The 72,089-nt window shown below is 40.4% G+C and overlaps 2 protein-coding genes across 3 annotated transcripts; one reads left to right on the top strand and one right to left on the bottom strand.

Moving 5' to 3' along the window:
• The first annotated feature begins 4,073 nt into the window (after positions 1 to 4,073).
• CRTAP (cartilage associated protein) lies at positions 4,074 to 24,058 on the top strand. 2 transcript variants are annotated; one of them, XM_082281033.1, is made up of 8 exons: positions 4,074 to 4,347; positions 4,549 to 4,626; positions 8,135 to 8,284; positions 8,904 to 9,075; positions 11,503 to 11,631; positions 12,540 to 12,685; positions 14,715 to 14,798; positions 23,358 to 24,058. In XM_082281033.1, the coding sequence occupies exons 1-8, from the start codon at positions 4,177 to 4,179 to the stop codon at positions 23,415 to 23,417; spliced, it is 990 nt and encodes a 329-aa protein (XP_082137159.1). In that variant the 5' UTR covers positions 4,074 to 4,176; the 3' UTR covers positions 23,418 to 24,058. The 2 variants fall into 2 exon arrangements, with proteins under 2 accessions (XP_082137159.1, XP_082137158.1); XM_082281032.1 differs by having other exon boundaries at positions 4,074 to 4,626.
• Positions 24,059 to 32,658: 8,600 nt separating this feature from the next.
• On the bottom strand, positions 32,659 to 71,694 carry SUSD5 (sushi domain containing 5; the record flags this gene model as incomplete). Its single annotated transcript, XM_082286240.1, has 5 exons — positions 32,659 to 33,941; positions 42,644 to 42,832; positions 51,117 to 51,235; positions 63,401 to 63,578; positions 71,601 to 71,694. 5 exons carry the CDS (start codon positions 71,692 to 71,694, stop codon positions 32,659 to 32,661), a joined length of 1,863 nt encoding a protein of 620 aa, XP_082142366.1.
• Positions 71,695 to 72,089: the final 395 nt, after the last annotated feature.

Genomic DNA, 72,089 nt, shown 5'->3' with positions numbered 1-72,089 from the left:
TTCAGGAGCAATGGTGGCCGAGTGTCCATCTCCCCTGCCCCATAAGAAGCTCCTGGGGACCGCCAGCATCCAGGGAAGGAAAACAGGCTGTGGCACATCAGATCATGCAGAAGAGCATGCAGGAAGGGCAGTGAAGCTCTGCCAGCTTGTCCACGGAGCAGTAGTACCCAATGGGGAGAAAGCCATGGCCTCTCTAAGCTCTGCACCCACCACGACTGACGCAGCTGTCCAGAGAGAGCTCCAGTGGGATCCTGCTGCCACCCGGGTGTCAGCTGCAGGCTGTGCCCCGCTCTCAGGTCAGTCCGAGATGGCAGCAGTGAGCACAGCTGTGGGAGGTGAGCCCAGGGACTCCTCTGCTTGCTGCCAGAGCTGCGGGAGGAGGTGAGTAGTTATACACTATATTATCTATACACTTATCTATTTATCTGACCACTTAGTGCAGTATAAATTAGAGGGTTTTTTCTTCCAAGCTCTGTGTCCACAGCCCATCCTTTTGGCCAGATCCAAATTCTTTCTCAACCGTTCAGTGTTTGGAAAGTTGGTATGGGCTGATTCATGTTTGTGCTTGATGGGGTAATTGCCTGGGCTGTTGAGAGATTTCAACCTTGTTGTTTTCCTTTAGTTCTTCTCCTTTCTGAAAAGAAGGGAAAATTAATAAAGACTCTTTGATTTCCAGGTGGTTGGCAGCCAAAAGAGGAGCTGCCATCCACCGAGGAAAGAAAACAGGGAGATAGGTCAAAGAATGCCCCTCATTTCTCTGCAGGATGTTTGAGACATATGACATATGTTTGTTCCTCTTTCTGCTAGAAACTTGCTGCTTTTGACTTAAAACAGATTTAAACTTCCAAAGCCACCTGAGGGATGCTGAGGGCAGTTGGAGGATCACCCCTCACAGCTCAAACATCTTATCAAAACCTCAATCTTCAGAAGGAAACTTTGGCATACCCACAGTGGGCAACAATGCATAAAGATCAAAATAACACTGCTGGGTTTAACAACATTTATGGAATTAAAGAAATTAAGAATGAAAGTTTGTTTTCTCTAACTTCCAGGGTGTTTGACACGACAAGAGGAAGGAGCATCGCCTGTGGGAGGAGGAAGGATGTCTCCCCAAGATTAAAGCTTAATTTGTGGTTTTACTAGGGGTAAGAAAAAGTTTGATAGGGAAACTCATGGGATTGCTTTTCTACTTGGTTTATTAACAAGGGTTATTGATTAGTAAATGTAAGAGTTTAGGGGGTTATGTTTGGTCTTTTTGCCTTTATTAAATCATGAAATTAAAAAATGTCACACCCAAACTAGACAGAAATTCAGAAAAGTAGAACTGACCAATTGAGTTAGAAACAAAGGAATTAAAATGCCTGGGTTGTTTTCTTACTTCCAAGATGACTGCCACAATGAGAGGAAGGAACACTTCTGTGAGAAGCCATCACCTGCAGGACAAGGAAGAGTCTTTTGCCAAGACCTAAAGAAGAATTTTGGGGCTAACAGGGCTTAGAGATGGAATAGGGAAATTAATGAGCTTTACTACCTGTTTTTGTCATAAATTTATAGTCATGTGCCACATTCCAGATGTCACCTGCCCCAAGTAACAATGAACAAAGCCCTGGGGAGTTAAAGGCTGGAGACCTGGAATCCAGAATTTATAGCCCTCCAAGGACATGTTGAAGTAACCAGAAGATAAAGAAGACACTAACAAAGATGATTCAACATGTACTGGAGACTCCCTGTCTGGGAAAAAAGATAATAAAAAGGCTAAGAGATGTGGACTAATTAGCATGAGAAGTGAGAAATCAATAACCAATAGAAGATAGAATAATAATTGATGCAAAAAATTATGTCATTTAGAACCAATGGACAGTAATTTCTTTGCTAAAAATGTATAAATAAGTGAAAAGTTTTGAAAGCCGTGTGCATCTAGGTGGAGCACTTCAGCCTGGAATAAACTAATGTCTACTCCCTAATACTACAAAAACAGAGTTAGAGAGTTTCATTTATCCAGACGTTTTTGGCAACATACTGGCAAGCCTCTGGGAATCTGCAGCAAAACTCCAGAAAGTGTCAGTGAGTAAGAGCAGGAGAGACTGTGGGAACAGGACAAGAGGCACTCAGCAGGAATTATGGCAAACTGAGCAACATGCACATGCACACACAAACCAGACTGGCAGACTCCTCCTCCTGGGTGTTGCTCCCACGGACTGTAAGCTCCTAACCGCATCTTTTTTTACCTAAGAAGGTTTAAAAATGAATTCAGAGTGCTTACAGCAATCTGCCAGGAAAACCAGGAAAATCATTCCTATTCCGTGCAAAGTTAAAATGTGGAGTCCAGGCTGGCAGAGCTGACACAAAAGACTGTCAACAAGCCAAGCCAGCTTTCAAAGCCTGGCTGGGGAAACTTTGGTGCTTGGCCCTCCTGTGGAGAGGAACAACACACCAATGCCCTGTGATGTTTTATTTTGGTTTGGTCTTCGCTTTTGATGTTTGTCTTCCCACAGGAAGGAAGATCTGGGGTTCCCGGTTTCTCAGCCATGCAAGCTTGGAGTGTGAAATAATAACAAGTACTCAGATACAACATTTCCAACACTTGCGCCCGCAGTTAATTTTGGCCTCAGAAGGGCAGGCTCAGCTCGGTAATACACGAGAGCCCCTGCTACAAAGGCAGCCACTGCAATGAAGAACTCTCAAGCAGTTCACCAGCCTTCATCCTATGGCTGCCTCTGCTGAGAAATGTAGACAAACAGACCAAGTATGAAGTGTTTCTAAGGAATAATTTTCTTCATGACTGGTCATTTAGGTCACACACCTACCTAAGCACTGATACTCAGCCTAAGAAAGCAAAGGGATAGAGAACTATTCTTACTAGATCCAGAAAGCACAGGGTTTAATGTCATCTAAAGGGAAGGTAAATACTGGAACTGTCAGGGGCTTGGGGTTTTTTATTACTTTGTGGGGTGCGGATTTTTCTTTTGTTATTAATTAGCTGTGCCTTCTTTTCTCAGTTTAAAATAAAGAGAATAGACAGAGATCTGGGCCTTTGCTATGTGTCTAGTTTTGAAACCATGCTAGCATTTGTGAATGGCTCCACAGAAGTTTTTTTCCAAGCTGGAAGGTTCTCCAGTCCCAAGATCACCACTGATCAGTGCATGACTCCAGCAAGAGCAGTGGAGAGAGAGCAGCTGGTCAAACTCTGATAGTGAAATCTGGGAGGTTGCATATTGTCATCATGCAAGTAATCTCTATGTGTCAGACTGAAAGAACAATTCTAAAGAATTGCTTGATTAGATTAGAAACTTTCAAATTCTTTGAATCTACAGCCACAGCTTTTCCCACTTACTAATGATTATTAATTAATTAATGCAGCAGGACATCAGAAAATGTCCCAAAGCACTGCACAGAACCAGTGGAGGAGACACTGTTGGCACTCTATAGCTCTATAGATAACACTCGAAGTATACTTAGCTGGCAAGTATTCAAAAAAATGCAAAACCACGTTCCTTATAGATCTTCCACATTATTTTTCCGCAGGAAACCAAACATCAAACAGCAACAAGAGGCAGAAATAGTACTTACAATTCTGCAACGCCTTCTAACACCATATTTAAAATTCCAGTTTCAAGGGAAGTAATGCCCAGAATTCTAGGAATATTCCAACAATGCATTTATTGCTCTTCATCACAATATGAATGTGTGAACCTGTGCCACAGGTTTTGTAGATAAACACACACACACACAGATTGAAGGGTACAAGAGATTGATCTAGAATAGACATTTTCCAAATAAAACCCCTAAATTGTGGATGGCAAAAAAGCAATTCTCGTGGACACTGGAAAAACACATAAAGAAAAATAAAATAATAATAAAAAAGACACCAGAAACACATTAACAAAAAGTTTCCTTGCAGACGCGACTGCTGCTGGGACCAGCTGCGGCTGCAGGCGCGCAGCAGCACCGAGGGCGGCCGGAGGATCGGCGCTCCGCCCGCCCCGCCCCGCCGCGGCCGCGCTCCCTCCCCGGGGCCGCCTCTCCCTCCCCCCCGGGCCCCGGCCCCGGGACCGCCTCTGTCCTGCCTTCGCCCCGGCCCACCCGCTTTTCCCTTCCCTCCGCCCGGCCCCGGAGCCGCCTCCGCCAGCGGCAGCGACGTGGTGCTGTGCGGGCCGCGGTGGCGGAGGCGCAGCCATGTGGGTGGCGGCGCTGGCGGCGCTGCTGGCGGCGGCGGGGGCGCAGTACGAGCGCTACAGCTTCCGCAGCTTCCCGCGGGACGAGCTGATGCCGCTGGAGTCGGCCTATCGCTACGGGCTGGACCAGTACAGCACCGAGAACTGGCCCGAGAGCGTCAGCTACCTGGAGGTGAGCATGCGGCTGTACCGCCTACTGCGCGACAGCGAGGCGTTCTGCCACCGCAACTGCAGCGCCGCCGGGCAGCCGCCCCCCGCGCCCGCCGCGTCCCCCGCGGGCGCGGCGCTGGAGGAGCTGCGCCTCCTGTCCGGGGTGCTGCGGCGGGCGCAGTGCCTGCGGCGCTGCAAGCAGGGGCTGCCCGCCTTCCGACAGGCGCAGCCCGGCCGCGACCTGCTCGAGGAGTTCCAGCGCCGCGAGCCCTACAAGTACCTGCAGTTCGCCTACTTCAAGGTGAGCCCCCGCCCCCCCTCTTTCGTGGTGCCTCCTCCTTTCTCCTCCCATCTCTCTGCCCTGCCTCCGCTCCCCCCTCCTCCCCTCCCCCCCCGCCTCCGTCACAGTCTCTCCTCCTCAAAGTCTCGCCTGGTGCGATGCCACGCTCCAGACACGCCAAGCGGGCCGGTCAGTGTCGTGGTGGAGGGGGACAGCATGGTGTGTCCCTGCACGTGGCATGTCCCAGGACAGTCTCGACAGACGCAAGTGCCTCCTGCACCCAATGCTAGAAAAACCTCCTGTCATGCCAGCCTCTCGCCGGGCCCTCGGAGCAGGTTACTCTGGGCCACAACCTCATTCCCCATCACCTCCTCCACACCAGTTGCCATCCGCCTCCCCTCCATTTCTTCCCTGTCCTGTGGTCAGTCCTTGCCCCCCTAGGCTGCCAACCCTAGACTTTGTAATCTTCTCCTTGACAAGCCTTTCAGTCGTTTCCTCCCATCCTGTAACCCACAGTGGGATTAGTGTGTACCTTGCCTTTCCCCCTGCTTACCCATGTACCATCCATCTCACTTTTCACCTGTTTTTTACAACTCATCCAGCATGTCCCCTAGGTCAGCCCTTCCAGTTCCTCCTAGACATCCAGCCGCTGGACCCTGCCTCTGTGTCCTGTAGCTGTGTCATTTCTGCCCCTCTCATCTTTCCATCTCTCTTACTTTCTAAACTTTTCTGGAACCTTTTTCAGACTCTTCATATCACAGCTCTGCTATTGCAAATGATCTTTGCTACTTCTCCTTCAGCGTGTCCATCCACCTTCTTCACTTGCTCGTTTCTGGTCCAGCTCTTTCAAGTGCAGCAGCTCCCAGCCTGTGACTTACAGATAGCCTCATGCCTGCAAAACTCCAGTTTCGTTAACAGCTGCAAGAAGGAATGAAGCAGAAATTGGCTGCTGAAGTGGGACACTGTAATGCTAGGCCTGGAATGGTATTTACCTTTTGCTCTTGGGTCAGCCAAGACTGGGGACATACTCCTCTCTTAGGAGATTTCACCCTGTTTTTCTAGCTTCTTGTCATCCTTCGATCCAGGATCTAATTTTGTTTTCTCTCTTCTCATCTTCATCTTCTGTTCTCTACATCAAGATCCATTCCTTCTGCCATCCCTTCAGATACTGCAATTATTTGCATTTCAAATAAACAGGGCATCTTTGTGGGGCAGAAACAATCTGAGCTCTTTAGTTAGATTGTTTTCTCCTTTAGGGACTCACTCCCAATGTATCCCACTATATGTTATATAGGGTTGTATGCTTGTGCATTGTTTCGAGATTGCCTCCTGAAAACACACATTTTCTTAACTGTTGCTGTGTCCTATTTTTAGGAGTGCTGTTTTCTCAGCAGTTTTTCCAAACAGATGCAGGGAAATGCATTCTCATAAAACCAGAACAGTGCCCACATGCACAGTATCACACTGGTGTCTGATGCCTTCCCTAAGACCATACGAAAGAACTTAACTTGATACGTTAAAGCCTGTGCCTTTTCTTTTGACTGAGAGGGCAGGAATTCCTCGAATTCTCAAAGCCATATATGGATAAAAATGACATCACCACAACTGTTTCCTCTTCTTATCTTAATTTAGCTATTAATTCCCCCCTTCTGGTACATACAAAGTTTGCAATGTATGGGTAACACCAAAAATAATTTCTTCTTACCATATCAAATACATTCAAGTAACTGCCAGGTAGGAGTGTGAGAGGGAAGTTGGAGGAACCCCTCCCTCTCCCTTTAAACTCTTTGTTCAATCACATTTGCAGTAAGTTTGAGCAGTGTAGTTTGCTGGTTTTGTGCTTAGTGTCTGTTGTTTATAGTGTGTTTCATACTGGATTTGTAGTCCAGCCCTGAGCCCTTATCTCTTGCTTGGGGAGTTCCGAATGGGCCTTCTAGAGCTACAAACTGCTGCATCCGAAGGACTTTTGCCTGGCTGGTGGTTTCTGCGAAATGAATGTCCCTTCCCCCACCCCTCCACCCCCTCAAGAGCGTTTATAGTATAGGAAGAAGTGGGAGAGAAATGCTTTATGTAATTTTTTAGACTGACCATGTGCGTATTCAGGTGGGCTCCACAGAGAAATTTGCCACGTTGTAAGATTCTGGGAGCAGCTGTTCCTGCGCTGCTGCTTGCTCCTCTGGAGGGAGCTTTCTCAGAGCCACTGAGTTCACTTAGGAGTGTGTTTCTACAAAACCTTCCTTTATTTTTTTCCAAGAGGTGAAAATTGAAACCAAGAGTAAATCATGGACCTAAGTAAAAATGAGACTTGTCAGCCTGCCAAAGAAGCAGGTTACGGCTACAGCACAAAAGAAACCAGGCATTTGACGAAAGTGCAGCTGAGATTTCCCTTTGCATTTAGCATGGTCTGGGCTGACTGGAAGCACGTAGTTTTGGGAAAGCCAGGAAGGGCAGCTGGCAGAGTTCCGGTGCTAGGACACTCCTAGCGGCACAGCAGCAGGGCATAGGTTGAAGTCTTGCTTCGGTGCAGCCATCTCTGAGGTTCCTTTCCGAAATGAAAGGACACTTTTTATGGCTGCAAACAGAAGGGTGAGTGTGCACACGTGCCTGTGATTCTTGCTCGTGGTTTCAAACATGCACTGCCAGAAGCTGTTTCAGACGTGGCGTGGAACTCTCTATCACCTATACATCAATACAGTGAACAGGCTGATGTGGATATTGGCCTAGAAAAAAGGTTTTAACATTTCATAGTACCCCAGACTATTGCTTTCTCTCTCACTCTTCATAAATATGTGCATACATACTATATAATTTATGAAAATACGTGTGTGCATATATATACAAAATATTAAAAAAACATAAATTGTATGTACACAGAAGTACATACCTGTCTGGTACACTCAGTTGTAAATGAGAAATGTACTCCTCACAATGTATATCTAACAGGGATTAAATTTAGTTTAAAAATGGGCAGAGAAAATTGCTTTAGGACACAATTTTTGACCAAGTCTCTGGAGTCTGATCTAACTTTGTAATACCACCGGGAAGATACATTATTGTGATAATGTCCTCTGTGTTGCTAGGCAAGTAACTGACATAAACACAAATAAAGAGTGATGACTCTTGACCAGTATCCATAGATTAGCATCAGTACCTGTTGAGATCAATCCCTTCTAGGAGCTCTGGTATAGACTTTTGCCTTGTCAGCTCTATGAAAGGGGAGGGGGAAGTGAAAAAACCTAATCTTTTTTGACTTAGAACAATCATCTATGCTATCTGCAAAAATAACAGGCTTCTAAAGTTAAAAAAAATTGTTCACAGTGATGCAGCTAGGAGTAAAACTGAGAAGAATTTTATCAGTTTTACTGTACCGTTGTGTCTACTGAGACTGTGCTTTCAGTAGAAGTAAATTTGTGAATACAGAGAATGCAGGAATATTCATTGAGAAAACTGGGAACCTTTGAACTGTTTTGGTTTTTTTTCTTCTCCAGTTAATCTTTTTTAACACCTTCTTTTCCCTATCCCTGTTTAGGCTAATAATCTTCCAAAAGCTATTGCAGCAGCTCACACATTTCTTCTGAAGCATCCAGATGATGAAATGATGCAAAGAAATATGGCCTACTATAAGAGCATACCTGATGCTGAGGAGCATATTAAAGACTTGGAGACAAAGCCATATGAGGTATGCTTTTTATTCAGAAGAGTCTGCTCTTTTGGAACTGTTCTATTACTCCTCTTACTGGGTGAGGTTCAGGGATCTCACTTGCTTATGTGTTCTCAGTTCTTAATCTCCCTATTTCTGTCATCTCAGTCATCTTTGTTCTGCCTTCTTGATGCATTCAGTAACTCTCACCTCTCCTGCACTTCATTGTTCCATAAATGAATCACAGCAAATCACAGACAGTGGCGTACCTGAAAGCTGCTACATGCAGATCACTACTGGAGCTAAGCAGGTGCATAGTTATCCAAATTCATGAGTGCTGTAGTGGGACAGCTTAAGATATCTCAGACATTTGGCATTAAGATCCCATTGAAAATCTCTGTCACAACCTGTGCTTTAGACTCACACCGTTACATCTCTCCAGTAGGCTTTTCTTTTGATTGGAAATGGAATTACGTACTCTGCTCTCTAGGAAATACCTGGTGAAATCCATTAGTCTCCTGTGTTCGTTGTCCTCACATCACCTGGAGAGCAGCTCATACAGTTGTCCAGAAACATGGAGACATCATTTGCTGTATTTGAGTTTACACAACACTTCTCAGGGTCAGTTACTGCTGATTCATCCCTGCCAATTTCTCAGAATCTCTTTGTCAGGGCTGTGAGAGCGTACAATGGCGACAATTGGCGGACATCCATCTCAGACATGGAACTGGCTCTTCCTGATTTCTTCAAAGCCTATGATGACTGCATAGCAGCCTGTGAAGGCTCCCGAGAGATCACAGATTTTAAAGACTTCTATCTTTCTATTGCAGGTAAGTGGTTAGGAAACATGAAGGAAAGATGTCCCCAGAGTACATTTCAGTTTATCCATGGGATTGGTTACCCAAGTCCTGTTCCTTAGTTTGGGCCAGTAGGAGTTTATTAGATTCACTGAAAACTGCTTGAATTCTGGTTTACTTTTTTTCTCTCCTCAGTAACATAAGTGAGGTCTATCAGGAAATCAGAGCAGAGATCTTACATTAGCATGGAATTTCTGTGTCGGAGTAACATAGATGTGTAAATAACAACAGCTGCTCTGTGTCTGGGTAGCAGTGGTCATTCAGCCAGGTCTCTTGACCATCATTTCAGTATCAGCTTGGCCACCTTTGGGGCTCAGTGGTTAGCCTGCCTTTGAAATCATCTTTGTGGTTTGCATAGGTCCGGTGATCTGTATCTCCTTTCTCATAAATATGACAGGGTTCTGTTGGCTATTTTTAATCTTTCCTACATTCGAGTTTTACTAGTAGGTAACACCTGTATTTTTTGCGTGTAGCCAAAAAAAAAAAAAATCCATTGCTTTGCAAGTGAAAAGGGACATCAACTTTTTTGATTGTTGTCAAAATGGCAAATACACATTTCCTATGCTCTTTGGCAGTGAAAGAAACAAGTGATTTCTCCAGTGCTCTGACAGCTCAGTGTTGTTGACAATATTTGTGTGAAGAACACCTGCATATTTCCTCAATAAACTTAGAAATTCTCTTGCATTTTTCATGTTTTTAAGTTGCCCTAAGAAAAAACATTCCAACTTTTTGTCCTAAAGCCATAATATATCTTGGTGAGGAGAAACTTCGGTGAACTATGTTTATACAAGCGCAGCTCCAGTTTCTCACAGTGTGCAGCTGGTATCCACCAGTACAGCTGACATGGAATAACTATTGCAGGCTATTCCTTGGCTTGCTCTTGGGCAAAACAGGCAGGTGCCTAGGACAGCAAATAAGGAGTGAAGGGCAAATCACAGGTGGTAAAGCAAGAAACACAGAGTTTTTTCCCCAGTGGGTCAGAACCCTGACATCAGAACAATCCCCAAGCCACTGTAAAGAGTAGTGTCCGTGCTCAGCTGTGATTGGCACTTACTGTCACCCTTCCTCTTCCTCCTTATAAGAGAAGGACAATTCCCAGCAGTAAGGAAAGGTAGGAATTACTGCGTAACATCACCATGGCCATGTGCGTGCATTTCAAGTATTTTGCTCTTGAGATAAGAACATTTAAATTTATTTGCACTGCCTGGGCTGAATTGTGCTTGTGTTCCAGGGAGAGATATTCTACCTCCAAGGGTCTGCAGAAAGCAGATGTAGCAGTAAGTGTTAACCAGAAGTATTTGGGTCTTGCATTAGGTATGTATTTATCACTGAGCAGTGAGTTATGTCAGGAAGCCAGTTGTCCTCATTGCATGGGATCACTTCACTGAGGGGCTCACATCTCTGGCTTTAAGTGCTGGCTGGAATTGAACACTACTGTGTCTGGAGATTCCACTGCTCTTGTAAAAGATGGGTCTGGTAATTTCATTTGGCCAGTTATTTTTAGTTAGCTTCAGCAGTTATTTTTAGTTAACCTCAGTGTTCTTCGTGTCAGGAGTTGTCAGGAATGAAAAGTGTTCTTTTGGCTTGGTCAGAAATTTGCTGCACAAGGTTAGCTCACTTCTTTCACCTGCCAAATGTGGCTAACAGGGAAATTAAGACTTTAAAATATTTCTTTTCCATGCTGTTGATGAATGTGATACATACGAAAAATGCTTGAAACTTTTTTGTTGGAAGGTTTTCTTGAAACGTATTTTCTTGAAGGTAAAAATCACAGGTTGTCCTATATTGCATGACAGCAAGCTTTTTTAGACTGGGTAAGCTTGTGAACTTACCTGTTCCTGGCGGGAAGTTGTTCTGTGGTGAGCAGCATATTCTCCTCTTTCTTTTCTCTTAGAACGTCCAAACTCTGGGCCCAAAATGCAGCCATCTGTGGTTTATTTTGCAGTCACCTGCTGTACCTGTCTGTGACACAGTTGTACTCAGCAGCATGGGGACCTTATTTGTGCAATAATGCAATGAAATTGCAAAGGCCTGCAAAATTTAAAAAAGGAAAGAAAGCACTGTTAAGTTTACAGCTGGGAAATAATGCAGTACTCTAAAATACTCTATAAAACCCACCACCACATGCTGCCTCTAGGTGTCAGTGAAACCTAAGTGCTCAGTTCTCTGTAATTCCAGCTTTGAAGTAATGCAGATTTTTACGGTAGGGCCTAGTACCAACACTTGAAGGATACTTCAGATGGAGTTGTAGATTCTCAGTACTTCCAAGCAGCAAGGTCCAGATGCACAGGACCCAGGAGGGCATTATAAGGCCGAATTTTAATGGGTGGCCGATGGGAGGGATTATAACAATTCACTCTGTGCTATCCATGTGCTCTGTTGTTGTTTTCTTCCTTCCAGATCATTATGTCGAAGTCCTTGCATGCAAAGTGCAGTGTGAGAGCAATCTGACACCCATTATAGGAGGCTTTGTTGTTGAAAAATTTGTGGCCACCATGTACCATTACTTGCAGTTTGCATATTATAAATGTAAGTAGTGATTTATTGTGCTTAAATAACATTGATGTTGGATGATGTGGGATCTTTCCCCTCTAATTTTATGCTTACAATGTAAGTAATGGCCTAGAGAATCTGCATTTTAAACAGTTCTGGGACAGAGAATCTGAGTTTCCTGGTGTCTTTTGCTCCCTGTTATCACTGTAGTTAACAGACATGGGACAGAATTTCTTCCACAGACAAACCTACAGGGTATTTAATACTATTTGCTTTTTCCTAGTGGATTCTTATAATCCTGTTAGAATGAGGCTAAATGGGTTTTGAAGAAAGAGGGGACCACTTAACAGAAATTGTAGTGTTTGGTGCTCAATGATGACTTAGTTGATAGGTGGATTATTCAGTGAAAGTTGTGGTTTCTTGAGGAGCTACTTGCACTGTAAAGAACACATGTAGCCCTTACAGCTGTTCCTGCAGGCTCCAATATCAAAGGGAAGACACATCAGCCATGTAGCATCAATCCATTAATGACTTTTGTTTGTGTTATTTGACTACACCTTGACTCTTCCCTCTTTATCAATCATAGTACAAAGAAGTGGGGAGGGGTTTAATATCTTTTTGTTTGGTTTTTTAAATAAATGCCCCAGTGCATATCACCAAGCTGTGGGAAGATACTGGGATACCTGGGAGGAGCATTTGGTTAGGATTTTCACAGAAAACCATCAGGGGTTGATGACGAGTTGATTTTTGAATCATGGCCTTACGTGTTTCAGAACACAAAACCAGCATATCCTTTCTGGGGAGCAATTTTTTTTTCTCTGTGCAGCTGCTGAGAAGGTAGAGTATGGGCTGTGTTTCCATTTGAATCTTCCAGAGTTTAGGTAATAGTAGAAATTTGTTCATTTACCTTACCTGGATTTTTTTGGTGTGTGTTTATTAATTAGTGAATGACATGAAGAATGCAGCTTCTTGTGCTGCTAGTTACCTTCTGTTTGACGAGAAAGATGAAGTAATGAAACAGAACATGGTCTATTACCAGTACCACAAAGACAAATGGGGACTTAAAGAGGAGGATTTTCAGCCCAGATCGGTAGGTGAATTACCTAAAATGCCTTCTAGACACATTCAAATACTTCTCTGAAACTTAGTGGGTCAGAGGTTGGGAAAATAAGGGATATCTGCTGGTTCTGGAGTTTAACATGTACTGTTTTATTAAAATCATATAGAAAGTTGTACGCAGAGGTGTAGTGTGTCATGTAAACAGTGAATGTCATTAGAGCTCTTCCCTTTCTGTTGAAATATACTACGATAGGATATAATATATGAAGAGAAGTAAGCTCATGCTGGTATTTCTCTGTCACTTAGGCATATTTATGTCTTCATATACCTCTGTAAATAAAGCAGCTGGCCCCTGAAGTCTCTGATGATGAAATCTCTGAGTGACATTCAGGCTTTTGTGAATCATTATTTGCCAACACATAGCTGCCCACTCGCTTGTTATTTCAGGTTCTGTGGGTATTGGAATGTGTCTGAATACGGTAACTCCAGCTAAACTGACTTTCCACTTACTCCATTTAGAACATAGTTGGGTGGATGAGGACGGAAAAAGGCTCAGGACTGTATTGCATCTAATTATCTAAATTAAAATGGTTGCTGCAAAGAAGCACTAGTCCATCCAGCAACAATTATCATCTGGCTTTGGAAAACTATTTTAAAAATGGGTTTCCATGCTGTTCTTAAATTTCCATGTCCAAGGAAATTCTACAGCCTGGACTGTGACATCAAATTGGATTTTCCAGCGTTTCTTGTTACCAGGATTTAAGTCATGCAGCTGAATTCTGACACCTCAGTGACTGCTTAGGCATCAGTCATATGGGCTGTACAACTAGTTAGTCATTAGCAATACATGTTCCACAAATTAAATTTAGTGCCTTCTAGTCATGCCTCTTAGAGCACACACTTTATTGGCACAGTGGGACCCAGGCCTGCCCTGCAGGGCCAACTGAGACAGAAGGCAGCAAAAATGCTTTTTGGTTCTTTCAGGCAGCAGCAGCAGCAGCAAGTCTGAGCTCACAGAGGAAGGGGACTGCTCCTTTGTCACTGCTTTTGGGAACAGAACTGTGCTTTATAACCATATTGGAGACAATGTTTGGTGGTGGTGGGAGTGAGGGGTGGCAACAGTATGAAACTGCAAACCGCAGACAGATTTGGCATACATGTGCAGAGAGGGCAGAACAAGGGCCCTACACATGCACTCTGAATGTTTCATTGATAACTTCTGTAGCTGGGAACTACAGATAATTTGATTTTTAAATACAAAATATTAAATGCACACAGCTGTATTTTCTTGTGCTTTGATCTGTGTAGCTATAAACAGAAGTTGCTTGCTATCCTGGTCACTTGCCACAAAAACCATAATGCCTCTGGTTTATTTTCAAAACGTGGTAATGGGGTGACAGCAACATTTGGCCCTGGCATTAATCTTTAGATGTTCTTGTGAAAGAGGGAGTCTCCTGTTTTCTTCTCCCAAAGGGGTTAAACGGAATCATCAAAGTAGATTACAGTTGGTATTCACAAGTATGAGAGTATGTGACTGAGCTACCCTGTGCTGTTCAGGCACACAGCCAGGAAGTGAGGAGGGACAGGTGAGTGACTTTGCAGAGCTTCCCTAGGCCAGGCTCAGGCTGGGCTGGTGAGTCATTATCATGCAAAACAGCTTAGTGTGTCTCTTTCCCAGAACTGCCTGTGCCATATGCCAGCGTGCAGGGAGACAGAGGCTCTCTCCTGTCCAAAGCCCACTGGAATGCAGGCACAGGCTGCTGCTCAGCCCTGGCAGTCTCATTCCTTATTCTCAGACTCGCCAGTGCTTTGAAACATGAGAAAGAGGAGAGTGCTTTGTTCTTGCAGTGAGGGAGCCTGTGCTTAGGAAGATCCACAGAAGAGTTTGGAATAAGCTGTTTGCTGTTTTGCTGTTTCCTTTCTCAAACAGTATGTACCCTGCTTGGGATCTACCTTTCCTAGGTCTGGGGCTGGCTTCACTGGGATAGTTTCAGGTGGCTTGTGATGACGCTCCCCATCTTGCTACCTTAAAGTAACAGAAATGTTGGGGTTTTTTGTAGGAGGCGGTTCGATACCACAACATTACCACAGTCCAGCTGGAAATGTATGCATTTGCAAAGGAACATCTGATGGATGATGATGAGGTGAGTTTTCTAGAAATGAAATCATGGTCAAAAAAGCAGCAGTCACGTTTAAAGTGCAGATGATGCATAGCTGTAATTCCAGGATTTCACTAATATGGAAAAATCTTCTTGTAACCATGACCCATTTTTAATAAATTTTTGTTTGGTAAATGGAATATAAGAACAAACCCAAAGAACATCATGTACCATTCAGAAAAACATGGGCAGAATTAACACAAAGTTAAACATATAATGCACTGAGCCCAGAGAAAATAAAGAAAACCCAGTTTTCCACTTGTAACACGAGGGGGCAGAGAAATGGTGTATATATATTTAAACCAAATGTTTTTCTGGGTTTGGTGTTTGGGGAGGTTGGGGGGGAAGATGAAATTTTTTTTTCTGAAATGTTGTTTTAATTAGATTTAAAGATCCTTGTGATTTTGTCCAGAATGAACCACCTAAATTGTAATTTTTTTGTCCAAAGGAAGTCTTGTTATCTGTTATTTTCTTCTGCTCAGTGGCATTTTGGTCACCCAGTCATGCCTTTTAAGTGTTTGGAATTTGTGGTCAAATAACATATAATGACTACTATTTACACTGGAAAATATGTAAAAGGATTTTTTTATTTTGGTGCAAGAAAAGCAGTTAAATTGTTGAAAAGGCATTTCTTTTTCTTCCACAGCTGAAAAAGTATAATTCATGGGAGTTTTTGGATTGCCTTTTGCTTTGTTTTTGGGACCTTTCATTGAGAGGTTTAAAAAAATCTTCAAATGATGAAACGTTGCTGGCATTGACAAAGAAAGAGCTGTACTCAATTATTCCATGGGGTGAGGGTATCTGTAATGAGCAGTGCCAAGGTCTTTTCTAGTTGGAAAAGACAAAGATGGTTTATGTTAAAAAATGGAATCACCTTTGCAATTTTTATGTTATCCAACACATAGGGAGAGAGACTATTTTATAGCAGAGAAGTAATGTCTGTGCTGCCTTCAATATTCTTGTGATCTGAAAACAACTCTATGTAAAATTCCATTGGAAGGTTACCAGACTTCAGGAAGACTTTCCATTGTGATAAAATCCCCTGAAGGACAGTTTAATTAACTTGCTTTAAGGTCAAGCTTAGATGAGGACAAGTCCATATGGATTTTCATCAAGGTGTGAAATACTTGAGCACATTTTATATTCCCTTGTTGGTTTGTGCTTTGTCCATAATGTTTTCTTGTGTTAGGCATCAACCTAACTTGTACTTTTTTCCTTCTTTCCTATCTGCTGCTTCAAAGCACAGGGATGAGTAATTAAGGAGGGGGTGAAGAAGTCCATTTTGAGGACTTTCCCCATATGTTGTTAGAAGAAGGGGTTATAGAAACAATCTTCGTCCTCCAGCACTCATTTGCTGGCATTCATTCCTGCAGCCCCTTTCACCAGGGCAATTACAAATGACCTTGCAATCTGCAGGAGGGAGGGGCAGTGAAAACCTCAGTTAAACTTTTGGGCTGACAAGGAAGTCACATTACACTTGATTATATGTTTGGATTAAACAACCAAAATTACTGGGCCTCCTCATGGCACAGATATGCCCACCTCACACTCTCTTTGTATTAGGAAAGCTACCATTCTCCTTCCCAGGGGAAAAGCTGAAGGGCTTCTGTGCTAGAGCCCAAAAAGCTGGGAGGGATGGAGGCTGTCCATGCCTCTGGCTTGGCTCTGGCTTTTGGTAGTGAACTCATAAATCCCTGGCTACCAGAACTTGTCTTTGGCTGCAGGAGACTTCCAGGGAGTGCAGACAGAGCAGGAATAGCACAAAGGTAAAACCACTACCTTGCTGTTTCTGCTCTATGGGCAGGACCTGGTAGTGTAAGTTGGAATTTTTTTATTTTGTTTAGTATTTCTCCTGGCACAGATAGAAAAGTTTGTTCCATAGGAATGCTGAAAACTGATGAAAACTCCAGATAAGGCATTATAGTAAAAACTTTATTAAAAAGTGTTAAGGATGGAGGCAAGCTCTCTTGTAAGTGCACTCTGCTTATTTAAACCATGTGCTTCTTGGGCCAAAGGCCACACCTTCTGTGGATTTCTGTGGTCCATGTTTGCAGTCTGTGAAGTTGCTTGTGGGCCAGTAAGATAGCCCACAAGATAATCTGGAGAAAAAAACCCCTCTTTTTTCCTTGACGGAAGCAAAAGGATTGATGTGGCAAGAGGATCCCTTCCTATGTGGGTGTCATTATTCTCAAGTGGAGAATCTCATTTTAATCAGACTTCTCACTGCTCCCACATCCCAGATCATCCATGTGTCTTTCTAAATCCCGTTAGCAAAGCGAGTGAAAAGCTGTGGCTTCTTCAGGAGTACATAGCAGTAATTGGAGAGGCTGGGACAGGCAGTAATGATTTTTTCGTATGTTACTACAAGAAATACTGTCCTGCCTATGTTACTTTATTAATGTTTTTCCACACGGAAATGAAAAACTCTTGATTCAAGCATTTAACACAGTAGAGGTGACAGAGAATATTAGCGCCAACTAGCTACAAATTACTTTTAAGAAAAAGTAATTATTCTTAAATATCCTTGTGGTTTTCCACAGGGAAGTTAAAAGAACATTACAGTGTTGTCATCTTAGTTGGCCGTGGATAGGCAAGCTTCTTAATTTCTGTTCAGATGTGTAATGCATCAAGGCTATCATGGATACAGCTCCTGGTATTGCACAGATTTAAGTAGCAAACTGAAATGGTGTTAAGAGCCAGACACTCAGCTAGTGTAGATGTAACTTCAGCACCACACTAATTGTATGAGACGTGGTTTTGGCCCATAAAATCAGTGCTCTTATGGAATGTTTTTTGGGGGGGATAGCTACTTAGCTGTTCTAAATTACATAAGGACCACAAGTATTTGGCGGGGATGGGCCTACAATGTGATTTTTCTTTCAATACTTAATCAGTAGGTGAAAAACTGTTGGCAGTTCTGACCCACTGTTTTGACATCTCTTTCTTTTTATTTGTATATAGTGTGTGTTCATTTGTGTAGTGGCTGAAATTAAAACGCTCCATATTTCATCACATCCATGTGATGCAAAGAAGAATAAGTACTGAACTAATGTGACTGGTGGAAAGAGGACATATGGAATAGCATCAAAACACAAGGGCCCAGTGGAGTACTGATAGCAAATAGTAATCTGAATTCACCTTATTTTTCTGTGTGGGAATTGCTAACAATGTATTTTGAGCTTTATTGACTCACTGCTTGCATATGTTCAAATGATTTACACAAGGGTGCTTGTAACAGCAAGTTGCAAGTGCAGACCTGTAAACCCTGTCCTGCCTGTGACCTCAGACCAGCACAGCTCCAGTAGCACTGCTACCCTCAGAAGAGCTGGTGGCAGCTGTTTCAGAAACAGTTGCCAGCCAATGGGCAGTGTTACGGTCCCTGTTCAACATACGCTTTTTTAAAGGAAAAAGAAAAAGAGATTTTTTTTTTTCCATCATAATTTCCTAGTGGAGATTCTTCCCATATGGCTGTGTCTTTCTGCTTTCTCCTCTTGCTTCTGCACCACTAGATGTGTGTCTTGGTCAAGGGTGTTCCTTCTTCCATTAAAGCCACTTTGCATGGGAAGCTGCCAGCATGGTTGTGCTTAAATAGCAGGGTGCCCCAAGGTGAAGGTACTGGCGTTAGGAGGAACTTCTACTGCCCAGATTTTCTTAAGCTTCTGCATGCAGCATAAAGCAGGCAAGAGAGCATAAGTAGAGCTCAGAAACAAAGCCACTGGAAGGCTTCTGCTTTCAGTGCAGTTGGAGCAATGTTCAAGTTCCTCTGAAATTGGGTTGATTCATGTTTTATAGGCATTATAAATATGTTAAAAGGAAAGCACATTTACTGGTTTACTGTAAAATACTACTGTAATAACTGCAGTGTACTGTAATCTCCTGTAATATATGGGAAAAGAACAGTTAAAGGTTCAGAATATATTGTTAAAATGAAGTGGAAAAATATTTGAGAAAGTAGCTAATGTTCATGTGACGAACAACTAAGCTCTTTTAATAGTGAAAAAAAAAGCCCTAAAAACATGAGCAACTGGATCACACTGTGGACTGTCTGAAAAATAAATAACTTAAGGGCCAAAAAATTTTTCTGCACAAAGAATTGAGGGATTTTCTTATTTTTTCCACAGCTAGAATGTGAGGAATGTCCAGCCCAGACTGTACAGCTCATGGAGGTTCTGGCAGGGCTTTGAGGTGGTTACAGTGAACTTTGAGGCTTTAACTGAAGGTTAGATCAAGACACTTTCTCTTGGTTGAAGGCTGAATAAACCATTCAGGCTGAGCCACTCATTGGCACATGCCTTACTGTTATCCTGAAATAATGTTTTCCCCCTCCAAAACATTGTTGGCCAGTGGGCTGTGTGGTGTGTATGTGCAGGCTCTGTCAGGTCTATGGAGCACATGTTCTCCACAGTCATTCCTATCAAACCTTTGTCTTCACTCTTGCAAGGTGATTATTTGTTCTTGAACAAAATCTGCTAGTTTTCATAACTTAATCCTTGTGACTACTCCCATTACTTACTCGGGCAGTTACAGGATAACTACTCATTAATTATAGGGCAGCCTTGACCTCTCCTCACAGAGGGCACCTGTGCAACCCTTCCCACTACCACAACCTGGTCATCTACACCCAGTTCATAAGGGAATCAAATCTGTTGCTCTCACTGTTGAACAAGAGTCCAGTTGAGGTTTTTGAACTTTGGCAAAATTTGAATTTTTGCTCTGAAGGACAACCGGGGGACATTTTGTGAGATACATATTTTCCTTCTAGGTCATAGATTATACAGAAACAAAGATCCAGCCAATTCCTCGTGTTCTGTGTGTTGTCTCTTAAGGTGGTTTGTTGGATGAGTTAGAATAAAAGCGGTTTCCTATTCATTCACTGGTAATCACACATAAAAACATGTCCAGAATTAATAGTTTTTTGTAGATCTTAATTCATTCTAGAACACTATCTTTTTTTATATTCTCTGTTGCTTCCCTGAAGAACAGCCTATCCCACTATACCTATTTGAAAGGCCATCAGCAGATCTGATTGGAAAGTATGGGTTATTGCAAGAAAGCTAATTGTTTCCCATAACTTTTCCAGTCCACACTGAGAAAGGACAGAAGAGATTGCAGGTGGAGGCCAGGATCCATGAATGATTAATGTTTGCATTTGTGGAAGGCAATCATTGCAAGCAGTGGCAAAGTGTCTGGGTCTGTCAGTGAGCAGTGCAACTGCTGCCTGCTGCTGGTTTTAAATGATGCTGTCAAAAGAAAAGTTGGTGCTGGACCATTGGCCTGAAGCATGCCATAACTGAGCCAGGTACTGGTCGCTCTTCCTCTTTGCTGTTTTATTTTAATAGCTGGCTAGGAGTTTCCAAAGTACAGATATTTCTTTTAAAAAGTTGTGTTTTGTGAGTGTGAATGTGACATTTAATATTGCCTAAGGAAGGGCCTGGCCCAATGTATACTGTGGTCTTGGACACTCAGTACACTGAGGTACTAAGTGAGGGGTTTTGCATTCTTCTCCTTTTTAGCTCTTTTTTTTTCCGATGCTCTAGCTTCACTTGTAATAGTGCCCCAGTCTCACTAGCCTGGGTTAGTTTATTCAGAATTGACCAAGAACTCTGTTCTAAAATTATTTTTAATTATAATCCACCTACTCACATACCCTCTGTAAAACCTTCTTGAATTAGTTACTGTGGCACAAAACTTGTTCTTTCTGTCTGTGGCTCTGTTCAGTTGTTAATCTATGCCAAAAGTGCTCACTTTGCATATCTAACAGATAATTAGAGATTCCAGTTGGTCAGACCAGCTTCTCTGATTCCTCCTACCACTCACACCAGTCTGGGAACATTCCCCTTTTTCTGTTCAATATCACGCCTCCCATATTTCAGGCTGTACCTGTTCCATCTATTCCCATACATCCTTGGTCTGTCAGTCCCACTTTCCACTGACCATCCCTGGACTGGGAGAGGGAAGAGCATGGTAGCACAGGGAGGGAGGTTGTGGGGTGCCACAGATCTGCTGAACCTGTAGCTAGCAAACCTGGAAGACACGACTGTGGACTGAGGGCCAGGCATGGAAGAGCTGCTTCCCTGCAGCTGACCAAGCAGCCCATGTGTGTGTGCTTTCCACTTGTTGGCTGCCTGACTATCGCTCATGTGCTGGCCTGGAAGCCAGCCCTTCTCTTCCCGAGCTCAGTCAGACTTCACATCCTGATCTCCTACCTAGCACCAGACAGCTGCATCACGCTTTGGGCCATGGATTGCTCACCATGATTCGCATCAGCACTGGGCTTGAGCGGTGTATTTGTGTTGCCTGTGTTGGAGCTGGTGGCTGTTGTGCCCTTGGGTAGCTGGCAGTGGAAAGAATTACAGGTTTGCAGCCGACTTTGAATGGAAAATTGGATGCTCTTTCTGTAACTGTAGGGAGGAGCCAAAGAGCGCTCCAGGTAACAGGAGGGGCTCTGTCTTACTGATACAATTACTGAGGCAGTAAATTGTATCAAAGACTCATTTCAGACTCCAGATTTACAGGCATAGGTCGGTAACAAAGCTACTAAATATCAGCAGACAGAAGGCTTTTTCCCTGGAATGAACACCTGTGGAATATGTACTGACTTCAGCCATGCTAAATACCCAGTGCGGTGTCAAGTGGGTGCTAATGGGACAAGGACAATGATCGGCCTGGTCACAGCTGCCAGTGTGACACTGTGATCGCCTCCTCCGAGGCAGCATTATCACCTTTTCATTGGGCTGCCAGCCACTCTAGTAACAACTTGCAAATGTTTTACATTTTGAATGTGAAGGCACAGGCAAAAATATTTTAGCTGGGGTTTTGTTTGTCTTTAATCTGGAGGTTTTGCCTTTTCCAAAATAACCAACACCCAGGCAATTTAGTTATTAATTATTACAATAATTATTCAGTTGTATTGCAGCATATTTTACGTAGGTATATTGTCTCAGCAACTGTTTTTTATATTTTTGCCATATTTCAACCTCTCTTACTCCTCGGTACATCTAATTAGACCACAACAGCTTCTGCAATGCTTTAGAGCTTAGTTTCAGGCACTAGAGATTTCAGATTTCAGGTTTGTTTGGGTTTTTTTTCTTAAGATTGTTGTATTTAACTATCCTTTTCCATTTCTTAGATGTTTCTGGGTTTGAAAACATACCAGAAATAAAAAACCGGAATTTTGTCTGTATGTTGAGCATCTTCTGAAAAATTCTATCTTACTGATGAGTGTGACAATAATATGAATTTGGATACTTAAATCTTTTGAACAAATTCAAAGCACAACAAATTGCCATCCTTCAGGACTTGCTAAAAGCACTTCATAGTTGCAAAAACTCAGTGTTCTTTTGAGATGGAACTGTGAATCAGGGAACAAGAACAGCAGTTATTTCAGCCAGCTTTCCTCCTGCTTTTATTTTTCCTTGCTTAGTTTCATTATTTCTCTCCTGGCTAGTCATACTTCCTAAAAGTATGATGTTAATAATTTTTACTCACAATATCCATAATACCATTATTGTATTCAAAATAGACAAAATTTCTCTCCACGTTGTGGGGCCTCCCAGAGATGGTGTTCCGGACCGGAGCAAACTGAGCAGTTCCAGGAGAAAAAGAAGAAGCTACAGTCCTGGGAAAAAGTTCTTGCCTCACCTAACAGGGTAGCTAAAAGCAAAGAATTTTAACTCTCCGTCTCTCTCCTGAGCAAAGGAGCCGAGAGCTGGGGAAAAGCAGGAAGGTGCTCCCTTGGCTCTGCAGCGGTGAGAACGCAGGGGAGTGTGTGCATCCTTGAGCACAAACCGCGCTGAAGAACTCGCTCGGCTTCCCCCCCCAGCTTAAAGGCGCAGAAAGGCACAGGATTCGTGTCTGGGCAATAAGCAGGCAATAGGGGATAAAACATCATGAAGTCACCCCAAGACACCTGTGTTAGCAGAGCGGAGCTTGTAAATGTATTATTTTCTGATCTGAATCTAAACCCAACGTATTTGTTTCCGGTATGGAAAACATTCTAGTATCTCTGGTTCTTCACATTTTTGCTGCATTGAAGCATGGCATGTGAAGATCTGTGGTTGAAAATGGAGAAGGTGTCTGTTGAAGGGTGTTACAGGGGACGTAAACAGAGCAGACATACAAAGTCAAAATTATGGTTCTACAAAATGCTTTGGTTTTGAATTTTGAAGCTTTCTAAAATTTTTTAATGTTTTATGGTATTCTAACAACTTCCTAATTTAACAGGTGTTTTAAACATTTATTCCTCTCTGAGTTTGAGGATTTCATTGTCTATTTAAATACCTGTAAAAGTACGAGAGGATTTACTGTGATGTGTATAACATTTTCTTCTTTTAAGGTCTGTGTCACTGCAAGTGCTTGTGCTACCCCTGTATGGGCCATTTACCTGTATTTTATAGGCTTGTTGCACTAGTGTCTACATGGAGGGTGTTAAAAATATTTGGACGCCTATTAGTACAGTTTAATTTTTGATTAAAATAGCAGAAATTTCCCACCACTTTTGCAGTACAGGGTTAATTTATTTCTGTTGAATTTAATCATTTCCAGGGTGAAGTTGTGGAATTCCTTGATGAGCTGTTAGAAGTGGAGGAAAAGAAGGAATCCTGATGAGTGAAACTACCACAAAGTATTTTACAGAAGTGAAGACTCACCATTGCTCCTTACTATTATTTTGATCACCTGTAGTTCCAGTTAGATATACCTCAAAGGTGCTTCTTTAAGCTGTACCTTTTGTCCCAAGATCCACTCCTGAAAGGTCACTTCCATGCTGCACTGACTCTTCTGTGAGCATGGCTTTTCACTGTGCAGAACTGCTGCATATGAGTTTCCCCCTTGAGCTTTTTTTCTGCTACACAAACACAACAAAACAGACGATTTCTGTTTTCTGTGATAACACTAAGTTTCCTCGTTTCAGTGCTGTTCTGCTAAGTTGTAGCAGTACAGCTAAATTCTCAAGAACTTTTGTCAGATTATGAACTGTGGAAGACATAACAGTTCCTCTTTCTGAGCTATGAATTGTATTATTTATATATGTCTTTTTATGTGATGGTGAATAAAGTGGTAACAAATCCCAGTGCACCTGAAAGATATTAAGGTACATTTAAATAGCTGAAATAATGTGATTAACAAAGCACAACTAATGATCTTGTAAACATTGCTTAAAGAATTCTGAAAGCAGTGTTGATCTTTCCCAAAAACTAAATTAAATTCTACTGCGGGAAACTGAGAATAAAAACAATTTTTAGTTCCTACCAGTTCTTACTCTTTCTGTTGAAACATCCTGTGGTCCTTGTTGAGGTGGGACCAGTCTTGTATGAAATACTGATGATGGATGGATTTAGTATTCTCTTCTGTAAAAAACCAGTTTGCATGTTTTTTTCAGACTGGTGGGACTATCTGCACAGTTTTCATCCAAAGGTAAGTAAGGTGGGAACTGAGGTGATTTTCAATGGAATAATGAAAAATATTTACCTGTGAATTCATGTCATTTTTATTAACTGTATGGCAGAGTCCCATACAGAAGTATTGGTACAGACCAAAAAAATTGTGGTAGAGAAGAGTAATGAATTAGTGCCTAAGTCTACTGAAGAGGAAAAATCCCCTTGAACTCAGAGAAGGATACAGGATTTCATCCTGTGCTTTTCTCTTTTGTTTTCAAGGATCAAGTCCTGCAAGTGATTTCATCTTGCTTGCATCAAGGGGAGATGAGCATTCAGTGCATATGAGCATTCTGATGAGCGTTCACCTATGACTGAGCTGTAATTCAGCTGAATGGAAGTGAATTACAAACCCATAACCTGCTTTGAGTTTTTAAAAAGGCAAAACATGATCCCCACTAGCTTGCCAAGTTGTTGCTGCTATAGTTTATATAAGCTGTAGTAATCTACACTATTGAGTGTCTGTAAGAAATAAGGAGAATCCATAGGATGAGGTTTCAGTGTCCTTCAGCATATGACAGCAGTGAAACATTTGAATTTGTGTGTAAAAGATGTTTGGAAGATCAGGTTAGCTTTTTTAACTGCTTTAATATAAATCACAACTAGTCCACTGAAGTTGATGGGCAGACTGTTTTAATCTCAAAATGAAAATCTATCAAGAGCCTTTTAACTTTAGGAGATTTGCCCAGCTCAGCTTGTGGTAAGAAGACTGGAATCTGGCTTGCTGTGTGCCTTGAACTGACAGAGGGTGTATCACATTTCCTCATGGTTTTGTTCTACACAGTATTAGCACTCCGCTCATTTTAATTTTATGTAAGAATTGAAATTTGCTTTTAAACGTTGCTTACAAGCAGTTGATTGTAAACCATCACTTCACCCCATGAAATACATGTAACATCCTACTGGGGTAGCTTCTCCAATTTATCCTTAGTTTTCTCTTGGAGGTATGTGTATGCTCAAAGGAGAGGTTACTGCTCTGGAGTCCTCTTTTGTCTTTCTGCTTTCCAGCCTGCATGGACAACTCCAGATTTTGTCCTCAGGAGCTCAACCAGTGATAAGGGGAGACCTCATTGCAGTCTACAACTTCCTCGTGAGGGGAAGGGGAGGGGCAGGCACTGATCTCTGTGGTGACCTGTGACAGGACCCAAGGAAATAGTCTGAACTTGTGTCAGGGGAGGTTTGGGTTGGATATTAGAAAAGGTTCTTCCCCCAGAGGGTGGTGGTGGGGTGCTGGAACAGGCTCCCCAGGGAAGTGGTCACAGCACCAGCCTGGCAGAGTTCAAGAAGTGTTTGGACAATGTTCTCAGGCACATGGTGTGACTCTTGGGGTGTCCTTCACAGGGTCAGGAGCTAGTCTCCATGATCCTTGTGGGTCCCTTCCAGCTCAGCATATTCTGTGGTTCTGTGATTATATGATTCTGTGATACCCAATGCATCTTTGATACTGGAGCACTCAAATCCAGAAATTCCACCATTAAAGGGTGTGGAGCTGGTTGGAGATGGCTCTATCCATCTACATTGCCTTTGTTTAACAGCATTTTTAGTTCACTTTTTTGCTATCACCATTTACCAAACTGACTTCAGAGCTCTGCCAAGCTCTGGCTGTTGCCTGGCTGTTTGTTCCTGTGGTGCCCTGTGGTGCCCTAGCTCTTGTGTGCTGTCTGTAGGTACTGCAGTCCAAAGCCTCGAAGGCTCCAAGAGCAATGGTTGTAATTCAGGTTCCTGAGCCCAAGGTGTTCCATGGCTGTACATCCCATGTGGAAATAACATGGGCAAAAAGCTTCCAAGCAGATGTTGCCTGTTGGTGGGGCAAGTAGCATAGACTGCAGTAGGTACGAGATGACAGAAAATAAGTTCCAGGACCTCTTTGTTGGGCCACCCGGAATTATTTCTCTCCAGTTAAAGAACTGCATTTCCCTTTCCAGTACTAATTATCTGAAATTCCTATTATCTTTTTCAAAAAGCAAAGTACATGGTAAAATACTGCCAAATTTTCATTCTACCAGTAAAAACTGAGCACCAGAGTTACCTGTTTTGTGATTCAACTTCAACAGATTACACTGGGCATACATTTGGTGCCTATGAACCCTGATTTTTCCTATTCATCAAACAGTTTTTCAATGGCTATTGCCAGTCTCTCAGGTATTATCAATTTTCTGGCAAGCTTGTGATTTGGTCTTCAAGGCTTCCTTATCTGATACTTTCTCATGTTCACTCATTTCCTCAGCTCTTGATCTTGCAGCTAAAATCCCCTGCCATTGTGCCTTCTCAGGTGGGGATTTCATTATTTACTAAGATGTCCATTAGCCAGTGATTTATTTTTCTTAAGTCTGCTTAAAGTAAGTCTGATGTCCTTTACCAATCCGTTTAACTTGAGGAGGCAGCTGATACCCTTGTGGCCTTGTGAAATGGCACCATGATCCCTTTTTCATTTTGTTCAAGTGTCTGTGGATTTTTTCTGGCATTCTTAATTTCCGCTACATATAGTCCCAAGCCAGTTCCATCTTAATAAGTACAAGTAGTTCTCAAACCCTTGTTCTTTTCTAATGAGAAATAGCTCCTCTTCCAGTCCTTCAGTATTTATTGTGGCTTTTTTCAGCATTCTCAGGTTCTTTTAACTGATTTTTCTTTTCCTGCTGCTATTGTTAGATGCCAACATTTACATGTGACTGTAATAATTTAGTGTCTCTTCTTCCACTTTTCTGATCCTGCCAGCTCTTCTTGTGAGGCTGTATGAATATTCCTGCCTCCCTTCTGCCATCCCAAATTCCTGCAGTTGTGAGTTGTCTGCCTCAGATGTTAGCAGTTTCTGCCTAACCCAATGGGATATTTACCTTTGTCTCCATTTCTTTTTGTGGCCAGGTTTACTGTGTGGTGCTGATGCTCATGGAAACATCATCTTGTTGAACACATCGTGTTTGTGTGACAGGCTTGAACGCAGTATTGGTACTGTGTCTGTCCACCTTGGTGTCACATTTCTAGTACCAGAGCTGGCTGTTCTGGTGGCTGCTGTTGGCCTCTGATGCTCTGTCACTGCTTACAAGCAAGTCCTCAACAGTTCCATCTGAATGTTGTTCGGTCACCACTTAGAGGTGAATGGTGGGTGAAGTCAATCTTCTGGCAGATTTGTAGCACAGGGGGCTGCATGCATGTGAGTCCTGGGCTTGTTTTCTTGCTGAATGGGGTCCTGCATGATGGGGAACTGCTTGGAAACTGAAGATTAAATGGAGTCAGAAACAGTGTCACACTGAGGTGGATATTTGTTTAGGTGAAAAATACAACTGCTGGCAGTCAGGACAGCCTTTCTCCTGCAAGAACTAAAGCTTGGATAAGGGAGGACATGCACAGGTTGAAAATCAGTGCATTTCACAGACTCTGCTAAGAGTATAATCCTTTTCAAATTAATGCCTACTCTTACTGATAGCAATTCTTTTTATTACTGACTCCTTGCTAATTCATCCTCATAAATAGCAACATTCATTAAAAAAAGGAGGAAGGATGGTAGTGATTTTTCTCCTCAAAGCTTAATTTTGCTCCCATAAAAGAGCATTTCAGGCTCCATACTTCTGTGCCTCGGCAATTCCAATTGCCAATAAAATCAACTGTGAAAAACGAATACTTTTAGAATGATCGGTTCTGGCAAATTAAATGGGAGTACAAATGTCCTGCTGGGCCCTTTCGTTTGCCATAGCAATTCTGCAAGCAGACCATTACTTCTGTTGACAAGGCCTGAGCCAAAAGCAAATTCAAATTGCTCCATTTTCCAGAGCTTTACTGCTTTGGAATGCTAGAATATAAACCCAAAAGTTAGTTGGTTGCCATTCTTAATTCATCTGAAGATCCCATCCAACAAAGGAGGTGTCATTTCTCCATACTTTCCAGACAAACTATCCCCCTGAAAATCTGATAGCATGTCCTGCTTTACAAAGTTTTTCTCAGTAGACCGCTGCCATCAATACCCACCATATATCTTCACATCCTCTACAGTGAATTATTGGTCTGTATTGATAATGGGGGCACACTTGGAAAACCTTTCCATTTCAAGAGAGCCTTCATGAAAAATGGTTTAAATAGCATGCAAATTTTACAGCTCTGAAAATGGAGTTGTGATTAGACAAAGATTTGTTGGATTATAAATGTACAAATGTTTATTATGGCTGGTACTGAGAATAAACAGTTGCCTGCATGTGCCAGCTACTATGGAAATATGTTTTTAAGTTCTAATGTGAGCTGTAAACCAAAGCTACTTCAGTTAAAAAAATTCAATACTTAAACTGTGGGGAGAAGTAGTCAGTGCCAGAGAAAACATTCCCATTTAATAATGTTTGAACATAGAGTTGTGATGCAGTTTGTAGCAAGGCAGTGAGAAAAACCCACAACTAATCCTTCATTGCAGCTGTCTGAGCTTTTGGTCGTCTGCCATGCTTTAAACAGTGACTTCTTTTTCCTGGTGACTCAAGACTTGAATGACCTAGTGTGGAGAGTTTAAGCTCTATACAAAAAAGGAGTTAAGTAAGAAATAGCCAAAGTAAGTTGGGTTGCACGCCCCAGCAAATCAGGGGTTTGTGTCTTAAGTCCTCTTCAGTGCCTAGGAAAAAACACTGAAATAAATAGATACCTTTTTATTTATTTATTTTTGGCAAGGAAATATTCAGTGGTTTAGGCATCCATCTCTCCTCCTCTCTCCTCCTTCCCCTCTTCTCTCTCCTTAAAGTACTGATGTTATATGGAAATGAAATTCTGTAGAGGTTTCAAACTTTGAAGTTTATAAATGTTAACCTTTCCTGTAGAAAAACTTTCTAAGTTTTCTTTGATTATTTTTAACTTTTTCTTCCCATTGATATATCTCATGGGTAGGTCTTTTCAGCATCATGAAGTAAAAAATGTGCTTTTTCTTCCTGATTAATTCTTTTGCAAAGCAATGGAACTTGCTTACTTTGAAGTGGAAATATGGGAGTCAGAGGAGTAATTTTATATGACTTAACTTCAAAGGAAAAGAAAAAAGGGGCTCTCTGCCTTTGCCCCATTCTCACTATCACTTATCTTAAAAGGAATTAAACATTTTAATATTATCCTGAGCTGGTAGAAATCCTGTAGTTTGACATGTCTTAGAATTGTTGTAGTAATTTCTTATTAAGGGTAATTTTTTAATGGTCATTGATAGCTACGTATTCTGATCTTCCACAGCTGTGTATTATGTAGTATCTTTGCATCACAAATTATTTGGTATCAAAAAAAAGGTAAATCATTGAAAAAAAATATCAATCTATGCTGGGCCCAATGCCCATGGCAACAAATCTCCAGCATAATAGCTTTTGAGGTACAGTAAGCAATAAGGCAGTACAACACAATAACCATATATTGCTAGGACAAGCACAGAAATTGAGGGGATTTCAGCCTGAGAGCTTAGCAAACACCTAAAATGCATGAACCCTGTGTTTCTGTACAAAGGGGAGCAAACACCTTTTGGTTGCATGGATTTGAACCCCCTACTGCCTGTAGCTTTGATGTTACACCCCACAGTGTCACTTCTCAGCCTGCTGAAGCAAATTTGAACAGTCTCTGTCCAGACACAGCAGCACAAGATCTGTATGAAATGGGGGCCAAGTTAATAGGTTAATAGAGGAAAGGGAGATCATATCTCAGTCTTGACCCCAGTGGGCAGATGCTGACCAGCCCTTTGCAATATGTGGTTTCCCTAGGATAGAACGGTACATGACTTTTATCACACAGTGACACATCAATGGCTGGATGTCACCATCACAAAAGTGCTTCCAATATTTCCCCCTTTCTTTTTCTTCTCCTAATTTCAACATGCAGATGCTAGTTTCAGCTTTGATTCCTAAGTAATTCATCTCCTACTGTTTTGATATTATCATCTTCAGATTTTGTATTCATTGTGTAATGTATCTATTGTTTGCCATTCCCATTATCAGTGATCAGCCAAGTTTCACACACAGAAGGAAGTCTAATTCAAATGTATCATTAAAGAGCTGTTTGTCCCCATCTGTTTAATAGTTTTCCCAAATTCCTTGAATCATTATGGTAAAGTGAATACTGTGAGTACAAACAGATGATGCTCCAAAGGAGGGTAGATGTTCTAAAGCAGAACTGGGCTGGCAGTCTAAGATAAACACTTTTTAGCTAATGTTTTTAATATCAAAGTGTCTTCTACAAGAATTATGAAAGTAACAGACCTGTCTTTTCTCCATAAACTTGTGGGCAAACTGAATGATTTGCACAAGAACACACGCACACACTTCCTTTCCTGGTGTTTTTGTAACTTGAGTTTTATTTAAATACCTCCGAAGCATTATGGTAATGTACACTTTCTTCTGGTTCATGAATAACAAGTGTTTCTGAGTCTCAAATAAGATCCTTCTACAATTTGTGTTCGTAATTATATTTTGAGTCTCATTTTTACACGTTCAGTTCCTGGGCCAAATAGTTTTGACTTTTCTTTTTGAGTGATGCTACACAGAACTGTAACACCTACTTGCAACTTTCAGTTAAGCAGTATTTTTAATGGACGTTCCCATGTTTATTTTTCAGCATATTTCCATGGGATTACAGATGGTATGTTTAAGTTGGGTTAACAGCCTCCATAAAGTTGCTTAGTGTGAAATCCATTGTTGGTTTTTTTCTTTTTTAATTGCATTAAAAAAAATAGTTTACAACAGAAATTCTAGGTTATTTCATAGTGTAGAATGCATTAAAAGCATAAAGTCATGCGTATGTCAGAGTTGTATTTACAAATCTGTACAGTTTCTGTCCTTTTTTATTTACTGCGGCTCTTGCCAGGCAACAAGATTCAACTCTTACCACTCTGAGGTCAAACTCTCCAAGATAACACATAGCCATTGTCTAAAAATGCTTTGTTTCGCTTACCAGCCCTGAGACTGACGGCTGCACATAAGATGGGCCCAATTCTGCACTCCATTTCATAAAGCCTACCTTCCATGGAGTTACAGGTGATTACCACTGTGACTCAAGCCAGAGCATGACATGAACTCCACCCAGGCACCTTTTCTTACTCTTTGACTAAGGCTGAATGGCAGATGAATTGATTTCTGACCTGCAGATTATTCACAGTTGCCAGACTTCCTCTTGTTCATTCAGAAATGTAAGGAAGACCTCATACTAAACTCACACAAACTATGCTAAGGGATTCTAGAAAACATGTTCCCCTCTCTTCCTGTGTATTTTCAGAACTGTTGGAAATGGAACATGCTATTGGAAAAGCCTCAGTGCTTTTACACCAACACCCAGCCTAGAAGTTGAGTGCATTTTATCAACTAGACGCAATTTCTTTCTTTCCCAGGTCTGCTTTATCTTTAAAACCACAATAAGCAGCATGCCCATCTCCCACAGCCAGCATCCACCCCTCCAGCCAATGCAAGAGCAGAATGGTGAAAAATCAGTCCTTCCACAGAGTTCACATGGCAAAAGTATTACACATGGCTTCAGTTGCCAGAGGTACTACTGGCTGTGAACTAAAATTCAGTATCTTGGTCAGTTAACATCGTGTTCAGAAAGCAGCCGACTTTATATAGGGTTCCCCTGGAAAGTGCTTCATCAGTGTTTGGCTCTGTAAAACGAGGCTATTCATCATAACACCTGGATTCAAAGGTGCTCTGACTCCTCTCCTGCTGATACTCAAGGAAGAATGGCACTTACAGTATTCTCTGAAGTCCAGGGAAACATCATAATTTCTACAGGGAGATTAGTTATAAGAATGACATTCACTAAGGCTAAAAGAACACCTTCCAGAAAAGTAGCATAATGATCCAACATTTGTGGCTTGTTAAATTCACAACGTTGAAGAAAATTACCTTAGTAATCATTGCAATACTATCCATTAAAGTCTGGTAGCTAATAGTTTTTCTTTTTAAGACACATCAGGTAATAATTTGTTATGATGGTTTATCCTGACCAGCTTGGGCAGGTTCTAAAAAAGGAACAAACACCAAATATGTGGTTGCTCCAAAAACATCCTTCTTCTATTCCTCCCTCCTTCTTTTCCTCTTCCACTGAGAACAGTCCAAAGAGGCCTGACCAGCCCTACCATTACATTATAACCAGGTAACACAGAAATTAATCAATTAATTTATTATTAATAGGAGCAAAATGTAAAAGCGGAACAAATTGAAGATGTACTACTGAGCACGCTGTGTCCTGCTGGTGTCTCCAAAAGACACTTGTGATAAAAATGTACAGATTCTTTAGCTCTGAAAAGTCGAATATGCTAAACTGCAATTTCAAAAGGATGAAACCTTTTCTGTCTTCTATGTTCTTTTAGCATTCTTTTTTTCTTCTGCTTTCTGCACTGCTGGATTTTAGCATCCATGAGTCATGCAATCCTTCTAGCATCAATAGGTTTTTTCTTCTGATCTCTGCCGAAAGGCCTCTGGTTAGACTTTCTGCATTTCGATGTGCTGGTGGTGATAGTGGTGGTAACAGTGATGTCTGGGCTGACACCTTCCATTTAGTTTATAGACAGAATTTTTCTGCTGCCGTTTTTTGAAAAACCACACTGCCAGTACAGCTGCAACCAGTAACAAGCAGAGAAGAATCACTATTACTGCTATGATAGCTCCTTTACTGGACTTGGGACAATCCTCTCCCTCACATGGCTCAGAAGTGGGGATGGGCTTTTCTTCAAGGCCCTGGGTGAGATTTTCTTGCTCAGCTAATTCCTGGGATGTTGTGTCAGTAATGATGTCTGGAACTGGTGCAGTGGTTGCTACTTGTTCTGGGTAGGTGGTTGTGTCTCTTGGTTCTATGTATGGAGTGTGATCAGAGGGGCTGACTGTCACAGAGGTTTCTGACATGGATGTTTTTAAGCTGGTTATGTCAAACAGCGTCGTTGTACTGGGCTCCTGAGTCATGGTTTCCAGAGATGTAGCCAGATGTTCCCATGTGGCATCATCATAACCCCTGCTCACTGTAAAGCTCTCCAGACCACTCACTGATGTAAGTGGTACCAGTGTCTCTTTAGCCCCTTCATCATCTGTCCCTGTTGTTGCTGCCACAATCTGTGTTAGACCTTCCTCTGGAGCTGGGCTGCCATTTCCTGATTTTCTTACTTCCACGTGATTTGGTTGGTCAGTTGTAGGAACAATGTCATCTTCTGTTCCCATTGAACCATCAACTTTATCCCCCTCCTCTTCATCATCCTCTACCACCTCTTGTGTTACTGGATATCCATCTAACCATGACTCGTCGGTGATGGCAACTGCATCCATCGCTGTCTTTGTATCATTAGTTGTGAGAATAGGTCCAATGGGGAAATCTTCACTGTCATAAAACATTTTGGCACCACGTTCATCATAGGCTGTCTTCACTCCAATGTGGTTATCACCTTCAGAAAACTGTGTTTTAGTGGAATCATCTGTCTCTTTCTCTGATTCAGACTCACTGAAAGTTTCTGATGGAAACCAAAACAAGTTTTTTTGGCTTAAGAGTGACACAGGGGACTCAGTTGGTGCCCTGCTTCCTTTTTCAGAAATGTCTGTGTGTTGAGTAACCCCTTTGGTACTTCCAGTTCTTCCTTCCTCTGAACTTCTACTGAAGGAAAGCTGTAGTTGCTCCTGCTCAATTTCCTCTTTGCCATTGCTGTGGTCATTCTCGACAATAGGTATTGATCTGTCATCAGGAAAGTTATCTTCATAGTCAATGTGTGCCTCGGTTTCATCTAGAAACATCAAAAAAACAGCCTCATAAGCCAACATTTAATTCTCTGGAAAAACACTGAGCTCATTTATTACAAGAAGCCAAGAAGAAAGGTACAATGAGAAGTGACTTTTAGGCAGTATTTTTCATTCTGTGTTATTGTTTATTTGAAAAGTGCATGGTCCTTGAGCTGTTACTCAGTTTCAAGTTTTTTTAAAAAAATCATAATACGTGTCAATGCTAACTGCTAATGTCTTACCTTTCCAGATTTAAAAATGCATATAAATAACTCACTATCTGCAGTTAGGAGACTTCCTTCAATTGCTTATTGTTTTCTCAAAGCTTTTCTCTCCCTAGTAAGACTCTTTGCCAGACTTTGGAAAAAACCTTCATCTTATTCAAGCAAGAAATGTGTGTGGAGAGAAACGTATAGCAAAAAATTTTACCAATTATTAATTGATAATAAAAAAGAAACAAACCCAGACAAAACTAGAAGTGTTACAGCAACCCTTTTGAGCCAGATGATTTTAAAGAATTATATTCAGTACCTTATGCTCAAGATATCAAGGTACGTTCTTATCATTATACTGCTTTCCTTCAATCACCTTGGTGTTACAGTGATACAGCAGCTGGGGCCAGAACAGTATTTCTTATTCCATAAGAGCTCTTCAGAGCTTACTGAGGCAGGCTCCACCACCAAAGCTGACACTGAGTTCTGCTTGTTTTCATCTGAAGAAAGCAAGATGCACCCTGCAAGGCTGGAAAACTCCGTCTGCAACACTTAAAGTCTAACACCTGGTTAACGTGATAATACTGTCTGTCGGTAATCAACTCTCAGGCTTCCAATTTTAAAGAATTAAACGTTGCCACGGAGAAAAGAGAAAAAAAAAAACAACACAAAATCAAACTAGTAAAAAAGCTGAGTGCAACAGAGAGGCAGATTCATTGCAGAGCTTGAGTTTGATTTAGAAATACTCAAAAGACCCACCACTCATAGCAAAAAAGACTTGACACAAAGCATGAGGCTAAATGTTTGAATTTGAATTGAATAGTGCATTGTAATTTATATTTCTTCCACTATTCTAAAGCCTTAGCTCAATGAAAAATTTTCCAAACTAGACAGGGTGGTTGATTTTCAGCTCACACAAGTTTTACTCGATAGAAAGTTGATGTAATTTCTGAGATTTATACTGGCATTAGAAGTCATAAAAAGTAGTGCCTTGGGATATGGAAAATAAAACAAACTGAATCATGGTGAGAATTTTTTCTTTTTAAGAGGGTGTTTATTCTTTCATGAAGACAGTGAAGCAATAGACCTGGCATGACACGGGAAACAAGAAATTAATAGGAGAACCTGTATTACAGATGAATGCATTCATAAAGCCTTATCTTTTTTTGCCTTTTTACACTCAACTAATTTTGAATTACATTTTCCTCTGGGGCCCACCTCAATTTCCGCCTGAGTCACATTCTCCTTGGAGACTGGTTCCCAGACTTCTGGCAGAGCCATATTGGGTCTGCTCTTAAGAAAGATTAGAAATATTGTCAAACCAGTCTGACCAAAACCACTTAGCAGTGATACAGCTCACACCAGCTCACTTTTTGCCAGAACAGCTTAAGCCAGGTGCCAAAACAGAATGAGCATTAGCAAGAGGTATTTTCCTTGGAATAGTGTCTGGGTCTACCAGAAACCAAAGCAGTTATGCTAAGGAAACCCAAAAGTGTGACATAGCCTGCAGAGAGTTAATACCTCTGTGAAAGCTATCATGCTGGAGAGCTGGATGTTCTTAGCAGGTCCTCTCATCTCACAGGAAGTGCCAACAACAGACCTTCTCTCCCTCCTGGTCCCAGTGTCCTCATCTGCTTGTGTAATCCTCTAGATCCTCCCTATCCTCTCCAAAGCAGGAAAAACTTCTGTCTGGTGCAAGGATGATTTAACAGTCGGGGGCATACAACTCTTAGAGTGGAAAGCTTCCTGGTAGGACTCTCACTTTTCTCATTAATCCTGAAATCTTTTCCAATAGTATTTCAGACTTCTGAAAATGAATGGAGGAAAACTCTGAATACCAAGGCACTTTAGCAACATATTCATGAAGTTCTGTATGGCACTATCCATCACAATGTAGCACTTCTACTAACCATCAAACACTAGTCTCACTTTGTCCCTTCTCTTGCTTTCACTTCAGAATTTTTCTACCTGACTGGTGCTCTCTTTGCATAGAAATGGTGCCTCAAACTATTTCATCCTCTTATCATCCAGACTCCTGCTAGAAGCTGGTATCTGGCATGTTTGCTTCACCAAAATCCAGTGTGTCTGAGGACAGCCTATAGGTGTTTGTTGCATGGATATGAACTGGAACATCATAGTGTGAGAAGCCACCATTTATCAGCTGTTATGGTCATTGTTTTCTTTTTTGAGTTGAATCATCACACCAGTTTGTCTTCACCTCTGTGTCTCTTGTAACCTCTGGTTTTGCCAGTCCTTTACTTTTCACACTACAGTAATCCAGCTGAGGTTCAAACAGTAATTTTTATGTTATGGTGTTCTAGAGCAGGCACACACATCCACGAACAAAAATTACATCCATATGCTTGTGTTGTTTCCTCCAGAGCTCTTTTTTAGTTAGCAGTATGAATGGGTAGCTAGTATTCATCTCATTGACCAGCACCTTATGTATGAGTGGATCATTGGAGAATGCTTAACAACTGTAGTAACATGCTTTTTATAGATTTTGAAGCTCTTTCCCTTTAGTGTTTCCCATGGCATGTCGTTTCAGCCCTCTAGGAGAAGGTCCTCTGGAGGCACATCGGGAAGAAGCATGTGCTTCTAAGAAAATGCAAGTCCTCACTCTATCAGAACATATTACAGGATTGTTGAACCATTGGTCAAGTCTCCATCAATCCTTGCTGTCTTTGGGCCTGATCCTGCCTGTAGAGAAATGAATTGGTGTTTTCTTAATGCAAAGCTGAGGGAAGAAAAAGCCCATTGTAGTCTAAAGAGATCCTGAGATTGGAGCTCATTATGCACTGCTCGTCACCACATAAGGGAGTCTTGTTCCCTCTCACAATCAGATTGTGGCCCAAGTTGTAAAGCTGCTCTAACATATTTTCATATTCAATCTTCTCTATTTGTAGAGTTTATAGCAAAGACTATCAACATAACTAATGTTAGCTTATGGGATGCCAGAATGAAAGCAACTATTGAGCTCTCTAACCATCAAAGGAAATGCAGTCCCCCTTACTCTGAAGCTTTGATTTATATGATCCTGGATTGACTTATACAGTAATAATACTCTATTCTTTCTTCTGGGCCTCAGACCTCCAAATGGGACTTGGAGTCAGTATTTAGTGACTCTGTGTTACCACAACAATCTTTTAAGTCCAACGTGAGCTTCCAGGAATAGGTTGCACAACTTCTGCACTTCTTTTTGCTCACCTCCTCAGCACTTTCCTGAACTCTCCAGTTCCCTGAATTTTAGTGTTGGTACTGAAGAGCAACAACCAAACTAGACTCAGCTCCACCTCTTATCCAAAAAGTTGTAACCATTATTTATACACATTTTTAAAACCACTAGCAAGAAAACCCCAACAACTTGATTTAAAAGTGATCGCATCTTCCTTTCTACCTAGGCAGGTCTGGTTTTAAGAAGAGCCAGCACAGAAATTCATTTATCCAAGACCAAAATCTTTCTATATTTGATCATTGCTACATCTTGACCATACCCTTGTCTGGCAGACTCACGGATCAGTGAGTTTTAATTCACTGTCTGAGGGATTACTGAGTCTGAAATGAACACTTTACAGCAAGAGATGCTGAAGTGACATACTACCAAAGATGTGAAGCTCAATTAAAGGTAAAATCCTTTTAATTCATAATTAATCCTTTCCGGGAAGTGTCCAGTCTTACAGAGCTTTCATGTCCTTCAGTTTTTGATCCTAATGTGAAAAGAGTGACCAAACATAGAGACAGGCAGAAACAAAGAGTCTGGTTTTCCACACTCTAGGATCAGTTTAATTTTTCTTCTAGATAGCATATTGGCATCCAAGCTCTATTTTGAGTGTTGCTATTTTGGACAACCATAAAGTGCACTGCATATTTTATGGGTGTATTTTTAGAGTACAGGAAATTGAAACTTGATTCTCTATAGACCATCATTATAAACATTTGTACTGCACAAAAACATCTTTATTCTAAGAATCTCAAAGTAGCTACAGCAAACATTAACAAGACAACATCTGTCTTTAGGGGTGGGAAGGAAAAGTGCATGTAGACCGATTTGCCTAAGATCAGTCAGATTTGTGAACTACAGTATCTCAAAGAATTATCTATTTGGTTTGGATCATGCACACAAACTTTTCTCTAGTCAACCACAATATGCTTTACAGAAATTGTGTTGCCTTCAGTCTTTTGCAATAGCTACAAGAAAGAGGATAATTTTTATTCCAGCAGAAAGCCTGCTAATATAAATAAATAACCCATCAAAATTTTTTTAACTTATTCCATTTGGCAGAATCAGTTCATGCTAGATCTATACTTTACATTAATCTAATACAACCCCCCACTGACAGGCCTGAAAAGGGAACCAAAGTTTATCATAACAATTGTTTTGACAGGCCATGGACATATTTGTAGCTGATTATATTTGTCTGTCACAACTCTTCCTTTGCACTCTCAGAATGAAAAAAAAAAAGCATTCTCAAATAAGATCAAAAGCCAGAGACATTTTGTTTGATTGCCCTCATTAAAAATAAAAAACCAAAAGGAAATTGTGCTAACTAGTCATGTTTATGGACCACATGAATGTGAATCAATATAATTCTTGAAAACTCAGAAAGCAATGTTTGAAGTAATGCAAATTGTTCAGCCAGGCAAAAAGACTAGTAGCTGCAGATTAAGTGGTCAAAATCAGCCAATTCCTCCTTAAACTGACATCAGAAGGATGATCCTTGAAAAGTTAGGCTACCTTGGAACACACTAGATGAGTATCCAGGTGTTGTCACTGGAGAGATTCCTTAGATGTGTAGAAGATACAGACTCTCCTGACACAAGCATATAGCTGGAAAACCCCAAAACAATCCAGGGAAGGATAGATACATGACATTCTTCTGAGCCAGTTTTAGGGCAGAGATGGAGCATGATTTCCCAGCCATCTCATCTGCCTTCTCTTTGAGGAAGCAAACCCTAGAGAATGTAGCCTAATACAGACCAACCCTGACCCCTGCCACTGAAGTGTTGGTATTAATGCTTCTGCTATTGAACTCATGGTTTATTTTGGGAAAAAAACCAAATGTCATTTAGCAATTGTCAGTTTAGTTTCTGTGCTTGCAGGACAGCCACAGCATGGCACATATGCATCTGCTTTCAGACCTTACTACAATGTTCTTCAGGATATATTTTGTGAAGCAAATGCATTCGCTCCACAGAAATAGAAAATATAATAAATGGCAAAATCCATGTGTTTCCCTGTTCTCTCCTTAAGGTTGCTTAGTCGGGCTGAATATCCCTGTGTTTTCAGCTAGAACACAGCATCTTTTCATGGCAAAGTATTACAGGAAACAGAGTTACTTTTTCTCTTTAAAAGCGTCTTAATTAAAAATTACTGTCTATTACCTGGTGTGCACAATGTACATTATAGACATTTGTAACATACTGCTTTCCTAATTTCCATCCTACTTTATGGTATCCAGAACCCACTTAATATAATGCCAAAATTATTTTGTTCAGTTATGCCCAGAGCCAAGTTTTGCCAGGTATTTTGCATTATATGTCTATTTGATTATATCTGTATCTTTTAAATTTTAATTTGCTAATCTGCCAACTGTATGGCTGCACACTTATATCCCAGGTGCCAGAATGGACTGTATCTCTTCTTACTGGATCAAAACAGTGAGGAAAGATGATCACAAAGAGACTTCAAAGAACATTTAAGTGCTATATTTAGACACTGCTATGATGATAGTTCTGTGATTCCATATTTGCTCTGTGTGAGCAACTGGGAATGTAAAGCCAGTCTGACATTTTTACACAAACAAGAAAAACATGCAATTACTGCTGTTTAGTCTGATATTCTGCCTGGACAGCTGAGTATTATAATGGGGTAGCTACCAAGTAGAACAATGGTACTCAAGGTGTAACATCCACAAATCCCAGCAAGCTTTATGAAATTGGATAAATGTCTTCACTCTTCCACAGATGATGTGGAGTAAGCAGCAAAGAGCAGTATAGTGACTTTTCCCTAGTCTCAGAGAGTGCAAGATGTAGGAACCTTATATCTCTCAAAGCTCTGACCGGAGTTTTGTCCCCGTGGTCCCCTTGTGTTGGGGTAAGAGCATTGGGACCACTTCACATTTCCCAGTTGCTCACCCAGCACAGATGCAGAGCAAGGGCACTGTATCATCTTACCAGGCTCTAAACATAGCACATAAATATTCTCTGAAGCGGCTTCATGAACATTTCCATTAATGTCAGCCTGTTAGGACAGAAGTGGTCCAGTCTGCCAACAGGAATATAAATTCTCTATTAAGTCCCATCATCAAGCTTCATAATAGGGAAGGTGCTCTTGTGCCTCAAAGCACTTAAAAATCAGTCTGCGTGCTGACTTCTGGAGTACTTAATAATTGTTATTCTCTCTCCTATGACCCCAAAATATCAGTCAACTCTAAACTGGGTTCCTTTTAATTAAATTCCTTTTTTTTGGTTGTTCTTTTTCATTGGATTCTTACTTTATTTAAAAATAATGAAACCTAGTATCACACATTTTAATCACCCTGTAAAGTCATCTTTCTTAAACAATTATGATCAGGAGGATTAAATATATAATTATTACTTGAACAATTATTGTATTTTCTATCCCATGTCCTTAAAGCATTTGAAAAATATTAATCAGAGGAAGCCCTCCAGCATTTAAATAATTTAAAAAATCATAATCCACAATATCACATCTGCTCCCAAGTTTCAGTGTTGATGTTTGTGATTTTACAGCCACACTTTCCTATTTCTTTTAAAAATATTTTTCTCTCCCCTGCAGCTGTGTGAAAGGCTCAGGCAAAACAGGGGAAATAGACTATTTATCCAGAGAAAACAGTGAAACACACACAACTTAAATGGCCTGATTCTTTCCCTTCCTTACTTTGGTGTAATACAGCTCTATGTCTACATGTGATGAAGTTAGCATTTCCACCAATCCTAGTGAAGGAAAAATAATTATCAATTTGGTGCAGATTATAGAAGATTCAGACCCACTGGGTTAGCTGAAGATGTACCTGCTTATTGTAGGGGTGTTGGACTAGATGACCTTTAAAGGTTCTTTCCAACCCAAACTCTTCTATGATCTTTAGTCTATGATCAGATGTAGATACTCTTTTTTCTCCTTTTTCCCTCCACATTCCACCTTTATGCCCTGCATTGCTTTGCTTAATCATCTGAACTGCTGTTTGTAAAAACAGTTTTAGAAGCTGAAAGAGTTCAGAAAAACCCTGGTGCTTTCATTTTTTAGGTTTTTTGTATCTATACCAGTTGGATGGGTTTGAGAATCTGGTTCCCTGGTGCACAGACATGACCTATTTCTACTAAGAACAAGTTTGACCTTTTCTCATGATTATCCATTGCCTGATGGTATATTCATGAGTAAAAATAACTCCTTGCAAGCCTCTGGACATTAAGGAATATATAGGTTCTGAAATGGACATACTAACTCTAGCCCACATGGATAGCTGAGCTACCCAACAGCTGCCCATTCCTTTGCTTAAAATGTTTCTATTTTGCCAGAAATATTACCTTAAAGATGTGATATCCCTCTCAGAAAGTACTAAGATTCTCTGATGACCATTCTTAAATACTGGAAAAAATGGTGGGTTTATGCATGGAGCAGGGTAACATGAGAAAGCAGAATTCAGGTTACATCCATACCTGAACTCATGGTACAGTTTAGCCTGTGTTTAAACAAGGGGAAAGTTAAAAGACTGCTGCAGAATTTAACTAAAACATAAAGGTGGATTTTATTGAGGTTTAAATTAAGGAAATGTCATTTTACAATTTGCTTGGGGGTTTTGTGGTTTTGGGGGTTTTTTAGAAAAATCTTTTCTTGAGTCAAGCCATTTGGTAAGAAAATCCACGTTCATTTTTTTAATGGAGTAAATATCTGGGCAGCTACTCTTGTGTTTGTAGACAAAAGTCCTGGAGGCATGGTACAAGATAAAAACTGTTTGCCTTTTTATTGGGGCAAATTAAAAAATCATACACTTTTTGGGTCACAGTTTATTTGAGTGGCACAGACAGCTCTCTTAACTAACATAGGTCTTTAATGTTCCCAACCTGACAAAAGGAAGCAGCATTTATCATACGTGTAAGGGCAGAAGTGCAATAATGTTAATGCTAAAGGAAAGGCCTAGTAAAAGCTCTGATCAGCCAAACTGACTTCTTACAAAAAGCCGGGGGACAAAGTTAAGAGCTTAAAAGATTTTTTTATATTGAGTGGATTCTGCTACCTAGAGAGAAAATTTTTGTTCATGTAAGTGTGAGAAAGTTGTCTTTTCCTGTGGTATCTTGGAGATGTCTACCAATGGGATTGTAAAATTCCTGTTGGGCCGGCTAAGACATTCACCAAGACCTTTAGTGGGACTGCAGGTGCCTGGGGCACACCCCTACAATCCTGGAACCATGTGAGTAGGTTGCTGGGAGACATTCCCTCCCAGAGGGATGCTCTGTGTGCTGGGTGAGCTCACCTTTGACACAGGCCTGGACCTGCCCGTACCACTCGCCGCAGCTGTCGCAGAGCAGCGTGAACGCCGTCTCCTTGTTGCCCATGACGTACCCCTGGGCACAGACGTACAGCAGCTCGTCCCCCATCTCAAAGCCAGTGTGGCCATGCAGGATGGTGTGGGGGAAGGATGGCGGGTCCCCACAGGGCTTGTCTGAAAGGAGAAAAGAGATGATATTGTGAAGACTTCACAACAGTCTTTGAATGCAGTGCTGACAGCAGTGGTAAGAGTTTCCCTGAGGATAAACTTATACACGTCCACGGAAATTGTACATCTCATCTGTTTCATGCCCTTATGTCCCTTCACAGTTATTTCCAGCTGTAATTGGGAAGGTATAAATTGGGCTATGACTGTGACGTGATAACCATGATGCTATTCATGTCTGACAGTCATGCATCTAGAAGGGCTTTGTTTCAAACAAATCAGGATGCCAAATCACAGCTGTCTTCCCTGTCTGATTCTACAAAAGCTAACAAAGACGTGAGCAGGTTGGGACTGGAAAGCAACAGCTTGGGCACAGTCATTTTTCTTAACCACAGAAAGGCTGTGAAATTGTTTAGGACTGGCACTTTGATCTCTTCTACATGGTAGGAAGCCAGCAGATGCTGAGCAATGGACCAGTCCACATTCACAGAAAGAAAAGGTCCATGTGAGCACCAGTCAGTTTTTAGACTATCTCTAATATTCTAGTCTTTCTCAACATCAGGTGTCTTCCCAGATATTCAAATCTCCCTTTTTAGGCTAGAGTCACCCTAAAATAAATAGTGACTTGTGCTCGTCAACTTAAGAACACCCAGGGGTAACGTAGCTCTGCTGCCTGTGAGAATCTGAAGAGCTGAATTTACCAGGGTATAAAACTCCACAAGATGTTTGATAGTATTTTTGCTGACAGCATTAAAAGCCAGGAAGAAAAATTCCTATGAACAAGAACAAAATGTTTTGCGTTTTTTGTTGTATTAAGGAAGTGCAGAGGGGAGGCAGGTTGACATCTGCCACCACCAGTGTAAACTGAATTTTAACGCTCTTTTTCAGGTTTGAATGATCTTGGCCACTGTTAACAAGGCAGACCAATATCTTCTAGAGAACTTTCAAGCATTGTGGATTCTCTCTTCTCAAAAGCCTTCCTCTCTGAAAAGAGCTCTTCAGAAGGGCTTTGCCACGTCCCTCTTTCCTCCATGTTTTTTTACAGTCCTTTTTGGAGTAGGTAACTCTTGGTTACAGAAAAACAAAACAAACAAAAAAACTTTAATGCAAGAACATGGATTTTGCCAAGAAACCCAGTGGGCAAAGTCAGCAGTGTTGGTACAAATTATCACTTCTATATTCATTCTCAAATCTGGGAATTTTTTCCAGTGGTTCTAGAACCCTCATTGACTGTGTTAGAAAAAAACCAGCTGCTCCTCTTGCCGAAGTAGTTGAAGATCCAATACCTGCTTTTGTCCAGATACAGAACAACCAAAATGAAAAGGCTCATGAGTTCTGGTAATTACCCAGGATAAGGGAAACACAGTCTGTGTTCTAGTATTGATCTCTCTTGTTGAAATAGTTTGCCTTGGTACAAAAACCTGATTGCTTAGCTGGAAAAGCAAAGATTGTGTTCCTTGAAAAGACTTTTGTTTGGAAGCTGAAAAGACCCCAAGAGTAGGTTCCTAAACATACAGAAGGAAAAACGTTTTCAAAGAACACTCTTGCTATTTTACTGGAGTCTACTTTTAGGGCATCATCACCACAAGATCTTGCAAGCAACAGTTTGACCGACGCCAGTTCATGCCCAGGGTTTTCAATGGGCAATAGGCTTGACAGAAAAGCTTTTTCAATCCCCCTTCTGAAAAAGCTCAGGCTTTCCTGCTTTTGCCCCAGGGACATTCTGCAAAATCCTTGTGAATCCCAGGCTGCAGCTTTTCCCATCATCTACCCACTTCTGAGCCAGGCATAGGTAAATACATGCTTATTTAGAAATATGATGTATTTATTTTGCCAGTTGTTTACCTTGTAGTGAAATGAAAATCCTATGATAAACACCCACATTCTGTGAAAGTTCCTTTGGATCAGGCTTTTGGAAATAGTCTGATAGATCTGACTACCACTTCTCAACAGGGTATGCTGAAAAATATCTGCCACTAGTATAAGGGACATGCTACTGAAGTCAAACCTTTGAAGCCTGTTCTCTGTATGGTACGCACACACACACACACACACACAGACACACACACACATATATATATATATATTTATACTGTCTAACACCTTCAGAAGTTAGTGGGAGTTATGCACACACACACTGACAGAAAAAAAACAAGCTTTTGAGGCTACACAGAGCTCAGTTTATAGAGTCTTATGGAGGTTTGGTATCTGAGGAAGTGAGGAACATTTAGCAGCTAATGCCTTTCCTGTGAACTGGTTAGATGAATAGAGATTGATGTGGATGAAAGGTATAAAAAATTATTTTATTGCCTCATAGGAAGGCTACAGAGCTGTGCATTTCATGTACTTTATTTATGTAGCTACTTCCTTCCATGCAAATGGGAGCTGTGTATCTGTTCTGAGGGAAGTATTGATCCCAGGCTGCATGGAACAATTATACATCAGAGAGTATCCTTATCTACAAAGCCTTGCTTCTTAATCCTGTTGCCAGAGTACACAGAAAAGCAACACATTAGTTAACTATGGCAAACATTCAAAAAGCACATTATAACCTTCCAGGAAAGAAGAAAGCTGAAGGGTTCTTTACAGTAAAATTTGACAACAGACATGGTAACAGAATTATGAGAGCCTAAAAGAGAGACCTGGCTGATGCATGAATAGAAAGAAAAGCAGAGATTTTAAAGATGTTCATGGACCAACACTGTATGGGGAACTTTTGACTATCTCACATGAGACTTTGTAAGGTCATGCCTTTGCTGCAGAGCACATTGAGTGACATTGATGGACAAGCATAAGTGAAAGCTGATACATTGCAAAGACAAACTCAAGTTCCTACATCCATTTTGCTGCTGTCCTCTCCTGCATAAAATGTGCAGGAATTACAGGTTACAGCATCTTATGTCTCCTCGTCCTTCTGCAGTCTCAGTTGCTATGACAATTCCTGCTCAGTCTTTTGCCAAACCTGTTCTTTCTGGCACACGTACAGAAGTGACACTGGCACAGCAACCGTCAAACGGAGCCACTTCTGGGGACAGGCTTCAGGTTTTTGTCTGCAGCCTTTGTACCAGGAGCTGGAAGAGCATGGGCTTATTTGGAACAACAGTCTGTGCTCAGTGCTGGCATTCAGGCCATTTTCTTGCTGGAAGAGAGGAGGCAGATCTGGGCCATGAAGCGTGACAGAGGGTGTGTTGGCAGCAGCTTGTCATGTAGAGGAACAGTAGTGCTCTTTGTTAAGGTGACCACAGGGGTTGCCTGCAGTAGTGGCGTTGGTAGATGAGGGCTGGGCTCCTCCATCCATCTGAAGCACTGATTTTTCCCTCATCTATCCTCCCATAAACCAGCATATTTTCTTAGTACTTGCTAAAAAATTAGCCCAGTTCATGCTTCTCAGTAAAAAAGCTGGGTCTGCTTGATAGCCAAGGGCCATCCAGCAGAGTATCAAGCAGGTCCCATGCTCTGCCTGCTTGTGTCCAGGATCACATCCTAAATCTGGAAACTTGAAATTGGCTTCTGGACATCTTGACCCTTCCAGAATTTTCTACATGTTGACACTAAGGTCAAATACATAACAGTGCTCCATACATCAATAACTGACCTCCAGTAAGTGAGGGTGGATTGGGCTTCAGAGCAAGACAGCACAGCACAGATATAAGGAAATTAATTAAAGTTCACGGGAGATCCCCATGTCAGCAATAAGTTGGCACAGACTGTCTCCTGGAGTGAAAGTCACCACTACAGTCAAGAAAGAGCTCAACATACATGTGCAGAAATCAGAACAGAGTCAGCATCTGGTAAATCAATGAGAATAAGTGGCACAGCAAAAATACGGGTGTTGAGCATAGATATGTTAGGGATAGTGACAGCTCTGGTTACAGACCTCTTTGAGACTCAGTAATTATTTTTCACATGGGACTAAAGAGGCCTCCTGTTAAATGAGTTAGCACATTCAGTCCTGATTGGCTTTTAGGAAAAATACCTCCTCCGAATAGCAACCACAGAACATGTGTGGAAAGGAGTTTGTGACAGGTGATTTCTGGCAAAGAGTTGGCACATATGATTTTAAGAACACAGCAACTCTCCTCCCCAGTCCAGATTACAGCAGAAGCATCTTCTTTATTTGAACTACGAGCATCCCATTAGTCTGTAAAGATTTTTTTTTTTGAGATGTCTTGATAAAATTCTGTCCACAGAAAGGATAGCCTAAGATCAATGCAAAAAAAATCAACATGAAAAAGATGCAGACTTCAGCTTCCACATCACCTGGCAGAACCAGGAATTTACAGACATTTGATTATCTGCAATTGCTGCTTTAACTGTGTACCATGCTCTGAAAGCTGACATGACACACCCGCTTTGACATAAAACATCTCCTGTTACAACTGTCTGACTCAGTGGAGTTTTTCCAGAGAGGCCACTGGAATTTTTAGGATGCCGTCTTGTCATTAAGAAATTAGAAAATGCAGCTCTTAACGGTCAGACCTGTGAATGAGATGAGTGAGGATGTTTATTTTTCTTCTTGATTGCAGAAACCCTAAAGTACATGGAATTTTTCTGTTTGGATAAAGGTACTGAGTACAAAGAACCAAAACTCAATCATAGCCAACGTAAATGTTGCTTGTAAGCTCCCAATGCTAGGATGCCAATGCCTCTTACATCCTATAGGGCTTGGTAGGACTTTATTCGTTTAAGTGACATCACCAGAGAAGTGGGAATTGACTGCCAGCTATATGCAAAGCTCTGAAAAAGAAAGCTGTAGCACTACCAAAAAAACCCCCAAAACTTATATCTACAGCAAAGCATGACAAGTACAAATAAATAGTTCAAATATTACACAAGGCAAACTGCAGATTGATTGCTCTTGTAAAGCACACTTAATATATTTGCTGCAAAGAACACATTAATTTCTTTTCTTCTTTCTGCTGAAAAAGGCTGACTGAGGTATGTACATAAGCCATCAAGCTTTGATGGATATCTGGAGCCAGCAGTCATGTTTAAAAAATTTTGATTTGCATTTATGCTGTACTCTACTACAAGTTCCTGCCTGTTTAGTTTTCCTGTGGTGGCAGTAAATCAAAGCCTTATGGAACAGATCTTATTTGTTGCCGGTAAATATCAGTGGGTCACTGAAAGAAAGAACCAGTAAAACTTGGGGGTTATCAACAAAGAGATCATTCCTTTGCTGCAATAAAAAAATAAGAAAGAAAACCAAGAGGGTTTTATATATATATATATATATATATATATAGAACTGAGTTGTATGTGGCATTACAAAAAAATAAGGCAGGAAAAATTCCAGCTTTCTGGTTTTCTTGCTTTATCTACTTTACAATTTGAGGTATTTTCTTATGAACTTTGATAGAGATAGTAGCTCTGTGTGCCAGATCTAACTTATGTGTGATACTGCATTTTCAGAATTGGCAGAATCTAATATATATTTTAGGTATTTTTTGGCACTCAGGGCTAAGAGGGAAACTTTCTGATCTCAGCAGATCCTGAGCTGGTACAGAGTTCTCTTGCTGACTCTAATGGCTGCATAAAACATGTGTTTATGAGAAGCTGAGAAGACACATTCCTCTGTACTGTGAAAACTGCAGCTATACTCAGAGCATTCATAAAACGTTACAGCTACATCTTTCCTTGTTAAAGAGAACCCTTAGAATCAATTCCCTGTAAAAGATAACTCTTAGTCTCAATTACTGCTGTGATTCTTCCGTGTGTACAGAATAAAATCCATTTCAGAAACAAAGCAAAAACTCTCTCTTCAAGACTTCCATTTGTAAAGTCCTGATGCTGTAAGCACAGCCAGAGCTCTTGCTAGCATCTGACTATTGCCCTGGTGTAGGGGCATGATGAGGTGTGTGCTTAAGGAATTTGACTCAACTCACTTGCATGGTAAATGTTAACTGAGTAAATATTAGTTATAAATCAAGGGCTAAGAAGTTAATTTGTGATGGTTTGTACTAGAACTTTCATGGTGTTTTAAGATGCGTTCTGCACAGTCCTAAGAACTGAAAGTAGAGTTGCAAAGAGTTACTAATGTCAGCTTGGTTTCTGAAGCAGAGGTTGATGTGACTGTTCCCTCTGTTTTCAACCTACTAGTCTGTCTGAGCCTTTGGCTCATCTCAGCCACGTCTGACAAATAAGGAAAGCTGCTCTCTGCTCATTATTGGTTGCATGGATATAAAAGAAATGAAAGGGCTGGAAGAAATTAATAGGGGGATGTAGGTCTCCGTGTAAGAAACCTGGGATTTATCACTTTCAGCAGGGCAAAAACTTTGCCTTTTTTACTTAACTCTAATGCATTACTGTATTATAATTGCAAATGTATAGATTAAAAATGATGTCCACTTTTCTAAGACTAAAAATTATTCATGAGGCTTCAAGTAAGAAACAACTCATTAATGCAAACTTAGCCACATGTACATAAAATCAGAACAGATATGCTGTGTGTGAGGTTGTGGTGCAGGGTTTGCTCTTGCTGCTTCTTACTGGATATTTGCTAAAACTGGAAGTGGCATCCCTGAGGATGTTCTTTCATCAGTCAACAGCTCTGTGCTGGCTTGTGTGTTACTGTTGTAATGTTAAGGCTGTTTCCTTTCCGGACTTTGCTCTTTTCATACCAGCAACAAACCAGGCTCTGCCAGACATCTTCACTCGATTCTTTCTGTTCAAACATTGGCTCTGCATCCCAAATTTTTTTGTATATTTAAAGAAGAGGGAAGCTTAGAGTCATCCAGAAATGTTTCTGTGTGTAAGGACTACGTGATGAGTGCATTGGGATGATCATCCTGTTCTGTCATCAGAAAATTCCCCGCCTTCTACAAAATAAATCCTTCATGAATTGTTCCTTCTTTGCAAATAATCTGAAATTCCCCGAAGTTTTAACTATGCAGTTTCTGAGTCCTATGTAGTCCTCCTTTGCAGCATAATCTTGTTTTGTTGCGTTCTTGTCTGCCCCTTTACCACGAGGAGTAATCAAATGCAAAAGGTAAATGCAGCTCTTTCTCTGAGATCCAGCATCCACGCGTAAGCTTGGATGGAGCAGGTGGGGACAGACAGGGGAGCACAAGGGCACAATGGAACAATAGTGGCCAGAGCAATGATTTCAGCATCCCACAGCTGTCCCACCCACTGCAAGGTTTTTCTCGAGGAGGGGGGGATGATGACAAAAGAGATTTGAAGGAAGACAATGAGAGAGTTTTGCAGATGTTTACAGGGATCTGCTTCTATGTGTGAGTAGCAGCATGGAAGAAAGCACAAAGGTGCTTGTGTCACCACATTAGCAACTGAGTGACAGAGCTGGCATTGCTTGCAGCAGCACGGAGCCTGGAGCTGATATCACACGGGTTACTTGAGAGGATGGTCAAACTCTGCTAAAATCAGTATTTCTGAAAAGAATGATTTGGTACACATCAATATGCATCACCTCTGCCACATTTCACTTCAATCACATTTTCATCCACGCTGCTGACACTGACTGTTTATCAGAATGCCCCCCTGCATTGTGAACATACTGTTTCTCAGGAAATGCCATCTGCTTACCCTTGCTTTTCTTGGAAATCGGATGCAAAAACTCACTGTGGACATCAACAATCTGTTTTGGGGGTTCCCAAATTCCTTTACACAATCCTGCCTATCAGTAACAATTCACTTTTTACCCTCAGAATTAATCTTTGCTTGTGGGTTCTGGAATTTAAATACGGAAAAATTAAAACACCAACCTACGCTGGAAACAGTTTGGTTTTCAGAATCATCTGGGATATATTAGAGGCCCTAGCAGCCTGGTCTACACTTGTTAAAAAAACACCCAAAGCAAAGCAAAGCAAAGCAAAGCAAAACTAAACTAAAATGGAGGTACTGAAGTCATTTGCATACAAATGTTGTATACGGATAGATACGCAACAGCGTGGTGCGTTGCAGCTGGAAGCCAGCTTGCTGAGTTATGTTCAGCTACAGTGCTGAGTAAGGGTCATGCTTCAGGCATTTCCATTAGATTGGTGCCAGATATATTCCTTTCCATAAATTATGTTTTGTGAGCACCAAAATGGGTTCTGCCAGATCAGTAGTGCTGTCTGAATTCACTAAACTGCAGCAAAGACAAAAGATAACACAATTTATTTACTGCAACCAATGTCTTTGCAGCAGTTGGCTCTTGTAGTGGGCTATTACTACAAAGATTTATCCCTTAACATTCCCTCTTTCTCGCTCAGCAATAGAAAAATTGAAGGCAAAACTTTTAATGTTGCAAGACAGTGATGACTCTGCATTATTTCAAAAGTATATCAGTGCTGACCTTCATCCTTTACACAAAAAGCATCATATTGGTCATTCACAAAGGGATCGGTTTCAATTTTAACATCAATGGCTTTCACGCTCTGCTGTTTGCTGCCCGTCTTTCTGCATATAATTGTCCTAAAATAGAGAAGAAGAAGAAAAAAATAATCAGAAATCTTCTGGAGTTGTACAAGCAGGTGAAATTTGGAGATTTATTTATCAGAGTAGTCAGGCTTTAGCCTCAGCTTAACTGTTTCAGCGTTGGCACATAAAGTAATAGCGTGGGAAGATCTATGAAAAAAAGCCAAGGGAGAAATAGAAGTAATTGGAAAAATGTTTGCTGTAAATCAGTTCAAGGCATAGAGAGCAACAAAGGATGTTTATCTTACTATATTCTGTAATACTTCTAAATATCAGGCCTATACCCAAAGTATTTAAGGCCATATTTTGCTCACACATTTCAGCAATACATGTTCCCATTGATGGTACCTGGATGGAAATGAATAGGAAACTCAAGATTTGATCTGAAAGGTTATAAATCTTAGCGTTTACATTAAAGAGCCAGTAAGGTTGCATATTTAACTGCTCAAAAGCTAACACAGACAAACTCAGAAAATTCATCTTGGGTTGTTGGAAGAAAAACAGCTTTTTTTTTTTTTAATAGCAATTTCACACTTTTGAGTAAACTCCATTTCTCCTGGTTTGGTACTCATCAGTACCTAATCCATCCTGTCACCCCTGATAGGCTTGAAGAAAGGTATTAGATCTATATCGGGTTTTAAAACCCTGTTGGTGCTGATGATGAAGTAAGAGTTTACCAATTATGTCTTTTCTCAGCTGCACTGGCTGCTTAAAACTAGCAAATAGAAGAGAGTTTCTTGCAGAAAACACTGGTTTTACTGTTACATTGGAGGTTACAAAGGCTGGGAAAGTTATTTCAGCCCAAATTTTTGCAGCTGGATATTAATGGTGTGGGTTTATATTTTCGTGGACAGAAAGCTTGTAGAACTGTTGCACAGTCAGCTATTCTAGTGAAGGGAAGATAAAAATGCTTTCCACAGAGCAAATCCTTCCAGAGGAGGAAATTATCATTTTGTATTGTGCAATGGTTGAACTAATGTGCCATCAGCCCTTCCCTAAATCTGAGGAATAAAATAAGATAAAATAAAATACAATAATATAAAATAAATAAGATTAAATAAATAAAATGCCTGTTCATTGAGGGTGGAAAAGATCCAGTGGAAACCCAGTATTTGATCATGCACTTAAAATACTATGTAACAATTGTTTTGTAGAAATAAGCTGAATTATGGTTGTACAGAGTATTTTCATTCTGGCATGTGTTAGCTTTCGGGTAGCTAAATACACAACTTTAGTGTTTTTTTATTATAAACAAACAAAAGCAACATGAAACAAGCCGTATGGTGGTGGTCACACGTGCACCAAAATGGCTCCTGCTACACTTCTCCTCTGGAAAACAACATGATGTCATTCCCTGCTAAAAGCCCCTTTATGATTTCAAACCAAATATGTTTCCTTCATAAAGAAAACTCCACTTGATTTTTTGAGGGACAAAAAATCCCTTCAAAAAAGTCCTTTTTTAAGGACAATATTGTCCACACAAGTTTTAAATTCAGTTCTCTCAGAGTTTAATGGACTTAAAATCTGAATCCTCTAAGTCAGTAATTAAACACTTAGACAAAAGCCACTCGATCTGCCAAAATGAGTTCAGATGACTGGGAGGATCAGGATATCAATTAGAAAGTTTCTGTATGTATATAATATTTCCATATTATTCCACTAGGTGTTAAAAGGTCTAAAAGAAGGAGACACTTCAAAAATTAACTCATCAACCTTAATCTTTCCTATAAATACTCACTTGCTTAGATCCCTGGATCAGTTATGTCTTGCAACACTGAGTGGACAGATAATGATATGACTGCAAAAAATGTGCTTTTCATCTGTAATTGTGTACTTTAGGCTTGAGGCTTGCTCTCTCTCAAAAAAAAAAAAAAAAAGAAAAAAAAAGAAAAAAAAGCAACAAAGGGAAACAAATTAGTTTTGAAGACTCTTACCATCATAAAATTCTGGTCTCTGAACATCAGGCCACACTCATTTCTATGTTCCATCAAAGACTAAAATTCCTGAGACTTGGAAGCCGCTTTTGAAAATCTTATCTTTCTAATTTCTAATTAGAAATCTTCTGAGATTTCCAATTCCAATTTCTATATTTATGTATTTTGCTTCTGCCCAAAGCACTGTAACTTCTTTATCAGTTCTTCAGCTGGCTGCAAAGTTATCTGTGGGTGACACACCTTTGGTATAATGAGGTCATCACCAAAACAGGATACCTGGCTCAGGTGTAAGGTCATGTATTTAAAGTGCTAGTTTTTCTCACTTTTTTTTCAAATATTTTACTATAAACTACAGGCTTGTAGGTGATAGATTTTATCGATTAGCTAATTCATTTTAAGAACCTTCTCAGCTGCTATCCAGTGTGATCAAACTGACAAAGGTTTACCTTGCGTGAAGTTTCAACATTATACATAAAGAAAGGCTTTAGATTACATTAAGATTTTTCACACGTATTTACATGTATCTGCTACTTAGGACTTTCATTTGGATTTTTGTCATATTAAAATTGATCTGAATAAAACTGCAGATGTCCTAATGCAATCCTTCTGAAATGAAAGAAACCTTGTCTTGTACACAAGACACAGTGCCGGGTCAATGATTGGACTTGAATATCTCAGATGTCTTTTCACACCTTGATGTGAAATATGACTCTAAAAAGATGAAGGAAGAAAAAAAATCTATTTAATCTCTTTCATTCCTTCTTCTCTGACAGTAGTTTCACACCTCAGGCTCAGTCCTGCAAGATTTAAACATCTTCAGTAAGCTGTTACTGCTGTTGCTGAATGGAGCTTCAAGAGTGCTCAGCATTTCTCAGTAGTGGGTCGATCAGACCTGCAGTGCCCATGGCATAGAAATAGTCTCTTTGCAGCCAGTAGGATTTCAGGTATGACTAAAAATACACATTAATAGCCTATTTTCTGAATTCTTGAGGGTTCCCCTAAATACTAAAATGCTAGCTTTTAATCTATAATTTCAACTTAAATATACAGGTACACTTTAGTCACAGTTCTAAAAGGTAGAGTGTGATGCTTTTAAATTTGTTACCATTTTCATGACTGAAAAATGGCTACCAATTCAGAATTCATCATATCTTGAAATTTCTTCAGCAGCAGCACAGCCATACTAAAATAAGAGACAAAAAATTGTACAGTTGTCCTACTCCTTCCAGCACCCTGCTGAGAGGTGTTGCTGCCTGGTTTGTTTCTTGACTGTTTTGAATTATTGCACCGTGGCATGCATCATGGCTGAGAGAATGTCACAAACTTCATACACTTTTTTAAGGGACACATCCACCTACCCAGCCACTCAGAAGAATGTAGTCATGTACATTTAGTTCTGTTAATGTATACTTTCATGCATTAATTGAAGTTAACCTCATTACTCAGCATACAATATCATCTGATGCTCAGAGCAGTGTAATGCTTCATTTTGTGCCTTTTAGTTAAGAAACAGATTTGATTTCTTTTTCCTTCTGTGGAGATTTCTGATGAAGGCAGACGTACTCAGAAGCATCCTGAGTTTGGACAGCATATCACCCATAGTAATTGTCTGTGATACATATCTGCCTGAAGCATCCATGCATCCCTCAAAATTACTCTTACATGGCCATGAACTCTCAATCTCAGCATACAAATCAATCAGAAACACTATCTCCATAGACCATGAAAGTACCACATGTTATCCAGTAAGATAAAAATGTGGTTGGTTGTGTCGACAACAGCCCCTTCTCTCTGATGAAAATTGGAAGATGCCTAAAGGTGTCTCCTCTGTTTCCTTGACAAACTACTGAGAATCTTCTCAGTCTAGTGCTAAGGACAAACTGCTTCATGATGCCTCTTCTCCTCTCAAGAGAGAAAACAGGAGACCAGGGATTCTGCACTGTGTTGAACCTCAGCTTAACTCCTGCTGTACAATACAATTCATCCAACTAAGAACAATTAACAGTCCTTCTGTACCCACCTGGAAAAAAAGATCAGAGACTGGCCAATCTATTCATTGTTTTCCTGTGCCATGACTCAGATATTGCAGATATCATGTGCACACCCAAGGAGAAAATCTAGTATGTAGCACAATAAGGTGAGAAGCAGACTTCCCAGAAGCCTTCAGCTTACTCTTGTGCTGCTTCAATTTTTTTTTCTAATGTATTATGTAACGAAGGAATAATTGGTATATTTTGCTCTTCTCTTAATTCCTCTGTTCAAAGAAGGAAATAGAAGAAAATCTGGCATGACTAATATTTATTTTACAATATGCCATAATATGCCATTATAAAATATGTATTAATAAATATATGATAATTATATGCTCAAACTGTAGTAATTATAGTCCATTTCATATATGGTATGTATGTATAATAAAGGCATTTTTAATAAAGACATGCTATTTTTATATAAATTATAAGTTTTGTTTATAGTAATATCCACTGATACTTGTGCTTTGTAAGATAACTGCAAGGCAATTTTATAATACTTGAAAGTTTTTCAGTAAGCCCAAGCTAAAACAAACGGATTTGACAGCTGAGTTCATAGGATAAAGCGTGATCCATCAGCACAGAAAACAGTAGGTGGGATGTTTTTTTGTAGTTGCTACTTTATCTGCTGGTTGATTTTAGGTTTTGTAGTCTTAGTCAATAAATTCACTGAACTGAGTCAGAATGGTCTTATGACATTGATTCATAGTAGTATGAGCTTGCAATATATTCAGCTCAGAAGAACATCAGCAACAACGTGTTAGCTGAGGCACTGTGAAAGTCTGGTTCATAGCATACTATAAGAAACCTTCCCCTAATTATAAAGCTAAAAACTTCATCACTTTTCTTAGTCAAGATAAATCTTTAACATCTTGTGCTGATTTTTTTTCATGGGTCAGCTTTACTGTTTGTGTTTCAGTAACTAGGCAAGAGAAAAAACCAGCAGCAGTCTGGGAGCCAAACTAGGGGATTTTTATTCTTAGTCTTCCCCTTCTGTATTTTGGGAAACTGCAAATTACAAAGCTGGCTCTGATGAGGAATAAAATATAAATGACATGTTCATGATTACCAAAGGGAAGAAAATTTCCCTGAAAAGTCATGAAGGGGAGCACAGGTGGGCTTTGGAAAGTCCATTGACTGGGAACTATAGAAGCTAATTCTGGCTGGATGTGACCCAAAGAAAGCAGCTGCTAAGTGTGACATGAAGACATTCCAACAGCAATACTGCCACTGGAAATGTCAAAAGGAGGTCTTACCAAGGCAGAACCAATATCCTTTAGATTCTTAAAAATATACACCAAAATGCAGCCTTTTGTGCTTAAAATTGTACATATGACTACTGAAATAGTGAGGCCTCTGTTCATTAGATAAATATGGCCCATTCATGCAGACTTTCATACTGTAGCCTAGTATGAAAGATTTTATATAGTCATTTTACTCTAATATCACTAGGTACATATAATTTGAGCATTCTTAATGCATGTAAAGAAGAATCATGTTGCTTCCTGGTCTGGACTAGCTGGATGCTTGATGGCACGTCAAGCATCACTAGAAAGTTGGTTTTACCCAATTTCACTTTACAGGTTCCAGTTTAATCCATGGCTTTGGTAACAGATGTTACTGGTTAGTTACCAAAGGGTTTTAAAAAAATACAAAAATATTTTCTGAATGCTACTGATTTACAAAGCAGCTCCGTTCTCAGAGGACAGGCTTTCAGATATGACAAAGCATTACAGAGAGTCTAAAAAAAAAGGCAAAATATGTGAACTTCATTTGAAAAGTGGAAAATCAACTTCATTAGATATCTGACAAGTTAAAATCCTGGTATTAGCCCCTCTTGTGCATTTGCAAAGAGTAAGCATATCCCATTTTTGACTTCATTTTGCTCAGCTAAATAAATTATCACCTTTAATTGCCATTTGATAAAAGAGGTGCTTTTTTGGACTAATCCTAGTCTGAGCCCAGACCTTCTGGGCTTGAATGCCAATAATTACATTGCACTATTGCAGGTGGCGTCTCACTGGTGCCTCATTCAAGTCCCTCAGTACTGCCCTCTTTCCTCTGGAATTGCTGCTGGATATCTTTTAGGACGATAGCATTTATTTTTCTCACAAATTTTACATGAGGTATTTCATTTTAAAACAGGCCCACTGCCTCCCTGTGTTCTGTGACTATACCCAGCTCTTTCTCCTGCTCTGCCTTTCCAGCTGAACTGCTGGTTTAAGGCAGAAATTCCTATTAGCCTTCAGACAATACTGTTGCCTTGCACCCTGTTTCTATTACTCCATCTCTGAAGTCAGGCTTACCTTCCTGTTCAATATTGTGATTTTCCTTGGTCTTAGGAGTGATTTCTAACCTTCTGGCATTAGTTAGTTTTACTATCAAACTGCTGCCTTTTGTGCCAAAGCTTGCTAAAGTTTTGCTAAATCACTCAGTTAGTTAAAAAAACCTTCCAGTAAAAATACAACTTAGAAGTGAGAGTCATATCTCGCTTAGTAAATGGCAACTCTGATGACTGTGATGCTACATTTCAGCAGATGGTGGTTTGGATGCTTGTCTTAGAAAACACATAAAAAATAGGTAGTTTCTTTTCTACAATGCTGCTCCTCAAAAAGTACATTTTCTAAAAAGTTATTCAGTTATTGGGCCATCTCTTTTACAAGAAACACAGCTGTCATACTTTGTCCATGTTATCATCCCAGGTTGGGCTAAGAAAAGATTTGCTTCTTTCCTCCCAAAGCTGATGGAAAGCGGGTCACATCCACATTGCTCAGTGATATCATCCCTGGGAGTAAACTGGTCATGCCCACTTCCTAAATTCAAGTCTCTTGACTGAGCTTTATGTAAAAATCCCTATTCCTGAAACACAATTACTTTGTTTTCACCTGATATGAGACTTTCTGAGATGATTGACAAGAAACAACAAGAAGACAAAGTTGTCTTCTAGGAGAGCATGACATGAGCTGTGAGCTGTGGGACTAGAGTTTGTGACATGAAGGCATTTTGGAGTCCAAGACCTCCTCAGATGATTTCATAAGCAACTTTAGCATTTTGAATTGGACCGTGTCCTGTCAGTTATGTCTGGATTTTTCTCTTGAAGTGAATTACTTGACCTGCCTCAAATATCTGTCTGGGAACAAATTCATATGCATTATAATCAGTCAGCAGAGCACATCCTTGAAATAAAACCAAGAGCTTGCCGAAGTGACATATCACCAGGACTGCTTCTCTGCAAAGAGCAAGTGGACCTGTTTTAGCATGCACACCTGGATGAATTTCAAGGGACCCACAAGCCCAAGTCTTTACAAATACAGATGAGAAGACTGGAAAGGGTTAGCAACTGACCCTTTATTTCATTCCTTGGATATTGCTTTTTTCTTTCCCAGGAAATGTGCTTTTACTACCGTATGTCAGGTGCTGGGCAAGTCCCATGCAGTAGGCAGAAAAAGAAGTAGGTAGTTTTGTGAAATGCCATATTTGAGTCTTATTATTACATTTCCCACTGGTGTCATCTGCAGTGAGGGCCCTGTTGTGTTTGACACTGTAGCAGCATTCAAAAGCAGTCAGTGCAAAACCCAAAGAGCTAACAAAAGGAAGGAAAAATGGAGATGAAGTAATTTTCCTAGTAGCAAACATCTGGTCTGTGGTCAGTCAAGAAAAGAACCCCTGTCTTCTGACTCTCACAGCAGAGCTTATTCTAGCTGACTCTGCTTGCTCACTGCAGACTTATCCCCTCTGGAATAAATCCTTCAGGGACTGGGTAGAAACTAGCCCAGGGCAATTTCATGCAAAGGAGCACATTGACAAAGGAGCAGGGGCAGGAGGTCTATCACAGAACAGAAATTTTACACAGAACTTCAAAGCTGTTATAGAAGAGATACATGGCTCCATTCCTTTGTAGGCAAATAAGGAACAGGATAGGGAATAGGACAGCTTCAGCTTTTCTGTCCTACAAAAGTAATGGAAATGAGTAATTTGCTATGGGTATATTAGTACAAGGTGTTGAGGATGTTTAACCATTTCTAAAATGAATAGCTGCTTTCTAACATTCTGTGCACAGGGTTGATATTAAGACCAGTTGTGTTACATTCACTTCCCAAATTTCAAAAACCCAGAAAAGAAATTAAGACCCTACAAGACATGCTGCCCAGTGCTGGAAGACTCGACACAAAGTTTTCCAGCATGACATCTGAGTTCAAAAGATAGCAGTGAGAGCCTTTCAGAGAACTCTGCCACCTTTTTTTCATTTATATTCTGGCAGATCACTTGATGGTTTTACTGACTCACTTGTCTGACATGCAAGTAAGTCATAAGAGTGTCATTTTTAGTATAAATAGCTATTAGGGCTCATCTGACAAATGAGACTTGCCTAACAACATTTCATTTCCTGAAATGCAACAATGTGTAATGCTTTATAAGTTACACATGTCAAGACTGACTTGTACACGGCTTACTTTTGGCTTGCTGGGAAAAGTTATCCCTACCTACTTGTCAGTGGCTCTTCTCAAAAAGTTCCCAAGCCCCTAGACTGCCAGGGACTTGTCTGTGTGAAGAACCCTGAACCCTGAATTAAGCTGGGCTGAACAACTGCAAGGGCAAGACAAGAACATCCCCTTATTCCTGTGAAAGAGATTCTGTCTCAGGCTGCTCAAATCACAAAAGCACCCACTTTATAGTGTCTTTGGATTTGCTGGCAGGGATCTATTTGTTTAAGCAATTTCCATTCTGCATCAGTTGAAATGAATCCCATTTTTCAAGACCTGCTGCTTGGGCTAGCCCAGTTTGCAGGGACTGAAGTGGGCATACTCAAATATGGGTGATCTACATTTACACAAGAAATTTGACATCAGAAATTTGACAGTCACACAAACTGGGCTGGCTCTTTAGACCAAATTCTCCTCTTTGCCCATAGAAGAAGCACAGCCCAGAGAGCAGGCAATATAAACCTGCTCACACTGACTGAGTGATGTGCCTCAGCCATAAGAGGACACACTCCCACAGGTTTCCAGGCTCTGATTTGGCTGTAAAAATAATAATAAGACAAAATAATCAACAGTGATGGAAATGTTTACTAGGAGTGGGATTGTAACTATTCACTGAGACCATAAATAGTCACCAGAAATTAACAAATCACAGGCTTGTGCAAAACCTGGACAATGGATCTAGCAGTGAAAAAGTCCTTGCATGTCTGCTAGAGCTCCTGTTCAGTTTAAAGTCTAAGTGATGAAAGGAGGGCTGAAGCATTTCAGAAAACCTGCAACACCATGATTACTTCAATCACATAATTTGTTTGTGTTTACTTCTACTGCCAATGTCTAACCCATTTTTCTCAGGGGAAAGATTGGGGTACTTTCCAGGCACCAAATAAATAAACCAAACCTCATTCTTCCAGAAATTAGGAACTCCTTTTATCATGCTCCCTCCTATTAATGTCCTTTCTGAGGCACACAGTCCAAGAGGATATGGGAGAGTATTAGACTAAAGCTCTGCTATCTGCATTGGACTCCAGTCAGCTGCTGGGAGGATTCCAAGATTTTAGATCCGACATACAAAGTCCTGAACAGTTTTGGACTTGGCAGATGTGGGGAGGTCATTTCTCATTCAAAGATGTGGAGTTTCATCAAGATACATACACAAGGTGTGCCTAGCAAAGAGTCCTTTATTTTGGAAATAATTTTTCAAACTTCTCTAACCTGTGGGCATGCCGCGAAGCCTGCTTTCTCTTTCTTCTCTTCTCTTCTCTTCTCTTCTCTTCTCTTCTCTTCTCTTCTCTTCTCTTCTCTTCTCTTCTCTTCTCTTCTCTTCTCTTCTCTTCTCTTCTCTTTGTAAAATCAGCTGGTGTGGAGAGGTTTTTCTGTATACCAGCTATCCTTTACCCCTGCTGTCATGTTTCCATTTATCAAGTAAATGCCCAAAGTATTGTATAGGTAAATATTTAAAAATAAATAACTAATTTAGTAAAATAATTTGAGTCCCTTCTTATATTTTTTGATTCCTTTAATTATTCTTAAGCCTTTTTTTGAGACACTTTCAGTACCTTTCCCAAGATACAGTAAAAATATATATAGTATTCCAAAGCAGGCCATTACAATGACCTACATGTATATATTTTTTCATATTCTCCATCCCATTCCATAAACACTCTAGAAACTTCTTTGCTTGCTTGTTTGTTTGTTTGTCTGTTTTTACTACAGCTGCAGTCTGACAGAGGTTTTCTTTGTGCTGTGCATAGTGATGTCCTCATATCTTTCCTGGACTGACAGACGTAAATCAGAGCCCTGTAAAGATATTTTCAAGTAGATTGCATGTTCCTCCTGCATGTATTAGCACGGAACTCCTTGTGGCATCATTTTACCCTTTCATCTAAATTTCTCTGTAAATCTCTGTATTGAAGCTGAACTTGTTCAACTTGAACAACTTTGTCCCATTTGCACATTTTGCACTTGACTGCTCACTTCTTTCTCCAGAGCCGCATTAACTTACAGTGGAAGCAGATTAGCCTTTTTAGGCTGTATACAATTCCCATTTTTCCCCAGGGCCAAAAACATCCAGTTCAACGAACCAAGTAACATAGATTCTGGTGCTTGCCCAGCCATGGGTAAAATAGCCCCAGAGTATAAAATTCCAGCTCTGAAGAACTTTTTTCTGTGGTGAAGCTCTCCACTGAAGGTCAGATCTGGTGACTGCACAGCAATGGCATGCTGGTGTGCCCCCACAAAGTTCTTTCTGATAAATAGTTTAGCGACTGCCATACTAAGGACAGGTTTACAGGAGGAATGGAGTACAGAAGGTTGGAAGGGATGCAAAATCTTCCCCTCCTTCCCGTCAGTATGATGTGTTTTTATCACTGTACACAATTTTGATATTGAAGATATTCAGTCCACAGCTGTTCTATTAATAGCCACAGTTCCAGTGCCTGCAGCAATTAATTGAGGATCTCACTGGACTAACTAGTGGTATTGCTTAGATAAAAAAAGGGATGACTTCTTCTCCTGCCCATCATCATTCCTTACTTCTGGAATACAGAGGTTGTATAAAGACCCTGTACAACAACTTTTCCATGCACTTCTTACAGTTATATGGTTTCCCTGTCTTGTCAGCCTGCAAGCTATCTCAGCAACTGTCTTGGGAAAAAGATTTTTTGGATTTAGATCACCGTCTTTTATCCTGAGGCATTTCTGAATTCTTTTTTTAATGACCAGAAGTACCTACAAATAAATTTTCAAACAATTTTTCACCTAAGAAAAAATACAACCACAGAAAATAGTTGCTTTTGCTTGAAATTGTTTAAATTTCATTAATAGTAGTAATTTTGTGTCCTTTGGAAAACTTATCACTAAAAATACAGAAACTCCAATGCTTACTTTAAAAACTGGTAACTATCACAAAATCTAATAATAAACTAAAGTTTGGAAACATTTTTTTCGTAAAACAAAACTTTATCACCATTGAACATTGAAAATAGATTAGATATACTCCTGGGCAATTCCTGTATCGTCCCAGCTTCAGTGACATCAGACATTCCCTCAACTCCTCCATTTACATTCCTGCTTTAAATTGGTCTCTACAGAGGCAACAGTGCTTTGTGCAAGGAAAAGCTCAGCCTAGTGCCACATCGAGTCACCTGAGCTACCTCTAACACATTGAGGGACAATATCAGATCCCTGGTGAGCTTTCTCAACAAACTCTCTACCACATGTGGGTTATCATACCCAAGTGCATCTATGCCCTTTCGAACATGCTATTGTCTGTTCAGCCATGCGTCAGTGCGTTAGACAGACACGTGGTTCCCAAGAGAAGTTTAGTTTGCTGAGCTTCTTAGAGACTGGAGAGCAACAGAGTCAGCAGGAGCATGGACACTAACTCTAGCACCGTGTTCTCAGCCTGCAAAGCACTTTAGGGCTCAGCCCCTCACTACAGACCAGGGGGACAGGAGCCACAACGATGTAATTCAGCAGGAAAGAAGAAGAGAAAATTGTGCCGAATCTGTGAAATTGTAACGTGACACTGGTGAATACTTGTGTACCTGCAATATTAGCCGTAAAAAAATAGTTCTGGGGGGAGAGTGGCACATTTAGCTATATGTCATGGTGCTTGAATTGTGGCCAGTGTTTTTCAGTAAATCTTCATCAAGGTGGAAAACTTGCTTGTCAACCATCATTCCTACTTCACAGAAAGTGTTATGCTGTTGTCCTTACCCGGCAGAGCCGCTGGCGAGCCATCCTGTGGTGCAGCCAGCAAAAGAACAGTCCAGAACAGCCCTTTTCAGTTCTTCTGCAGTTGCTAAGCGAGCACTCAGGTCAACACAAGCTTTCTCAGCTTCGGCTAAATCCAGACCCTGAGAGTTGTTCTTGGACTCAAGTGCAAACACTTTTCCTGCAACACCAAGAAAGGACATGTCATCCATCATGGAATTGTACTCAATACATATTCAACAGAAATATTGCAAATTATCACAAAATAAAGCCTTCATGCTTTTACTAAGTTTATTTTAATGGGCCACCTACTTTTTGGAAGGCATAATTTAATCAAGACTAAGTATCCTCATGTTAGCTTTTCTTTTAATTTTGTGCACCAACAGAAAAGCAAGTCATTCCTAACTTGGAGAAGAAGCCTGTCTCACCTCTCTAGGTCTGTGTTTAAGACCTGGAGAGAGAAAATATGATACTCTTTCATATGCACAAAAAAAGTCAAAGTTGGAAAGAACACCTCCTGTAGGCTACTAACATCAGAATCCATTGCTAAACATTTTACAGTTACTCCATAGCAACTACATCTATAAAGCAAGTACATGCCTAAAAACCAGTATTGCAGCCCCGTCTTCCATATCAGAAATAGATTTATACTTATTCTCTAAAATCAAACTTATGTCATTCTATGACATCTTGTGTCTAAATGCAGACCACTTTGTTATCATACCTTTTTGGAAAGACAGACAAAATTTTTTATTAATGGAAGCTTTTTATTTTTTTTGAATGAGCATGAGAACATATTTAGTGTAACATTTTTTAATGCTATTTTTATTTTCAGTTCAGTTTATTTTACTTTCATTTATCTAGTACTGGGAAAGCTGAAAGGGTGAAAGTTAGAGGTTTTGGCAAGTGGGAACAGGTCAGTTGGGGTTTTGGCAATGAAGCTTGAGAAGTTACAGGGTTATGGAATAAACATATTAGCTGGCTGCTCCAGAAAAAGAAATAAACAATGAGACAGTTTGCAGCTGACATTAAGTTGCCGTAACTATCTTTTTTCTGATGATAACATCCCTCAGAATACCTTCTTGATTTCAAAGGTAAGGACTGAGATTGCTTGCAGGTGCAGGAAGAAAATTATTAAGCACTGTTCATTCAGTAAATGCCTGGAAGCACTTATTTATGTCTTATTTCCAAAGAGGATTAGTGGTAGTGATTATATGAGTGCATAACTTCCAGCACATACTGAGTGTTCACTACGTAGCCAGCTTCACACTCACAGGAGATATTGACCAGTATTGGGAATCCTTCAGACTGATTCAGCCTGATTCTCTACCAAGTGCCACCCTCACCACATACTGTTTCAACAAATAGGTAAATCTAATTCTAATCCTAAATACGGGGAACTTATACAAGGTAGGCCTGCCCACAACAGCTATCTGTTCTCACCTGTGCACAACTAAACCTACTAGAAGAATCACAGTCCTTACATCAAAACATGTAAATTTTCCCTCAAGTAAATATGTTGTTTGTGTTTACATTAGCTAGCAAGGGCAGACAAGTCCCAATGAAGACTCCTGCTTTGGTGGGAATTCTACCTGTGCACAGCAAGAAGTCGTCCTGATTTGGGCAGATGGCAATTTAAATAAGCGGGACAAGCAGCTACGAGAAGGAATGGAAATTCAGAGTACCCAGAGTGATTTTCCTAAGTCAGTTAACAGTAGCTGACCAAGGAACACAGCCAGAAACACTGGTCAGTGTGATAGCCCCTAGATTACATTGTCTTTAGATTCTCCACTGCAATCAGTACCATTAACTGTAATTAGAACAGGGGGTTTTACACAAAGTAGTGAAAGCAGCAAGCCTCTACATCCCTCAGTACACAAACATCAGGATTCTTTACCACATGTCCCAAATAATGCACATGACACTAATGTAGCTCCTGTTTCCTAAGCCACGACAGACACAGTGAAGTGTGCACGGCCGAGGGAGAGAGACCATATAAGCAGAAAGATGATGGTTTTGAACAACCATTCTTAAGTTGCAAAACTATTTTCTCTCCTAAAGGAAAACAGAGATTAAGTGTAATGCTTTACTGAGGCTTCGTCCCAACTAAAAGCCTGTCTGCATTCTACATTTCAACATTTGGCCATTGGGATTGAGATGCATCATCCAAGACAAAGAGGACAAGTTTGCATAGCATCTGACTTAAACTGTAAATGTTATTTTGGCCCTTATTTTCCAGCTATTAGTATTTCAATTAGAAGCCTTAAAGAAAGGAAAATCAGCAGGCATTGAGTTCCCTCTAGATATAATTATAAAAAATTTGGTTAATTATTTAGGTTTTTTACCAGTAAGCAACAGTTACATTTTTAAGGGAGTTTAGATATCCAAGACAGGCACCGAGACAGCTTCCCTTGACTACTGTTATGCTGTTTGTTAGTACTTAAGATACACTAACTTTTTACTAGAACCTATGAAGGTGCTGTCAAAAGAGAGCGTTGTCCTTTGAAAAGGTATCTGGGCTGTTCAAATTATATAAACAAGTGAATTATAAGGTAAGTTAGGAAAGACTTACTGGTTGGGAAGTTACAGTGAACTGCTTTATAGGAAATTCTGGTTAGCCAGAGGTGGGTAAAGAAGGCCAACCTGTTTACCAGACTAACCTGCGAATCTTCTTCAAAGTTTTAGAAGCTCTGTGGCTATCTGCCAAGTTTTCAAGATGTGCCCTCTGGTTTTGTCTGATTTCTTACTTAGAAAATATCATAGTGAGTAAGGTTCACTTATCAGATGCTTGACCAATGGAATAGCTGGATCCTCAATATCCTGAGGTGTGTCACATTACTGAGGGGCATTGGCAGGAAAAAAATACAGGAGATATGCTAGGGAAAACACAAAAGCACATCAAAACAGGAAATCCCCTTAAACAAAAATGACTGCAACACTGAATTCTGCACCTTACAGTGTCATGGCTAACATATACAAGATATTGATGTATAGAATTTTTATCACTTTTTATCTCAAATGGTATCATTTTCGGTGTAAGGGAATCTAAGGGTCCTGGCTAATTATTTGTAACATTTTTATCGGTGCTAGTTAAAAGGTTTCTTAAAAAAGGATTTTCTCCCATACTTGATGACATAGCAGTCATTTTTTTATATTGGGGTGGTTGAAATCAGTCTTATCTCTGAGGCAGTATCAAGAGAGGTACTGTCATTTTGTTTTAAATATGAGACTGTTCTGTATTTCCATAAGACACAGGATGAAGGATCATGTCTGCATGAAGAATGTAGTATGCCTTTGACTGTGGTACCTTTGAGCAGCCCCTGTGTCTGAGCTCTCTCTTGACTCTGTCACTTCATTTCTGTCCTGTAACATTTGCTTCCCATAAAGCTTTTACCCCCCGCAGAGGGGTGAAAATTCGCTACCAAAACTCTACACACTTTTCTGAAGCTTTTCTAAACAAAGCAAGTCCCTTTGATTTAAAGATCAAGCTAAAAATCCATGCAAAGTAGTATGTCTGAGGACGCTTGCTGAACATGTTGAGTTTAGCAGGTTCAGAACAAAAAATATCCTTGTAACAGTAAGGTTCTTTTAGATTCCCATTTGAAACAAGTGATAAAGCTTTTAACTTCAATGATGAGGCATAAATAATAAGACATCATTCTTCCAATTGTTGTCAGTGGGATTCATAGCTCACATGAAAAATTCATGCTTGAAACCAAAGAGATTCCCTCTTTAATAATTAGCCTATATTAGATCGCTAGCCTCCACCATTATCTGATCACTCTTATTACAGAATATTGATTATATTTTGATATATTGATAATGTTTTAGTTAATTTTTGCAATAGATTCATACAGCTTTTACTTAAGAGTACCCCAGTGTACTCTGATTGAAAACATACCCACAGATGCATAAATCTCAGGTCTTCTAGGGATCATTTCTATCACTGTGTTCAATTCCTGCATAACTAGACTGTAGATTTCCCCCTGCAATTCCACCATCAAGTCCAAAAATTCATGGTTGAACTAGAGCATGTCTTTTCAACAGGCATCCAGTCATGATTCAATGCCTCCAAGTAATGGAGAATTTACAGCACACTTTATAGCAAACTGTTCCGATAGTTCATTACTCTTACGCCACCTTATTTCCAGCTCCAAATTTTGCTAAACTCAGCTTCTAAAAACTGATCCTCCTAATACTTTCAAGACTTAAGAGACCTCTACAATCAGATACATGGAAGTGCAAAAAAAGGAGTTCTTCAAAAATAAAACCCGTCCAAAAGCTGCTTCTTCATATTTTGTGGAAGGTCACTAGGTTTAGCAGAATTCCACTGGTTATCAATAAGAGAGTTCGGCCAATTTATTCTTTTACAGTAAAAGATACAACAAGAAGTTCTTCTGAGGTGCATAGGCACAGCTCAAAGACCACTGAAATGAGTTCAAATTTCTCCATGTCTTCAGCAGGATTTGCATTTTACTTGAAGAAGGAATATAAGACTGCATGGTAAAATATACTTTGAAGTAAAATGAAAGCACTTTAAAAGGCATGCCCAGTGTGCTGAACTCAAGACATGATGCTTCCTATTTCAAAGGATAAAAACTATTCTGTTTCAACAAAATAAATTTGGTGAAAGATGTGCAAATGTGGAGTCCAATACATTTTTACTTCAATGTTAAAAATTTAAAATTGAGGTAAAAGAGAGAAGAGAAGAGAAAAAAACACTCAGAAGAAGAAAGGGAAGGTCATTTCTGTACTTCGAGAGCAACGTTTTTCCATTTCTATGGCTGTGTGTAACAATGTAACTTGATTGTAAGTGTAATGGTGGAGGACCCAGTAACTCTACAATTGCAGACAGAGATTTGGCTAATTACCAGTTCTACCTAGAGTTCACGAATGTGGAGTTTATTTCTGTGAGAAACAAAAGTGAATGATGTCTTATTCGATTTTAAAAAATACTACTTCAACAGAAAAATAGCAAAATCAAGAGGTCACCTCTGAGTTCCCCCTCAGTTAAACTCAGCTTGAGCCTAAATTTTGATTTTACTACACGCTTTAGGATCAAATAGTTGGAATTGTTCATGCAAGAATGTGTGTTGTTTTGTAAGTGGGAGATTGAAATTTGTAGACACCTGCTACTGAAACGTGAGCGTATAGAGAGAGCAGAAGAGAAAAAAAAACCATACATTTTTTTCCTTTACTTAAAAAAAATGATGCAAAACAAGCCAAATTAAATACTCTAGCAGGGGGGTTTCCCTACTTTGGACGTCATCAGTTTCTAGTTAGAGGCACGTCTCTCAGATCCTCACCTATTTGAGCCCAGCTCCCTGGACCCTAGATCCTTTCACTTGCAACCTCTGCAGTCACTATGCATGGTCACTACTGATGACCAATAGGGTGCGACCAATAGAGCTTCACATAATCCAGATTTAGCCAACAGACCAACTCCACTTCGACACAATTAGTAAAGTTTGGGAATCAGCACATTCTTTCAATTCAGGAGTGTCTCAGTATGGTAGATGAATTGCCATCACCCTCTCCTGACATGCTCTGTCTCAGAGCAAGTACTCTGCAGAAAAGAATGGTTCATATTTGTGGATATGTTAGGAGCTGTGAAAAGACAAAACAGGGAGGCAAAAAAAGCAGAGGCAACTCCTGTGCAGAATACAGGAAGTCACATTTCCGGTGCAAATGGAAAATAATTAAACCCCCTGAATTTGCACTGATACAATTCAGAACTGCCACAATAACCCATATTATTCTCCAGTAACTGCACTAGCAGTAGCACACCATGGTACATCAGAGCAGGAACAAGCCCTTGAGGAGCCCTCTGTCCATCTGACCTGGACCAGAACAGCTTTGAGCAAGCACATTAAAATCAGGAAAAAAAGCTGCAAAGTGAAACAAAGCTGTATTTTATTTCTGCATTTCTGGAACCTATGTGTGCTACAGCAATATGTACCATGGTAAATAATGATCAAAAGAGATCAGTTAAGCTCTGAAGCTTTACACCTTCACCAGACCTCAATGGCCACCAGTTTTATTGCCTGCTCTCTGTCACTACTTTTGTGTGAGATAATAAAGTGAAAGTCTTCCTTAGGGAAATATATTGCAGCCAGTTTCAGAGGTAACTGTAACAGGGGCCAGTCTGAATTTCACAGGTTTTTTATAAAGCTAATTCAAAATCCCTTTAGCAGTTTGCAACACAGTCAGATACTTCCAGTTAAAAATAACGAATACACAAACACATATGTGTCACTCAGAATGGTCTGTTTGCACTTAAGTGACATTTGCATCCATTAGAAACTAGCACAATTGCATTTTCACCTACGACTTAAAAAATGTGAAGGTGCTTTCTGACTGGATCGGGGCAGAATCTGCTACAAAAAGAAAGTATTCATCCTGTTTCATACTCTCAGATCCTCTTAAATACATAGTGGTAAATTTTAAATCTGACATAAAGTGTTTTCTTCTGTTTTAACCCAGATGGTTTATAGGACAGTGCTGCAGTTGTTTGCTTGAATATTAATATTAGGAGAACCTACTGAAGATCAAGTTAATAGCAGACTTACACATCTTTCACAACACTACATAGAATTTAAACAAAATTGCAAACCATATTATTATAATAATGCTTGACAATTGTAAAGTACTTCAGATATTCTACCTTTTAATTCTATAAATGTTTTACCACATGTGAAGTAAATTTGACAAACTGTTGAATGACAATTAAAATCTGTCATGAGCTCTGCCTTAAAATGATCTCCAACATTTTTTTTCCCTTTCTCTTTTAGAAGATGCCTGTTTAGGAATCAAGAAGTTAGTTTAGTAAATTTTATGGAAATAATACAAATTAGAAGGTGGCCCTGAAAAACAAGGGGATCTTCAGGTGAAGCATTCTTAGCAAGGGAAATTATTATTCCTGTCCTGTGTCCTTAAGTCCTGTGAAGAATCCTTTTTCATTGATATGATTTCTCCCCTCTCCTCATTTCAAAGGCATTTTGCTAGGGAAGGAGTACATCCTAAAACAGAATCACAGTTTTGCCTACTGCAACACAGTGCAGTTGTCTGACACATTTCTTTTCCTTTATGCTTAATGAAATGTAATTCTCTTAAAATTCACAAGACGGGGTTCTGTTGTATAAATGGCATTTTACTCGAAGCTGTAGAAACATACAGGCAAGATTAATTTTCTCCCTTTCCTTTGCCATACTTTGTCATCAGCTGAAAGAATTCTAAGTTAAGCAGGAAAAATACTCTGAGAACAAACAAGAAGAGATTTTTATTGCCCTATAATATTTAAGATCTGTTCTCTGGAATAATGCAGCAAACATCAATGGTAAAGGATTAGGGTATTGAAATTAAAAAATTCTGAGATTGGGCATAAATCTACCGCAGCTGTGAAAGCGGAAAAATGTGACCATTCAGCATTGCTCTCCCAAGAAAAGACATAGTTGCTACAAAAGTAAGTTATGTTTTGGTTAAGACAAGTTGGTCATCACTATCACAAGCTGAATCATTAAAAGGGCAGTATGCTACTGGAACCTTTCAAGGGATGCAACCGTTCAGGATTACCATCAGCGAGTAAAAAGTCCCATTTCAGAGTAACTGGTAGCTGGTGCTTCAGCCAAATCCATGTTCTGATCACATCCTTCAGCAGTGAAGCGCAGATGAAGCTCATGTGCAGAAAGGTGAGCAGTCATCTTCAGCGTGTGTGGCACTGAACAGAAGAGGTTATCAAAGTCTTTCACTTCTTGGATTCCCTTCCTCAATACCTGCCTGTATAGTGTCACAGGGAGGTATCTGAAGAGGGCAGATGGGAAAGTTCTTCGGAGAAAAGGTACTCTGAATTATAAGGAGACGTCTCCTAAAATATAGCTGAGTCTTCTTAGTCGTGTTCTGGCTTTGTTTCATTATACTTATTTCCTCTGGAAAAGTTCACTATCCCGTCATTTTGTTGTAATAAAATAATCTTAGCCTTCTGGGATCTTATTTCCTTTCTCTGCTTAACCCCAGGATATTTGTAGAGTCTCAAAAACCTCTGAATCAGAAGTTTCCTAACACAAACTGGGGCATGTATTTAAGCTTCTTATTAAAAAAAAAAAAGTTGGTTTGGGATTTTTTTTTTTTTTTTCAATAACACATTTCAACATACAGCTCTCATTCCAGCCATAGTAACCCAGCCCAAACTGAATGGGAGACTCACCATCAGCCTGAACACAGATGATCTGAAGCATGAAGAATACAGACCCCACGCCCTGGAGAAAGGTGAGAGAGAATCTCTGGTAGCCTGGAGCCATTGCCCTGCTTGCAAAGCCCTCAGCCGCAGGAGGTTGGCTGCCGAGGCTTTTTCTCTCTCCTCCTCTGCACTTTCACAGCGGGGTCTGCGGTGATGATTTCAAGGAGCACTTTCCCTCGGCAGGATCCTGCGTCTTGGGTTTGCACTGAAGGCGGGAGGGGTGGAAAAAGAACGAGGGAGGGAGAGAGGAATCCTTGGCTTGGCTAGTGTGAAGGGGAGGGGAAGGTGGGGGGGAGATGTCCAGCCAGCTGGGGTTGGGGAGAGGCTTTATCCAGCCCAGTCTGCAGGGCAGTGCACACAGAGAACCGGTGTGAAAAGTCACATTATCCTGCCGGTAAATACCTAATGGATCATGATGGAAGAAATGTAAAAGTCAGGAGGGAGAGAGAAGGGGGG

The sequence above is a fragment of the Coloeus monedula genome (assembly GCF_965178545.1).
Source record: "Coloeus monedula genome assembly, chromosome: 1".
NCBI lineage: Eukaryota > Metazoa > Chordata > Aves > Passeriformes > Corvidae > Coloeus > Coloeus monedula.
The sequence above is the reverse complement of the archived record's forward strand: the minus strand, read 5'-3'. Positions and strand labels throughout refer to the sequence as shown.

What these genes read in the sequence shown, in the direction of transcription:
- CRTAP (XM_082281032.1), top strand. Translation starts at nt 4,177, where the DNA reads ATGTGGGTGGCGGCGCTGGCGGCGCTGCTGGCGGCGGCGGGGGCGCAG. An exon ending in TGGAGACAAAGCCATATGAG is followed by an intron (nt 8,285 to 8,903) that starts GTATGCTTTTTA and finishes CCAATTTCTCAG; the next exon opens with AATCTCTTTGTCAGGGCTGT. An exon ending in AGGATTTTCAGCCCAGATCG is followed by an intron (nt 12,686 to 14,714) that starts GTAGGTGAATTA and finishes GGTTTTTTGTAG; the next exon opens with GAGGCGGTTCGATACCACAA.